Source organism: Pyrus communis, chromosome 1 (assembly GCF_963583255.1).
Source record: "Pyrus communis chromosome 1, drPyrComm1.1, whole genome shotgun sequence".
In the NCBI taxonomy this organism is placed as follows: domain Eukaryota; kingdom Viridiplantae; phylum Streptophyta; class Magnoliopsida; order Rosales; family Rosaceae; genus Pyrus; species Pyrus communis.
The window spans coordinates 17,306,514-17,378,602 of NC_084803.1; the positions used below are offsets into that span (position 1 = coordinate 17,306,514).

Sequence of the window (72,089 nt, forward strand, 5' to 3'; positions counted from 1 at the left end):
ATTTAAAAATAAATTTTAAAATGGCAAGAGAGTCTCTCAAAATCCATTCAAATCTTTAGTCAAAGTCCATAAGAATTCTTTCAAATCTTTAATCAAAATCCATAAGAATCCTTAAAAATTCATTTGAAAGTTGTAAGGATTATACAATCCTTTGAAATTTGTCACTTAAAAAAGTCTTTTAAAATCCTATGAAATCCAAATTGACTACACTCCCCTAGTATTAGGGTTGTATTCATCTTTACTTGGAAGTGAGAAGTGAAAGGTCTTAGGTTCGATTCTCGCCAATGACAAATTTAAACCACATTAATTGGCTACTAATGTGAGGCTAAGTCCATTCCCTCTCCTCCCTTTAATGTAGATAATATCGTTTGTTAAAAAAATTGCAAAAGAGATGAGGCCTATTGCAAAAGAGATGAGGCCTAAATCACAACAACACCCGAAACAGAAAATCAAAAATGAAGCCCATAAACGTTTGACATCACAAAAATTCACATTGAGGTTCCATTACTAATCGTATAAAATATCTACATGCGTCTAATTTCATAGGTGGCTAAGCTAAGAAAAATATTTATATTAATTAGTTGGCCACTAGAGTATCTAAACCCTTGACATAGTGTTAAAGCAATTGATCCTCTGGGTTCGATTCAGCCGAAATGTGACAATGAACTAAAAATCTACATCCTTAGTTAAAACACCCGAACTAAATTTTGAAGTTCAAAATAAATAAATTAATGACAATATCGATATAATTAGTAGTAAATTTTCAAAGTCTTTGAAACATTAACATGATATCACGACGATCCTTCTTTCAACTCGAATTGGAAAAAGAGATAAAAAAAACTGTGAAGCTCTAAGTTAAGATACGCAAATCAAATCCCTAAAATCCAAAATAAAAGAGGACATTCCACATGCACCTACTATGATAGTCATCATGTTAAACCTGATCGCAGTAAATACTTCAGTTGAATGATTGAATTTATGAAAGAGAATAAACCTTTCATAGAATATCTCATCCCTACTAAGTGTATTGGTTGTTAGATTAGAATCAGTATTAGTGGGGTCACTGTCACTAGTTGTTAGATTAGAATGAGTATTAGTGGGGTCACTGTCACTAGTTGTTAGATTAGAATCAGTATTAATTAGTTAGGGATTACTATCATGTGAACTTTTTTAGGGTGCCCGAGAATACAACACAAAACACTAAATATCATGACATAATTGGTTATATTATTTTTTTAAGTTTTTAATCAATTATATTATTATATTTCGTGTGAACCATGTTCTTAGAACATTGAAAAGTCTATTCACTGTTATGCACGAGACGGAAAAGAATAAACAAACAGTCTACAAGAAACTACCACGGTGGTCAGTAGTTGAAGATGAATTCTAGACTCTTGTTTCACATAGCACGTCCTCGGTTCTATTCTTGACGTTGTAAATCACAAGATAATGATCAGGATGAGGTTGAAATGCCCTGTGAGCTTTCTTGACCTCCGAAAAAATGAACTGCAATGGCGATGTCAACGATTGGTCCTTTTTAAAAAGAAAAGAAAAACAATCTGAAGAAGAAAAAGTCCGAGTTTGCTATACTCAGGAAAATCTCAATCAATTCAAAACTTTCTCGGCATCGTAAGAAGAACAAGTTACAAAAAAACCGACTGAAGGAAAAACAAAAACAAGCAATCCATATCTTTTACAATATTTTTCATTCAAAACACCAGCAGTAATTAAATGACAAAAGTATTTAATCACCAGCTAAAAAGGTGCTGAGACAATCTCCCTGGGTCCTCGTGGTCTTCTGTAATAATATTCCGAGTACTCAGGCTCCCCAACTGAAGCCATCATCATTTCATCACCACTTTGCTGGATCGAACTAACTACTGGCTCCAAACCCTGCATAATTAATAATAATTTAGTTAATTTAAATCTTGGTCTCTAATATTGTTATAAAATATTTATTCAAAAAATTATTGAAAGGGTTTTTTCAACCACAACAAACCTCTGTGAAAATGCGCATTGCTTCTTCTATATTCTTTGTATTCACCACATACTTAGCTGCCTCCTGCACGATATCACCGCACTTATAAATTACAAACCCATAAAAAGTAAGATAATTTAAAAAAAAAAAAAAAAAAATTCAAACTCATAATTCCAATTTTCATTCCATATACTGTAGCAAAAAGGGATAAAGAAATGATCTTGTATTCGCCATATAAAACCTCGTGTACTTTACTCTCTTCCTTCTGCTTAATACAAGAGTCTTATACGGTAAATAGTAAATCGTCCCGTTTTTGCCATCAGGAAAGAACTATTCTTGCCAAGGAGGAGCATATACGCATGTCTCAAAAACCCAGAAAAGAATTAACATAAGTACCCTTGCAAATTCAATTTGGTCCATTCCCAACGTTTTTGGCTCGGTTTCTATGGATGGTTTCCTATCAATCCGAATTGGTGCAGCCTCCATTTTCTTAATAGTGAGAGAGACAAGACCGAAAGACATAGAGAGAGAAACAGAAAGATTTAGTGAAAGAAACAGAAATTTTCTTTTGCTTTCTGGGAGCTGGGAGACAGAAACAGAAGCGTAACGATTGATATCTGATGAAGAAAACGAAGTATTGTGAAGGGAAGTGTTTATAAAAACTCTGCATTTTCATTTGGTAGGTCGTGACTCATTGACTGGTTGACCCCAGTGAGCCACTGCACGGATGAGCAAGATCACCACGTAACGTTACGTGGCCAGTAATACACCGCGAAATTCGAGTACGTGGCATTGGGAGCATGAGGTTGCCCCACGTGGCAGCTGTTGGTTACCTCCTCCTTATGCTGAAACTCTGGGATGGCCGTGATCCCCACATTTTTTTTCCAAATGGGGTAACTTATGGCGGTTTTCTTGGGGACACATGTCGGCGTGGAGAGATTTTTTTAATGTAATCATCACACGGTGTAGTATATCATGTATAATTATATAAATGGTATAATATGTGTGTTAAAAAGTTAATAACTTAAAAAATAAAAAATTTCATCAATTATATAAAAACACTTAGTATATCATTCGTATTTCCATCACACCTTAAAATTTCTCAACGTGGTGCTGCACCATACAGTGGCCAACCAGGGAGGACCACGAAGGCGTTTCGTTTGCCTCAAAAGTAACGGATTTGATTCAGGAATATAAGAATATATTCGATGGAAAGTTATAGCCACTTTATTTTTAAAATTTTTATTCGACTTATTTTCAATTATAACACGTGTGTTGTGATATCGTTGTTGTCAATAACTATCAAATAAATTTTTGGGTAAAATGTAAAAAACGACTTTAATTATTAGTCTCACGACATTTTCATACTTCATTTTTTTAAAATGATAATATCATATCTTATCTTACGAATTTGTGTCAATGTCATACCTCTATCAGTTTTTCTGTTAATTTCTCAGTTAAATGCTGATGTGGCTTGATTCAGGATCCACTTTCTATTAAAAAAATAATAAAATATTATTAAAAACTAATAAAAATCATTTAATATTATTTAAATATTAAAATGATAAAGAAAAGTTAAAAAAAAAAAAAAAACCAAACAAAACTTCCCCTCTGTGCGCCCTCTCTCTTCTCCCTCATCCTCATCTCCATTCATCTTCTTCCTACCACCTGCTTCAACCCAGAAAAAAAGAAAAAAAAACACAAAACAAAACAAAACTTTGTCCCTCCCCCCCCCCCCCGGGCACCCTCTCTCTCCTCCCCCATCTTCATCTTCTTATTCCTACCTGCTGCAACCCAGAAAAAAATAAAAAATAAAAAAAACTTTGTCCCTTCCCCCTGCCCTCTCTCTTCTCCCCCATCTTCATCTTCTTTCCTCTTCTTCCCTCTATTTGTTGCAACCCGGGGAAAAGAAAAAAAAAAAAAACAAACAAACAAACAAACAAAACTTAATACACAAAACTTTGTCCCTTCCCCCCTCCCTGCACCCTCCCTCTTCTCCCCCATCTTCATCTTCTTTCCTCTTCTTCCCCCTATCTGCTGCAACCCAGAAAAAAGAAAAGAAAAGAAAAGAAAAAAAAACGAATTGTCTTCCCTTGCACCCACCCTCGACACCCAACCTCGCACACACCATCTTCCCTCCTCTACACACCCCCCTCCTTAAATCCACACTCATTCCCCTCTTTTTCTCCGTGCCCATGTTCTCCACCTACGGAATCGGCCTAGCGAACGAGATTTGTTTTTGTTTTTGTTTTTTTTTTTCTTTTTCTTCATCCTCCTTCTTGTTCTTTCTAGGTTGCAGGGGGTTGGATTTTTTTTTTGGTGGGGGGGGGGGAATGAATTGGGTTGGGGTTTTATTTTTTATTTTTTTCTTCTTCTTCTTCTTCTTCTTCTTCCTCATTCTCCTTCTTCTTCTTCTTCTTCTTCTTCTTCTTCTTCTTCTTTGGGGGGGGTTGGGGGTTGATGGGTTTTCAAATTTTTTTTTTTTTTTGTTGAAGATTAAGGAGGGAAGAAGATGAAGATGGGGAGAGAGAGATGGGGGGAGGGGGGGTGGAAGGGACGAAAGGTTTTTTATTTTATTTTATTTTTTTTTAACCTTTCTTTATTATTTTAATATTTAAAAATATTAAATGATATTTTTTTTCAGTTTTTTTAATATTTTTTAAATTTTTTAATAGAAATTGGGGTCTGGATCAAGCCACGTCAGCATTTAACTGACAAATTAACGGCAGGCTAACGGAAGGTATAACATTGGCACAATTTCGTAAGATGAGGTATGATATTGTCAATTTTAAAAGATGAGGTATGAAAATGTCGTGAGACCAATAGTTGAGGTAGTTTTTTGTACTTTACCCTAAATTTTTTATAGAATGCTTTATAGCACAGAATATTGAATGGTCATACATTAATACATGTAAAAAATAAAGGGAATTGTTATTGGCACTTCAAAAATCTCATTCTACACTCCAAACTTTCTATAGTTGGAAAGAAAAATACACTTGTGAGGATTGTAGAATGAGATTTTTGGAGTGTCAATAATACTTCCCAAAATAAATATCGCGGAAATGAAAAGGCTTTATTGGATATTTAGGTATACAACAAAAGACAGGATTAAACACGAGGATATCTTGGAGAAATTATGAATGGCTCATTGAAGATAAGATGAGAGAAAATCAGTTAATTAACGTGTGTCACGCTCAAAACTTGTAGGTTAAAAAACTAAAATAATTAGTCATTGGTGGGTGTGGAATCGAAGTTATAATGAACTCACCCTTAAAAATAGGCTACGTCCATTTTATTGCTTATAATATATTGATTTCAAAGATTACAAGTAGTGCTAGGGTAAAGACAATAAATCTCTTCTTTCAATTGTCCGACCCCATTACAAGAGTTTCACACCCCTTTATATACGCCCTTAGTGAACCCAAAAAACCTTGGGCTCACCTACCTTTACTTTTCTGTCATTTAATGAGCCATTGAAATAGGCTTGCTTGCTAATAACATTTTCCACTATTGGTCGATATTCGCCGATGAAGTGACATTCACTCGGTCGAAAATGCACATCCTTCTAGCTCAATGTGTGACGAGCAACCTGCTTGGCCTTGATAAATCAACGATGCCATTCCTGAGCAATGACCTGACTGCCTTTACGTACCATCCTGGACTCCTGCTTTTGTTTGGTGGTTGACATGTGGCTTGACTGGTGTCTGAGTAGGCCTGCTCCTAAAGTTTTGTGCCATTAAGTTGTCGGTCACCCCCACGTATCTTTGGCGGTGATAAAGTACTTAATGTCGTTCGTCGGATGAGGCTGGTGAGTGGTTGGTTATAGCACTTGGACATGCCTCATTTTGATTCTACTGGGTCTTGGTCTTCCTATTCTTCTTTGGCCTTTGAATTTTATTGGGCTTTTGTAGTCTGTTTTCCGGCGTGTACTATTTTGAAGGTCGAAAATGTGGTTTAAACATGTGAGCAGAAGACCTACAACTATTCTGGTTAGGAAATGTGATTATGAGATAGAGGCTTAGGGCAATAAGGTTAAAGGAAAACCTAGGAAGACTTGGAAATAGACATTAAGACAAGACATGGAGTATTTAGATCTTACAAAAGACTTGGCGCATAATCGAGCACAATAGCGTTGTAGGATTCATACAGTTGACCCCACTTACTGGATAAGGCTTTGTTGTTGTTGTTGTACATGCTCTTTACCAAATCTCATTTTAGCTTCTACACTACATATTGACTTACTTTACGACCTACAGTTTTCTTCATGTCCACTTTACCCCTACATTATGTATGGTCTTACTTGCACTCTTCCTCAATTTCTTATTTACCCGATTTCGTCAAATAAGTTAAAATTAGCCATCAATTGTGCTAACAATGGCATGTACAATTTAGTCTTTTCAACTATGTTGGTAAGATCCTGGAGTGTAAGGATGTGGGGTAAATTGAAATAGGTTTGATTTCTCCAGATTAAAATAAAATAAAATAAGAAAGAGGATAGCGATAGGAGTAGAGATTCTCATGATAGAACTCTTCGAATCTTTGTAAAAAGGTCCAAAAACATTAATTTAATTCACGAATCTTGAAATTGAACATTCTCTTATATTATCTCTTAATCTGAATAATTAAGACCTAGTTTGAGTTTAACCCACCTAACATTCTAGACAACCAACGTATTTGAAAAGACTAAATTTTCTATGCCACATTAGTACAATTAACAACTCTTTAAACTTATTTGACGGAATAATGTAAATGGGACATTAAGGAAAAATGCAGATGTTAAAGTAAGACAATATAGAGTATAGGAGGTAAAGTGAAACACAAATGAAGAGTGCACATGGTTAAGTGAGTCAATATAAATATAAAAAAATAAAGTGAGATTTGGTGGATAATATATGTGTCATAACTAAAAATAAGTTTTTTTTTTTTTTTTTTTTTTTTTTTTTTTTTTTTTTTTTTTTTTTTCAGAGTAACCTTAATGGATGAGACAAAAATAAAACTTATGACTAACTTGATAAAAATTCGAGTTTATGCAACAGATCAACCATCTATGTTGATGGTAGATATTGTGTAAATTCACATCCTCAAACTCTAGATACAAAGCTGCCCCCTCAAACGCTAGATACAAAGCAGCCCTCTAAAATTTGGTGAACAGGAACTCGTATTTCATGTGATATTAGTTGAATAGTTTTTATTTTATTTTATAGTACTGTGACAATGGATAAATACAACAAACGATGGACTTGCATTTTATTCAGACATCGATAAAATTTTGAAAGTGATTTCAACTCAATTCAAAGAAAAGAGCGCCCCATACTATAATTACAAACTAATTTTTATCCTCAAAAAAACAAGTCACAAATCAAGTTGGGAAACTCGTACGAAATAGTGTCCCATTCCTCGCTAATTCCGTATCTAGCTAACTCATGGTGACGTGATTGCTTCTCTATGATCATGATTCAATTTATAAACTTTGAAGAAGGCCTCTAGCACAAGAGATGGTCTTTGACATGGCACCCGAATTGTAGTTGGTGCGTGAGAAAAGTGAAATCAAAGAATAAGTCAAGATTAGCATGACATATCAGGAGTATTGTAAGGTTGTCGGGGCCCAAAATTTCTCCCAGCACAGTTAATAACGGGCCTACAATGAAGATCTTCTTCCACCACTTGCATGGCTGGTAGTGAAAGCGTTAATGGTTGAATAGCTAAACTCTCTGAATTTTGAGGCGCTAAAATTTAAGAAGCTTCTAAATAGTATGTAACTTTGGGAGTTTTATACAGGCTTTAAAGAATAAGCTAGCGGAATTTATGAGACCAACCACTTTTCTTTTTTATTTCTTTGGTCGGAAAATAAAATTTTCATTAAAAATAGAGAAAATTACACAAAATGCTCACTGTATCAATCTTTTTACAATGCAACCAAATGCTCACAAAATGAACAATCAGATTTAGGGCTGGTTTTTGAAGAAAATGCTTTTTTTTTTTTTTTATTATTTTTTTTTATTATTTTTTTTTATTATTTTTTTTTATTCTAAAAGCACTTCAAGTGTTTTTCTAGGTTTTACTTGTATTTTACTAGATATTGATTCCAAAAACATTTTCAAAAAAAAAAAAAAAAAAAAAAAAAAAAAAAAAAAAAAACTTTGAGCTATTTTAAAAGCACTTCCAAACGAGCTTTTAAACATTGAGATTTAAAGCTACTACAAGTGTTACTTATTACTATGGTCTAATAGCATTCCTCTTCACTTGTAAGTGAGAGACCTTATGTTTGATTCTCAAGCGAATTTAAACTGCATTATTGCTAACCCATTGTCTAGCTAAGTCGACATTTTTCCTTCAATGTAGATAATATCATTTGTTCATAAAAACAGAAGAAAAAGAACACTATTGCAAAATAGATATTTTACGGTTATAAATTTGAACCATTCAATACTACGGGAAATTATAACCACACCCTTTTATATGCAAAGCCAATTAACGTACAAACAAAATTTCAATTCAATTATGCAGCTTAAAAAAAATTGTTTTTACAAAATCTTTTCATCACTTGCCATACGTGTATCACTTCCACGCTCACTAGTATTTACACATTTTTTAATTTTTCTTTCAGCTATCTCTTTGTAAATTAAAAACAGAAACAAAATTTCTCATATCAAATCAACTATCCTTGCTTCATTTCAGCAGGGGGCATAAAGCTCTCCATTGTCAAACCCCATATATTAAAATCCACCTCATCAATCTTCCACGTTTCCTCCATCTCCCTCTTGTGGTTTGCAGATTGCTCACCATATCTGAACACCTTAACCCTAGTCCTCCCACTATGAGCAATGTTGATGCCGTCGACGTACTTGTAATCTTGTATGACCGACTCGGTGCTCGTCTCCCAAAACACATCCGTGTCGTCCCCTTTGTTTTTCATGCTAAGTAGCCTTGAGTCCTCAAATTTCACCAGTAGACCCGATCGCTGGCTAAAATATCCCCATATTGTGTGGTGAATTATCTCATAGTTTGGACCACTCTGTGCCTCACGAATTGCTGGACTTGTTTCTAGCTTGAGGATGAAGCAATCGTCGTCGTGGATGATCTTCTCACCGATGCACATTGCATCTGCGAATAGATTGGCCGTGGCCCTTGGGTCTAAACCCTGCATATGTTCACGTCGAATCAGTTCTCAATGCCATGAAATTAGTTACCCTACTGAACAGTTTTTAAGAAATGTAGCAAAAACAAATATTTAAGAAGAAAATCTTCACACATTTACTCACCACTGCGTCTGTCAATGGGATCCCACTTGTATTGACAAATTAATTCTATCAGATATGTGGATCTATTTAGTATAGATTTTGTTTTGTTACATTATAGAAATTTGAATCCTAAACCTAGCTAGCCTGCTTATACCACGTCACTAGGCTAATTCCATTTGCTTATATAATACAAATTTTGAGGTACGGGTTCAAGATTAGTTTTATGCACTTTAATTGAGATTCTGTGGCGGATTCACGTACGCGAGTGGCATGTCTGTTTGAGACGAATTTCCGTAAATGTGGTGCAAATAGTTTTGTTCTCGTTCCTACAAGAAATCAGAATATGTTGAAGAATATATGTATATGTACCTGTAGAAAACGGCGCAAAGGTCTAGGTGGGCCTTGAGAGACGGCTGTTTGTTGGTTAGAGGAATGCCTCCATGAAAGCTTGCCATTGCTTCCACAGATAACCTTGCAGCCGGACACAACAAGTTCTAAGCACCACAAGTCCGGATCCTTTTGCCACAGCACGAAACCACCCCTCTCGGCTGAGCTCCTTTTCACCTCAACGCTCACGTCCCCTTGGTGAAAATCCGATGCACTGATCTTTACCTCGCCGGTCACACACATGCTGGTCACCGAGTTCAGTGCTGGTTGCCCTCCGGTTGCTGCTGTGTACTGTTGCACGATGTATTTGGCTGTTGAAGCTTGCTGTAACATATTGAGTAGAATTATTGTGATTATTTCAAGCATAGGAAGTGATCTTCAGATTCTTATTATTGTGTTGGAACTATTGCACGATGTATTTGAATGTTGATTCTTTCTTTATTTATTTACAATACGTATATTCTCTTTAGGTATTCATTCGAACGAATTGTCTCAACTCGTATTAGTTAGAGATTTTGTCAATAATATTAATGTAATAAGTAAAGGTGGTGGATGCCTTATAACCATGCATTTTCAGCAACAACAATAGAAATCCGTAACAAAGTATAAGAAATTAATGACTATGAAAAGGATCGATGATTCTTACGATGGAAGAATCTCTAACTGGACGATGGACGGAATGTCCCAATTGAACTTGAAGAGGGATGAGAGGAGAGCCAACAAGGTAAAGCAAGAACCGCAGCTCGTTTAAGCGTCCAGCGATGACCGGCGCAGACCATTTGTCGGAAGTTTGAGCCTTCATCCACGTTAACATGTTCTGCCATCGCAAATGCACATTGCTTCCCATACTCGTGAACATCTCTTCTGGTATGGGGACCTCAAGAACCGTCTCGAGGCCATCTTCTTTATCAATATTTGGACAAAGCTTCCTCATGTGTATTACGATCTCATAAAAGAGAGAAGGGAAAAGGAAAAAAAAAAGAAAGAGACTTAGAGTCAAAGGGCTTAATTAAAACGCCTTGCTCTCCTTCCTCAAACCTGATGAGGGAAAAGAGGGAACTAAGTGGAGAGAGTGGAGATGGTGAGAGGATGGGAATGGATGTGAATTTGCCAGAGGTTCTCCTTGCTTGTAGGTGTCATGTGGGCAAGATTAGATGGATTTGATTTGTTAACTTTCTATTTTAGGTGCATAGTTAAGCTAAATTGAATAACAAATAATTGTATTCTTACTAGTCAGAAAATTCGCATTGCTATAGTCTAACATGTCCACTTGAACAATTGTATATCTGTGTCTTTAAATCCTTCAAATTACAAAACCATTCTCGTCTCATTTTAATAGAAGTAAATGATTATGAGGTGACAAGAAATTATTGACATACATACAGAGCTTCACCTAATTTTCTGTTCAAATTATAAAAAAATTTATCCAAAATGATTCCTGAAACTACCATGACTCATCACAGTGACTCATGCGATTTAAAATCAATAGAGGTGATTCTTGAGATTATTCACCGTCACTCATTTTGATCTTTTTATGAAAAATCTTCATTAAATTGAGGATATTTTTGTCAAATTAACACTTTCCTTTGAAATGATGATTTCTTCAATTTAATGGAGATTGTTCACAAAATGACCGATTGACATAGAACAATCTCAAATTATTTTGGCTAAAAAGCCAAATTTATATGGCAAATTGCTATCCATTGCTTTTTTTACTGCATTCCAACACCATTTGCAACGTCAAATTTAGAATCATCATCACAAGTGTTTCTACAGAAAAGCATTTCCATCATCACAAGTGTTTCTACAGAGAAGGATTGTGGCAGTTTCTTCTCTTTTCGTTATGCTTTTTCCTTTGTGCTTTTTCTACTGTGTTTTCCCTTTTTTCTATCAATCATGTTTAGTCTATTCTCTACAATCCTTTGGCATCCCTTTTTCCGAGTCATTTTCAATTTGATTTGTAGCCACTTTTCATCTCAATTTGTTTCTATTTATCGAGTTGGTGTGTCAAATTTCGGTGTTTTCACTGATTTGGCTGTCATCTACACCATCACCTTCTCTCTCTGTGCCTTTGGTAGCGTTGCATGTGGATCTCCATAGGCTTCATGGCTGGTTTTTTTCCTGCTTGTGGTTACGATTGAAGAGATGTTCTTGGCTGATGGAGGCGATTGGGGTGGGGATGCTTTGTCGGAAGCATGGAATCGGGCTAGACGAGATTTTTTGGTGTGGAAACAACTGTAGCAAAGTTGTAGGTTGTTCTCGGTTTTTTTCTGGTTTGGGCTCAACCTTTGGTTGGGCTTTTTCTGCTTTTTGGGCTAGTCGTTTTTGGTTTGTATATTTTATCTGTGGGCCAGGGATTTGTAAGTTTGTGTTGTTTGTTTAATAAAGGTTTTTTATTTTAGTTGACCAAAAAACAGATCTTCGTTTGGTCTCTTCCCTGACATGCAAAAATAGAAAGAGAAAAAAAAAAACGGAAGGCCCAAGCGACCAGAAAAATGCCTGCAAACATAATGAAGGAAATTGAGATTTCTTCACCGTAAAATTCATTGAAAATATGAAAAGTAAACAACTACTTATAAGGCTATAAGCAATGTAAGATCCATTCTCTTCTGATGTGGATTTTTCTCAACACTTTCATGTCAAATTTTCAAGCTGACCACATAGACAACACTAATCGGATGATGTGGAGCATGTGTAGCCGTTGGTTTCACACATGGAACAACATGTTCTGAGACCATGAAGAAAGTTGAGGTTCCACCATAAAACTAATTGACAATACTATGAGAAACTCAACTACTTATAAATAAATGTAAAATTTTTTTTTCTCGATGCATGATTTCTCTCAACACATACCAATAATATCTCCCTCCTATATAGAGTAGTTAATTTGTTTTGTTTGAATTGTCATCCCAAAAAATAAAGCAAGGTGAATTACGGAATTTGGCCTTTAATCTAGTAGTGCGAATTGGAATCTTTTGCTATATAAGCAAAGATTGTAATCACCTTATAATTAAGCTTTTGAATACAACATAAAATCTCTTTCACTACATCATTGCAATTGGTAAAAGCATAACATAATCAATACATTAAATATACTAATTAATGAATAACTGTAGGTAAGTGGTGGATTGACCTAGTGTATAGGGGCTTTTTTTTTTTTTTTTCAATTCACTGTGCTCTGGGTTGAAGTTCTCTCCGTCGCTTTAGTCTAGTAACATAATAATATTGCTTGTAATAAAAAAAAACCCGACAATTATAGATCTTGATAATGTATTGACACACACACATTCCAAATTCCAAGTTCCACTAATTTTATCCCCAAACTAGTCATGTTCTACACATTACTTCTTGAACACATTCATACAGTATCATTTCTAGACCTACTAGCATCACTAGTTTTGCTGAAAACCATTTCCATCTCTTCCAAGGATCTTCCCTTGGTCTCTGGCAAGAAGAAAAAGAAAAATATCCAGGCTAAAACAGCTATGCCTGCAAACATAAAGAAGGCCCCTCCAATTGTAATTGCCTTGTAAATTGAAATGAAGCTCATAGAAACTGTTGCATTCATAAGCCTATTCACAGCCACCCCAATACTGGAACCTTGTGCCCTAAGCTTCAAAGGAAAAATCTCAGTACTGTAAACCCATGTTATGGGCCCCAGCCCAATTGAGAAGAATGCCACAAACACATATACTGCCACAATACTGAAGCTTAGAGCCCAAGTCAGCTTCTCTTTGGACTGCTCAGCCATGGTCAAACCAAACCCTAAACCTGTTAGGGCTATAATCATGGCACCAGTGCTGGTCAACAGTAGGCGCCTTCTCCCAGCTTTGTCAAGGAACAGTGTGGCTACACATATAAACACAGTTTTTGTGAGTCCAACTCCAACTGTGGCAAGCAATAACTTGTCTTTGCCAATGATCCCAGCTTTTTTGAATATTCTTGGACTATATAACACAACAGCTTCTATCCCCGTCGCATGCTCAAAAAAGTGGATTCCAATCGCTGCAATTAAAATCCGGCGGACGGCGGGCGTTGGCCTCAAAAATAGTTCTTTCCAAACCCCTTCACCCCTAGTGGTGTTACTGACCTTCACCACATCTTCGTTGCAATTTTTGTTGATTCCAGCAGCAACCAAGATATCGCGAAAACGGTGCTCAGCTTCTTGTTTGGAATTAGAAACTAGTAACAAAGTTTTCTTGGCTTCTGCTAGCCTACCTTGCATCACCAACCATCTTGGGGACTCGGGCATTTTGAGAATCCCAAAAGCTAAGACAATTGAAGGAAGTCCAGCAACTCCTAGCATCAATCTCCATCCGAGTTTCAAAGTGAATTTTCCAAACAAATAATTTGATACATACCCTAGTAAGATTCCAAGACTTATGCAAAGCTCTGGGAGCGCGGTTAGACGGCCTCTTGATTTGGCAGATGAAATTTCTGCAGAGTAAACTGGAGCAATCATTAGTGCAAAACCTACACCGACACCAGCAGTGCACCTCCCAGTCATTAGGACTGCATAGTTTGGACCATACCCCATTAGCACTGCACCTATTAAGAAAATAATGGAGGCTAGAACAATAGTGTAACGCCGACCGATGTAATCAGATGTTCTTCCAGCGGCTAGGGATCCCACTAGAGCACAAATGTTTAGTATTCCTGCAAGTACTTCAACTTGTACATCGTTGATTTTGAGGTCTTCCTTGATGAAGATCATGGCTCCACTCATCACACCAGTATCTAGATTGAGAAAGAAATTGGTTTTCATGATTACCACATTCATAAATTGTTGGATCATGCGTTCTTGTTTAATTAAAATATAATTAAGGGAAAACCAAATTGTTTACAAGCCAATTGATCTAATTAAGGGGGGTATTGAACTACAAACATAACAGATTAAAAGAAAATTGTGAAATGTAGCATACCATAGCCAAATATAATGGATATAATGGAGGCTACCACAGCACAAGCACAAGCAATCTTGTTGATCCTTTCCGGTGTTTCGCAGCTTTCACCACTGCCCTCCACCTCCATCAGGGATGTAGTAGTATTCTTCGGCATAGCTGCGCTTGTCTGAGTATTCTAGCTTGTAGTGTGTGTTCGTCACAATCTATATCTAGGTACCACTAACCAATATTATGTCTCTCTTCTATAACAATTATTCTTCACTAGGAATCATTCATGAATAAGATAAGGGTACTGTGTATGAAACTTTCCCTGGATAATATAATATCGTCAATTGGATATAAAATCTCAGATGCATGAACACACAAAGAAATTTTAGGAAGGATGGACAGGAGAAACTTATGTGTCACTCTGGCTACACAGATTAGCTTTATATAGGAGTAAAATAGGCCAAGTTTGGAATTCATGCAATAAAGAGTATTTTAAAGGTAGGAACAATATTGGAAACACCATGTGGGAAATGGATAGCCTTCAGTATGGCAGCAAAATCGTGACAAACTTGAATTGATAAACTGGTATGTATTTCTCTCGGTTAGTGTGATAAAAACACGCTTTAAATTAAAACCAAATTTGTTCAAAGTTAGGCCGCTTTTGCTAGTAGTTTTCACTTTCAGAAGCATGATCATTAAACCACGACGAGGAAAATGCCTAGTTGAACAAAAATACTTACAGCGCATTGATAGGTCACTTGTTTAGTCGGCCAAATCCACCAGCTTGATGTGCCATTGACCAAGGCAGCTTTAGATTCTAATACAGACATTTGGAAAAAGAGAAAAACACAAGATCTTAGTTATAAATTTGGATAAGAACTCTTGGTAGGATCGAATAAGTTGGTATTTCAAATTTGTGGTACTATAGAGTACCAGCTGTGGTACTAACTTATCAAGTGGGTTGGGCGGTGAAATAGGCTATAGTGTATTTTGTTGTGTCACGCATTATCAAATTTTGTTTATACACATGCAAAAAGAACAGAAAATCGGATATAATTCTAAGATTATTAGGAATAATCCGGATTTGCTATATTCCATTTAGGTCTAACTTTCTTTCCAATTTAACAATTTTCCGTTTTCAGCGGATGAATCAACCTTTTTTTTTTTTTTTTGTATGGATAAGAGTTAAAATGTTGTTTTATAAGACATTTAAATTGAAGACGAATTAATTGTAAAATAAAATTTTGATTCAATTTATCTTAGTTTTCAAGTATTTTTAGTTTCCATCTAAGGTTGCTAATTTTGAATAATATGTGATCGTGTAACTCTTTTGGATGTGATCATGTAACTCTTGTGATTCGTCTCCATCTATTTGGTTTTTCACTCACCTTTTAGAGATTTTTTGTTTGCTGCACCAGATTCAATTTAGCCTTAAAATTATCTCTAATCCCTAACCCTAACAACTGCTTAGATCTCCTTCCTTTATGCATGACACAAGTGCTCTCCTCTACCCTCCCAGTCCACAAATCCTCCACTTGTTTGCTAGATGTTTGCTTTCGATTGAGAAGTCTCTTTTGGCCCTTGTATTTGCTGCCCACCTCGAGAGCGAGTCATCACTCACTCTAATGAAGGTGTGCAAAATCAATCAATTTGAGCTGGTTGGGTCTTTGCGCTGCCTCATTCTACGATTTTGATGGTGTTTAATTTCTTGTTTGCTGGCATCGGAAGTTTTCTCTTGTTCCTCAGGTGGTGGATATGGTTGCTGGTATTGGCTGCTTATTTCATTTGTTGTGTATCTTAGAGGTAAATTTGTGTATTATTTGTGCATCTTTGTTGTTGTGAAAATAGGGATTAAATTTGTTCTTCATTTGAGACTTATTTGCAGTTGTGGTATTAATTTATGGCCCTTGTGTTTTGTTGGTACTGATCGTGTATAAGAATGACCTGAACGGCGAATTTGTGAGGTATATAGTGGTTGTGGCGAAGACAACTTCCGTCAACTGACGGAACCTAATTGAGTCATCATGTGCTTTGTTTGGGCTTCTTTGTCCACTTGGCCTACTAGCAGCTTTTCTTTAAGCTTATCTCATTTAACATTTTCATGTTCGATAAAAAAAAAAAAAAAACTCTTTGTTTTGATGCAATACCTTTTTTTTTTTTTTTTTTTTAAATTGTAGCCATTCAAAAATTTTCTACGAGAGTTTATACTTCCTCATAAACAGGAAGGTGAGAATCGAACAACACTCACCCAAGTTTTTGTTATAATGATTAATGAAGATTTATCCATAAACTATACCATAATTTTGCAGAACAGAGAGAGAGAGAAAAAAAAAAAAAGAAAAAAAAAAAAAAAAGAAGGTATTTAGAGCTTGATCAAATCTGTTGAACTAGCTTTTTAATCCCGCAAATCAAACCTACTGAACAATGTGACAACAATATATATCATGTGTCAAAAAGCACGACAAAAGATATATGGTAATTAGGTAAGATGTCATTTGACTGATCAAACCAGGAAATTAGTTGCAAACTTGACCAATAATCTTGTTCCAGTTTTATGTAGCACCAATAAACTTGACCAATAAGGCAATAACGTTCTGTATTTTGTTCAAACTTTCCGACCGAGCAAACGATGTGCAATGTAAACGAGAATAGGTTAAAATTGATACGAGTTGAGATTTGGGCCCAGAGACAACATGTCTTAAGATATGTTCTGTCATGTATATTAGCCCAAATGTAGAAGAGACAAAAATTAAAGTAAGCTCAAACTTTTTACGAGGGGAAGTTTTCCAGTGTGAATATTGTGCAATCACGTAATATTATTCGTATATTATGTTATAAAATGTATATTGTTGTTGTCTATTTTATCTAACAGGAAGAGAGAGGGTCAGCGGCAGAGAAAGTGATTGTATAGAGATGTGTTTGTAGGAATGTAGGAGAATGTGGTGTTATTCCTCCTACGTAGTGCCTTTATTTATAGTAATAAAGGAGAGAAAAAATCCTTCATCCTCAAGGAATAGAAGTCATAATAGGAAAGGATAACTAGAATGAAATCTAATCTAGGATTTACATAAGCACACTTTAATAGGAAGTTTACAACACTCCTCCTTGAGTGTGTAAATAGTCAAGGTAGATTCAACATCATGTAGAAGTTGAGAAAGTCGACTCGTCAAAACTGATTCTACGGAACACGTTATTCTCAATAAGGTAGGAACTTGCATAAGGAAGTAAGTCTCACAAAAAACCCTAAGGTTAAGGCAAAAACCTGAGTAGGGACAAAATCCATAGTCTAAGGAAAAATGCGTGAGTAATGAAAAGTAAAAAAAAACGTTTACAAGACATTATCAGGGATATGATCAACCCAAGGTGGGTGCCTTGTTAAAACCTAGTTAGGTAGTAAAAACCCAGTGGGAAAATGCTCCTAATCGTAGGGAAAAAGAGTACATTAAGATCAAGCAAGTATACTTTAAGATACTCCCCCTAAGTTTGACACAATTCCAAAGAGAACTAGCTATGTTACAACTCAGAAAGTTTACGCATACCTATTCCTTAAACAAGCTTTTGAAACGTCGTCTTTGACAGTGATTTGGTGAAGAGATCAGCCATATTGTCTTGTGAAAGGATTTGCGTGACTTCAATCTTCTGATGCTTTTGTTGTTGATGTGAGAAGAAGAACTTCGGCGCAATGTGCTTGGTGTTGTCTCCTTTGATGTAACCCTTCTTGAGCTGTTCGATGCATGCTGCATTATCTTCATAGACCGTCGTAGGGACATCAATGACGGGATAAAGATCACATAAGCTTTAAATATGGCCCACAACTGCTCTCAATTAAAACAATTCTCAAGTTGTTTCATGTAAGGCGAGAATTTCAGCATGGTTAGACGAAGTGGCAACTAAGGTCTATTTAGTTGACCTCTAAGAGATTGCGATGCCTCCAATGGTAAAGACATAACCCGTTTGACAATGCGCCTTGTACGGATCAGATAAGTATCATGCGTTGGCATAACCAACAAGACGAAAATTGACTCGAGAAGCTGGGGGGGGTGCGGCATCACTCGAGGATCTGTAGGGATAGAACAAGCCAAAATCCGTAGTACCCTTAAGGTAACGAAAGATGTCTTTAACACTAGTCTAATGTCTGCGTGTTGGTGCATTACTGTATCTTGTCAAAAGATTAATAGCGAATGAGATGTCGAGTCTAGTGCATTGAGCTAAGTACAATAAAGCGCCTATCGCACTTAGATAAGGAACTTCAGGCTCAGAAATCTTTTCATTGTCCTTCTTCGGTTGGAAGGGATCTTGTTTTGCATCTAGCGATCGAACGATCATAGGAGTACTCGAAAGCTTCGCTTTATCCTCATTAAAGAGATGTAACACCTTCTGGGTGTAGTTCGATTGATGAACTAAGATTCCATCTGAACGATGCTCTATCTCAAGATAGAGACAGTATCGAGCCTTTCCTAGAACTTGCATCTCAAATTCCGACTTCAGGTGTGCGGTAGTTCTCGCGAGCTCTTCAAGAGTTCCGATAAGATTCATGTCATCAACATATACTGCAACTATTGCAAAACTGGAATGTGACTTCTTAGTGAACACACAAGGGCATAGTTCATTGTTCACATATCCCTGACTAGTCAAATACTCACTCAGATGGTTATACCACATTTTTCTGGATTGCTTCAAACCGTAAAGTGAACGCTTCAGCCAAATTGAGAGCATGTTTTGGGGTTTGGAAATATTTGATCCAGTCAATGTAAGTCAGGAACTTTCATATAAATTTCCGTATCAATATCCCTATAGAGATACACAGTTACTACATCCATTAGCTGCATACTCAGTTTTTCGAAAACTACCAAACTGATAAGGTAGCTAAAAGTAATCACATCCATAACGGGTGATTAAGTTTCATCATAGTCAATCTCAGAGTGTTGTGAGAAGCCTTGTATAACAAGACAAGCTTTGTAATGCACAATTTTGTTCTTCTCATTACACTTCTGAATGAAAACCCACTTGTAGCCAACGAGCTTCACTTATGGAGAGGTAGGAGGTATAGGTCCAAATACCTTATGTTTCACAAGAGAATAGAGTTCGACCTGGATTACTTGTTTCCAGTTTGACCAATCAGTTCTACGTCGACATTCATCAACGGAACGGGGTTTAATGTCATCCCTCAACATACTCTTAGTAGTTACTGCATATGCTAATGCATTGTCTACGATCATTTCATTTCTACACCATACATCATCTAAGCTAACATAATAGACTGAAATCTCATGATTCTCACGAAGATGATTCATTTCTTCAAAGACACTTCCGTAATTTAGAATTTCCTCATAAGTTGGATAGAATGAGTAAATGACGGTCGGATTCGCAGTAGGCTCTTCAGGTGCCTGTGTCGTGGGTTTCCTCTTTCGGGGGTGTGAATCCTTTGAACCAAAAGGTCTCCCATGCTTATGTGTAGGGGCAGATGATTCGCTAGTCGCTAATGTACGTGGATTAGCCAAAAGTGGCATCCCAGGCTTCCATGAGGGAAATCCATCGTACATTTGGTACATCTATCTTTGCAAGCGCATTCACAGCTGGAATATGTGATATTGTCACTCGCTCTAGATCGGTGAAAGCATTTGGCATGTTCTTAGCTATGATCTGAAGATCTAATATCCACCGCACTTCAGTTTCAGACTGAGCGGTGCAAGGATTTAAATGAGACAAAGTGAGAGTCGTCCACGATAATTTGTGTTGTTCTTCAGGAACTTTGACGTTCTTATCTCCCCCTAATGACGGGAAGACTGTCTCATAGAAATGACAATTCACGAAACGAGCGGTAAAAAGATCACCTGTCAAAGGTTCTGAGTAATGAATCATTGAAAGAGAATCATATCCGACATAGATTCTCATCATTCGCAACAGGCCTCAGGCAAACCAACATGGTTGCATGCAATATTACATAGACCCAAGTAGCGATCGAGAGTGTGGTACATATGACCAACGACGTTTAATGAATGCCTCTTCCAGACCGTTTTGGGTGTGAACAATGGGCACAGGATGTTCAACTTCAACACCAACTGACATGCAATAGTCATCAAAAGTTTTAGATGTGAATTCTCCAGCATAATCCAATCAAATAGATTTGATCAGATAATCAGGGTGGTGAGCCCAGAGCTTGATAACCTGAGTCAACAGTTTGGAGAATACAGCTTTCCTTGTGGACAACAAGCACACGTGTGACCAACGTGTGGAATCGTAAACAAAAGCCATAAAATATCTAAATGGTCCGTAAGGAGGGTGAATCAGTCCACAAATGTCCCCCTGAATCATTCGTAGAAAAATAGGAGTATTCGAACGAATCTTGTCATAAGAAGGCCTAATGATAAGTTTCCCCATGGAGCAGGTTTGACATGTGATTCCTTGAATCAAACCTAAACTTCGAGTTAGTGGATGCCCGTGTGATGATTTGAATATACAACGCATTGCTATTCATCTAGGATCCCAAACGATCATGCCAAAGTGTAGTTTCGTGCGCGGTCCTAGAGGTAGGGCTAGCCACATAATGGCATTCTATAGGGCATATGGCCGTAGTATACAGACTACTCGGGATACGCTCTATCTTCTCTAGAATACAGTTCTGGCCATATTCGTAAGAAGTTATGCACATAAATTCAACTCGGTTTTCTACATAAGTTTCATCTTGATAATTGTTATCTCTAATGTCCTTGAGACTCAACAACATTCTTCCAGAACATGGAGAATAGAATGCCTCATCAATGGTCAAAATTGTACCATTGGACAACATTATATGTGCCTTACTGTATCATTCGATCAAGTTGGATGAGCCTGAAAGGGTTATCAGAGGTGCATTCTTAGGTATGAAGTTAGTAAAATAAATGCGTTCATGCTATACAATGTGTGTGGTTGCACTATCTGCCAGACAACTAACTTCCCCACTAGTCATACCAAGAATGAAAAATTAATTTGAATCGGTCACATGCATAAAAGTTCTTAAAACAAATATCAATTCAAAATAATTTTAAGTATTCAAGGATTTAATTAAAAACTTAATATCCAAAAAACAAATCACCAACAAATAATCCAAATATAAAGGAAAATTGTTCAAAATTTAACCAAACAACAATTTAGGGGAGGGGGGTTCGGCCACTACTGTGGAATTCGGCCCAATGTTTATTTTAACTAAAAAAATAGTTTATCTTTAAGATTCTAATCTTCCATAGGGGTAACGACCTCGTAAAAGTAAAAAACCTCAATCTTTGTACTCTCTGGTTCGTCCACTTGCATAAAGTTTGATCCAAACTTTTGATGATGAGAATGATATTTAGCTACAACCTTTTGGGGAGCTCAGCAAACACGGGACCAATGGTCCTTTGAACCACATCGATATAACATATCTGCATCCATAGTTTCAGGTGCTTTGCATTTATTCTTGAAGTTTAGGGCACTAAGAGCGAGGTTTAGGCATTTCTAGGCTTTGTTTCCTCCCTTAGATGGGCCTTAGCTCTGTTGACCTTGATGGGGTGGCTTCTGGCCGCCCCTACCACACCTCTTTTGGTGTTTTGGGTGTTGGTTCGCGCTATAGTATGCTTCAGGCACAACAGGTTGAGCTTGATGATTCTTCATCAACAACTGATTCTACTTTTCAACGAGAAGTAAAACAGAGATAAAATTCGAAAACTTAGTGAACTTCTGAGCTCCATATTGTTGCTGCAAGACAATATTAGTAGGAGAGAAGGTCGAATAGGTCTTCTCCAAGAGATCTTCTTCGATCAAAGTCTTGTTACAAAAATTGAGAAGTGATCGGATTCGATAAACTTCAGAATTATATTCATTCACAAACTTAAATTCTTGGAAGCACAAATGCTGCCAGTCATGTCTTACTTCAGGCAAGAAGATTTCATTTTGGTGATCAAAGCGATCAGCCAAAGTGACCCATAGTGCTCGTGGATCCTCCTCAGCAAGGTACTCAGTTTGCAGGGCATCATGAATATGTCTTCGGATGAAGATCATAGCAGTGGATTTCTTAACTTCACCAACTGGGTTGTCCCTCTCATCTCCAATGGCGGGATGCAAATTCTTTGCAGTGAGGTGGAGTTTCACATCTTGGACCCACTTGAGGTAGTTCCTTCCAGAGACCTCCAAAGTGGTGAAGTCGAGTTTGTTCAAATTCGACATATTCCTATCACAAAATATATGGACAAGATATGGTTAGTATAATGGAGAAAAATTAATCCATTTACATAGGGGCAGAACATTCAGGTTCTAATAAACATGTATTGGTTTAAATTTGCATGAAAAAACTTCAGGTTTTCATAGGTGATGTTTTTAAAGAAAACTTCAGGTTTTCATATAAGGCATGTTTTTAAGAAACTTCAGGCTTCGAAATGATTATGAACTTCAGGTTCATATGTTCCTGCAGGCAAACACAAATATATCTACATAAATAAGCAACAAGAAAATAAGCAAATAGAACTTCAAGTCTATAATTATAATTGAATTAATTATTTGGACTTTGGGCCAAATTTAAAGTGTGGGTGAAAAAAATATAAAACCCATTGGGCCTAAAATAATTAGGCAATGAAACTCGGGGCCCAAAAACTTGGACCAAAGCCCATATGTGGGCTGAGTAATCTAGAACGTGCGGCCCAGGCCTAAAATTAGGTTGGGTTGTGCTCGGCTGGGCTGCAGACCCAAAATAGAGATGGCACAGATCTGCTGATTCGTAGCATATGTGTTAGTAAGGAGGGTGCGATTGAGTGTGTCACAAGCCAAGGTACTGGATCTCCAGCTATGGGCTGAGATCTGGTTTGGTGGGGACATGGGGACACCAAAGCCATATAGGCTAGTGTCGGGAGTTGGGTTGGGCCAAGGTAGCGGGCCACTGCAGGTGAGCTTTTTTTTTTTTTCTCGATTAATGGTCGGGTTGGGCTTGTAGTAGCAAGCCTAAAGAAAAAAAAAATAGTCCGAGTCAATGTCAGGCCCAAAAAATAAGGTCAGGTTGGACCAAGAAATCCTAGCAGAGCTAGAGGGTGTTGCTGGAGAAGGTGACCGGCGTTGCCACTGCAAGTGGCCAATACTTGGACGAGGAGACTCGAGGGGGGGTACCCTTGTTGGGTATTTTCGACCATGATTATGAATGGAGATTATGAAATCTCAACGAATCAACAAAAAAAAAAAAAAACCTTAGAAATTGAAATTGGAATTTCGAGAAATCCGATGAAATTCGAAGGAATCTCAACCAAGTAACACCAATGGACGATCTTCAGGTCGCCAAGGAGGTAGCCAAGATGGCTGGGCATGGTTGCAGGCCATGCATCATGATGGTTCATGGTGGCGACACCTTGTAATACCCCATATAAAAAAAATGACAATATATATATGTGTGTGTGTTTAAGTAATTATTTTTATGCAATGATTTTATTGAGTTTCTTTATATATACTAAGAGTACAAAAAACTCGTATTTTTGACATGTAAGTTAGTAGAGATTCTTTCACTACAAGAATATATTTTTATGCAATGATTTTATTGAGTTTCTTTATATACGCTATGAGTACAAAAAAAAAAAACTCGTATTTTCACTACAAGAATATATTTTTGTCTAGCAAGTACTTTTATACTTAAATTTTTCCAATTGGAGATGGTTGTACTAATTAGCATCTCTTTATAAATTGTAATGCAATATGCATTAAGTTAATAGCTTCATGTAGATTAGATTGTTTTGTTAGGCTTTTCATTGATTGGATCTTTTATTACATCACCATTTGGCTAGCCTCTTTCTTTGTAGACTTACTATGTTTTTTGATCCAACAAGCTTACCTTGAGATAAACCTTTACGTGGCCTTTGATGCTTGCATCCATCATGCATTATATTCATTAGTTCATAATTAACTTAACACATGTCTCTTTGCCATTTGAACACATACCATTGTCAATGATTAACTTCACATTTGGTGTGTTTCTATTGGAACACATATTAGGGCTAAGGATTAGCTTAATATTTGTTGTTTTTATATTGGACCACATTTCATTGCTAATGATTAGGACACCACTTGTTACCTTGTTATTGGAACACATTTTATATCTAATGATTGGCACAACACTTGGTTTCTTTCTATTGGCACACTTGGGATATTTTTTTTGGAGAGAAAGATGTCATGCAATCTTTATAAAGGAATGAGCAAGAACCAACGGAAGACATGAAGAAAAGAGAGAAGAAGAAGAAGAAGAAGAAGAAAAAAAGAGGAAGAAAGAACCAATGCAACAAAAAGCCATTCTCCCTTTAATATTACTTCTTATCTTTCTTTTACATATTGTTAAGGCTTTAAGCCATCTTTCATTGTATTTGTAAATCCTTCATATATAGTGAAATACAATGAAAGCAAACCCCAATGGATGTAGTCGATTTGGCGAACCACTTAAATCTTGTGTTGTTTATGCATTTACATTTTGAGATCATTGCCATGAGAAGCACTCCACTAAACCATTGAAAATCTCCATTTACTTCTCTTGAGAATGTTGTAAAATAAGATAGACAAATCCCAGAAAATGCATGAGAGCTTACATAACATAATTGCTCTATGGAACTCAAATGGGGTTATGCATCAATATCGCCTAGAGAGAGATGAAGTAAACTGGTAAAGTAATATTCCTCAATTAGATTGTTGTGTGTTATCCATACTATATATTATTGATAAGATAATATGATTTTGGCTACTAACAATTTGATTAGTGTTGCAGATGTTATAGAGCATGTGATTATTGATATCCTTGTTACATGGCATATACATAAGCATTCTTGTAAAGTAAGAAAAAGAGTTAAATTGCGTTTGAGTTGCGAGGATAGTCAAGGGCTAAAGTTTGCCTTGAATATAAAATAATGAACCTTGTATACGTCAGGCATCGGGTGCAGGGCTTGAGTAAACAATTGGTTGGTTATAAAATAATGAAATCTTGTATATGTCAAGCGTCTGGGGAAGGGCTTGAATATACAATTGGGCGTCGGGGAAAGTGCCTGTTTAATAAAGTGGAAAATGAGAATTTAATAACAAAAATTGGGTTTAAGGGATGAACAGGAGTTAACTCATATTCTAAGGTATTCGAAGCCAAGTGGTATAAGCATGGTATGGGACGTGCAGGCTTAGGTGCCTTAGGTATGTGTTAACGGGATTAGAAGGGAGTGAGTACATGCATCCATCATTTGCATATATTTCATGCATTCGAAAGAGTTGTTACAATTTAATTATTATTTTGTTGGTACCTTTTGTTGTGAATTAATTTGTGCACTATAGTTATTCCGCTGCGTATTAAAAAATTTTATGTAGTAAACTCAAGCGATTAGTATGTAAAAGTTGTTAACTAGTGTTATAGGATGTATTGTGTAATCAACTCCAAATAATTTTATTTTAATTTTTCTACCATGTCTTGGTTGTAGAATTTATTTCTATAGCTAAGATATGGCACACACCCTATCTCGTGAATAGTCTTTATTTGCGGGTCAGGGCGTGACACACCTTCTGGGTGTCGGGTCTAGTTTATGTGACACACCCCGACCAAAATCAAGGCATGCTGGCCGTCACGTGAGGGTGACGTAGCCATGTGCACAGTGCGAAAGCAATAATAATATAAGAAATGCGAACTAACTAGAGCACTAAATAAGTTAAGGTGCGAGACGAAATAATTCACAACCAGAACATAAGTAGCCTAAGTGCAGTCCAGCAGGACGAAAACTAATTATACAACACCCAAGGGTGGCCATACAATGGTGATAATCTGTAAGAGCTGCCACAGATTCCTCACAAGCCACTAAAAAGCACTCCTAACTAGAACCTGGAGGGGCGCAAAACAGAAAGTGTGAGTGGGTAAAAACAAAGCTTTTCAAAATCATTTCATTTCTCAAAAGCTCTAACCCCTTGCCGTAAAACCTGTATAATTTCCCAGTAAATATAATATATTCGTATTTCAAAACATTCGTATTTCAAAACCATGCTCAACATGCTTTAATCATAAATATGCCATGCCATAAACGAAACTAGGTAATAACTTCTTATACAATGCTCAAATGAGGTTATTGAATATACCAACGTAATCTACTCAACCTCACGAACATCCCTATATTTTTGGAAAAAATTTCCGACCACCCACACGCCGCCACATGCCGGCCAAGGCACGGCCAGACGCGCCCCCACGCATGGCCAACCCTAACGGAACAGTTAACTGCTATTAGGAATATTCCGTTAAAACCTTAACAGAAGTCAACGGCATTACCTGACACCGTTAGAATATTCCGTCAACTCCAACGGAATATTCGTTTCCTTCTCTGACGAGCTTCGCCGATCGCCACCGTTTGCAACTTAAATTTTCGCCGGTTTCTGGAAAAACTTTAAAACTTCATATCTTTTCCATTTCTCAACCAAATTCCATGAAATTTGTACCAAAATCAAGCTTACAATGAGTAGAACAAAACCTTACTACTTTTAGGACTTAAATCCAATGGAATCTTGCCGGAAAAGCACACGAAAATCCGGCCAAACTTGAAACTCGCCAAACTCAATTTCCTGACGTCCAAAACACTTCGTTTTTCTTCTCTGAGCTTCGTGAAGCTTAAAAACTTCAAAAAACTTCACGATCACAATGGCATGAACAGTACCCAAATCGGAGCTCGTGAGAAACTACGGTTTTTGAAGGTTTCACGTCCAACCAAAGGTATGGATTGACTTCTAAGCTTGTAAGGAGTCCAAAAACACCAACAACGATCTCGATCTGCGACTAAAAGGGTTGGTTTAAGGTTTGTCCGTACAGTTGTACGGAAATGGGAGAAAATCCGAGAAAGAGGAAAGAGACAGAGGGTCAATGGAAAAAAGGTTTATGTGTGTGTGATGTCTAGCCGAGTCACCAACCAAAAATAAATAAAAATAAAACCTAAGTCTAAGTTCTTAATTGGTTCCCAAATGATAGGACTTAGCTTAAATGGTCCACATCCAAAGTAAAACCACACGACACCATAAACATTCAAGGGTACTTTAGTAATTTCACTCCATTGATACAAATATTTCGGGACGGGCTGTCACAACCTACCCTCCTTAAGAAAATTTCGTCCTTGAAATTACATAACAACAAACAAACCACTAGTAATCATAAAACATGCGCGGATACATTTCTCTTATCCTGTCCTCTGTCTCCCAAGTAGCCTCCTCAACTGCTCAACTGAGTGATTTCTCCACAAAACTTTCACTAATCTCATAGTCTTGTTCCTTAGAACCTTTTCTTTCCAATCCAGAATAGTCACTGGCTCCTCATTATAAGTCAAATCTGGATTAATTTCCAAAGGTTGAGGAGGAATAACATGCGACGGATCCGAAACATAATGACGAAGCATGGAAACATGGAACACATCATGCACTTTAGACAACTCTGAAGGCAACTTAAGCCTGTACGCAACTTCACCAACTCGTTCGGTGATCTGATATGGTCTGATATACCTAAGACCTAGCTTACCTTTCTTCTCGAACCGTACCATACTTCTCTACGGTGATAACTTCAGAAACACCCAATCACCTACATTATACACCTGGTTAGTGGCATGCCTGTCTGTTAAGCTCTTCTGACGATTTTAAGCCGCTTTCAGTTTAGACTTAATCACCTGAATATTCTAATTTGTCTCCTTCACTATCTCAGGGCCTTCCAAAACCCTCTTGCCAACCTCAGACCAACACAAAAGTGTACGACAAGACTTACCATAAAGTGCCTCAAATGGTGCCATACCAATACTTGAATGAAAACTATTGTTGTAGGCAAATTCCATTAAATCCAACCGCTTATGCCAAGCATCACCAAACTGCAATACCGAAGATCTCAACATATCCTCTAACGTCTGGATAGTCTTCTCTGATTGTCCATCTGTTTAAGGATGATATGTTGTACTGTAAAGTAACCTCGATCCCAGAGCCTCCTGAAATGCTACCCAGAACTTAGAAGTAAACCTGGGATCACGATCCGAGACAATACTAATAGGAACTCCATGGTACTTCACAATCTTTAATATGAATAATTCAGCTAATCGGCTTAAAGAATACTTTTCCCTCATTGGAATAAAATGTGATGACTTAGTAATCCGATTAACTATCACCCAAATGCCATCATAACCATTATGTGTACGAGGAAGCTTGTACACAAAATCCATAGTAATGTTTCCCCATTTCCACTATGGAATAGGAAGCGGCTGCATGAAGTCAAAACGCTTATTCCTTTCAGCTTTAACTTGCTGACAAATGGCACACCTACTCACATACTTAGCAATTTCTCTTTTCATACCCGGCCAATAATAAAATGGTCGAATGGTATGATACATTTTAGTACCTCCAGGATGCATTGCATAAGCTGAAATATGCGCTTCTTTAAGAATTGCTTTCTTTAATTCCAAATTATTCAGCACATACATTCTACCCTTCTGCATAAGCATGCCATCAGTCTCCCAAACTCTAAGATCTTTCTTTTTCCCCTGACTTCTGGCTTCAATTAACTCCTGGCTTTCTTCATTCTCCATCTGGGCTTCAAGTACACGATTAATTAAAATTGGCCTAATTTGAAAATTAGCAAGTAAGGCTTCATCCCGATCTTCTACCCCTAACTTCACTCCAGTTAATCTCAAGTCTGCCAGAAGAGGAACATGACAAGCATACAAAGTGTTAATATGGCCTTGAGATTTTCTGCTAAGTGCATCGGCTACCACATTTGCACGACCGGGGTGATAGTCAATCGTGCAATCATAATCACTTAGCAGTTCCAACCATCTCCACTATCGAAGATTAAGATCCCTCTGAGTGAAGAGATATGGAAGACTCTTATGATCCGTAAAAATCTTACATTTTTCTCCATAAAGATAATGTCTCCAAATCTTCAGGGCAAAAATGATGGCTGCTAACTCCAAATCATGTGCAGGGTAATTCCTCTCATGAGACTTTAATTGTGGTGAAGCATAAGCAATCACCCTACCATGTTGCATCAGAACACATCCCAGGCCATTCAAGGAAGCATCACTGTAGACCTCAAAATTACAACTATCATCTGGGAGTGCTAAAACAGGTGCATGAGTGAGATAATACTTTAACTGCTGAAAACTCTGCTTACAATTATCATCCCACTCAAATTTAACCTCTTTTCTCGTCAACCTTGTCAGTGGCAAAGCAACGACCGAAAAATCTTTAAAAAACCGTCTGTAATATCCTGCTAAGCCAAGAAAACTCCGTACCTCAGTGACGGTTCGAGGTTGCTCCCAATTCTCCACCGCTGCTACCTTTTGAGGATCCACTTGAATACCTTAGGCGGATATAACATGTCCCAAAAATACCACTTGATCCAACCAAAATTGGCATTTGCTAAACTTAGCATACAATTGGTGTTCCCTCAATTTCTTTAACACCAAAGTGAAATGTCGAACATGCTCTGATTTAGACTTAGAGTATACCAGAATATCGTCAATAAAGACAATGACAAACCTGTCTAAATATGGCTAAAATACTCGATTCATCAAATCCATAAAAGTTGCGGGTGCATTCGTTAATCCGAATGACATCACCAAAAACTCATAATGACCATCACGAGTCCTGAAAGTTGTCTTAGGGACATCCTCACTGCTGATTTTCAACTGGTAATAACCAGACCTCAAATCAATCTTAGAAAACACACAGGCACCTTGAAGCTGATCATACAAATCATCTATACGCGGCAATGGATAATGGTTTTTTAATTATTACCCGATTCAATTGCCTATAATCAATGCATAGCCTCAAAGTCCCATCTTTCTTCTTTCTTCCTCACAAATAACATTAGAGCTCCCCAGGGTGAAGTACTAGGCCGAATAAAATCTTTATCAACTAATTCTTGCAACTAAATTTTCAATTCCCTCAATTCAGCAGGAGCCATTCGATAAGGAGTCAAAGATATAGGATCTGTACCTGGAAGCAAATCAATAATGAACTCCACATCTCGGTCTGGCGGCAATCCAGGTAAATAATCAAGGAATACATTAGGAAAATGCCTGACTACTTTTACATCTTCCACACTACTATGAGCAACATCATTCAACACCACATGAGCTAAATATCCCTGGCAACCTTTCGATAATAACCTTTTTGCTCTCATAGTGGAAATAATGTCATGCTCACCCCACTCTGCTCACCCACAAAAGTAACCTCAGGTAATCCAGAACAATGGAAAGTAACTGTTTTCCCGTAGCAATCTATATTGGCACGATTATGATGCAACCAATCTGTGCCCAAAATCACATCAAAATCAACAATATCTAACGGGATAAGGTTAGCTGGCATAATTATATCATCCACCATCACTGGACATCTTGGATATACACAATCAACATAACATCTCTCCCATCTAGGCATAGCAAACTCTAAATCATACCCTAGAGGTGTAGGATGAGGTTGCGTCACTTGAGCAAATGTATGAGAAATGACAGAATGCATAGCACCACAATCAATCAATACTCTAGCAAAATGACCAAGGATATTTAACGTACCCATGATTGAGTCAGGATTATTCTAAGCATCCTGCAGCGTGATGTTGTGGATACGCCCCTGGGTCTGCTATCGTCCACCACGACCTCTGTTAGTCTGACCATCTCGACCCTGCATATTACACCCTTGACTTGGTTGACCAAACTGCCTCGAAGATCCTGCACTACTGGAAGTAATCTCTCATTGTTGGGGCTATCCTTCCTGATACCACTGAGATCCACTAGCTGGAATGGAAGGATACAACGTATAACCTCCAGAATACTAAGGATACCCACTCTGATAATAAGGATCCTGAGAATACTGATATTGCCCTGAAGCATAAGGAACTGCGTCACCTTGATAATGGTAAACACCACTATGACCCATCTAACCATAACTACCAGAACTTGGAACTTGCTGGATCCACACTGGTGGTGGCAAAAAAGGCTGATGGGGCCTCTACTGATTCTTAGGACAACTTATAGCTTTATGTCACATCTGCCCACATGTAAAACATCCACTGTTACCCCGCCTACACTTTCCAAAATGCCTATTGTTACATTTGTGCCACAATGGAGCCCTTCTTCTACTAGCATCTCCTTGTCTCTGGAATCTAAGACCCCCAGAAAATCTACCACCTCTTCCCTAACCAGTGGCACTAAAACCCTCGCTGGAAGAACTGGAACTAGCTTCACTTCGCTTAAAGCTCTGAGTCTTGTGAGGTCCTTGAGATGCTTGACCTTTACCCTCATCATCTTTCTTCTGATTGTCGTCCATTTCTTTTTCCTCACTCTCACTAGGCATATTCTCTGAATCCTCAATCCTCAACAAAATCTCATAGAACTTCTCATAAGAATCACAAGGAGTAGTGGTCGCCATAGAACACCACTTCTTCTTAGTACCCAATCTGAAACGATGGAGCATCTCAACTAGATTAGCAGCAACATCCGGATGATAACGAGACAAGTCAGTGAATCTTCTGTAATACTCATTCGTCGTTATCTTCCCCTGTTTCAATTGAGTAAATTCTTGCTTCTTGCGATCAATATACTCAGGGGGAATAAACCTTTTTTGAAACAACCCTTTAAACACTTCTTAGTCAGCAATTTCCTTTGGGGTCAAATGATAAAGCTCCTGTTCCCACCAGGATGCTGGTTCTTGACCTAAAAACCATGTAGTCGTCTCGACCCACCTTTCAGAAGGAAGATTCCCTTGGCTTTGCATTACTCGAAAAGTCTTTTCAAGATGCTCGAGCCACTGCTCTGCTCCTTCATGGCCCTTAAAACTTATGTAACTTTAACTTATACATAGTCTCCAGAAGAGTAGTGAAGATTGAATAGCATGAGCTATAGCTTCCCCCAACTAAGCTATATCGAGGAAACTAGGCTTAACTGAACGACGTGGCTCTCTACGAGGCGACATAGTTTTGACAGAAGACACCAAAATAATTAGAATATTCACCAAATATGTAGGACTGCCAAACCTAGACTCTGATACCAAACTGACACACCTCAACCAAATTCATGGTGTGTTGGCCGTCAAGTGAGGGTGACGTAACCATGTGCATAGTGCGAAAACAATAATAATATAAGAAATGCGAATAAATAAAAACCAAACTAACTAAAGCACTAAATAAGTTAAGGTGCGAGACGAAATAAGTGTGAATTCACAACCAGAGCATAAATAGTCTAAGTGCAGTCCAGCAGGACGAAAACTAATTATACAACACCCAAGGGTGACCATACAATGGTGATAATCTGTCAGAGCTGTCGTGGATTCCTCGCAAGCCACCAAAAAGCACTCCTAACTAGAACTTGTAGGGGCGCAAAACAGAAAGTGTGAGTGGGCAAAAACAAAACTTTTCAAAATCATTTCATTTCTCAAAAGTTTTAACCTCTCACCGTAAAACCTGTATAATTTCCCAGAAAATATAATATATTCGTATTTCAAAACCATGCTCAACATGCTTTAATCATAAAAATGCCATGCCAAATATCTCAACATAAAACATGTAAGCTAGGTCATATAAATAAATGCAAATGATATGTCAGTCAGAGTCACCTAATGTGACCTGTACGGCTGAATCTAGAGCTCATCCATCTAGCCGGAGTCACCTAACATGACCTGTAAGGCTCAAATCCACATCTCAACAAATATACCTGCACACGAGTCGGAACCACCTAAAGTGGTCTGTATGACAGGACTGGGTGTAAATAAATACGCTCAAGTGATACGATCATGTGAAAACTGTGCGAATAATAGCAGGTCACCTACGAGTCGGAACCACCTATAGTGGTCTGTACGACATGACTGTGCACCTAACTTGGATCCAAGGTGAGCGTATGGTGCAGGAGGTGAACATCACGTGAAGGACTATGCGCTAACTCTGGGCGGGAGCACTAACACCGAGGTGTAGGTTTATGAGCTCTCAACACGTCTCATATAATCATCAATTCACATAAACAATCTAAAACTCACCTGGTACTTACATGAGCGTCCACCGCATCAAATCACAATATGCACATATTATACAAATTCATAGTCTAAGCATAAATCAATAGGCATGACATTTCAAACATAATTTCATTTAAATCGATTTTATGGGAAAATCCCAAGTATATAGGTATATACGGAAAACCAAAATCCCACTCATTGGTATGTGGAAGGGTCATAGCCCCCAAGCCTCGATTGACTGCGCTCGTCCTGAGGATAGGTCTCACCTATATGCAAAACAACTATATAAAAGTTAATTTAAAGCATATAAACGAAACTAGGTAATAACTTCTCATACAATGCTTAAATGGGGTGATTGAATATACCAACGTGATCTACTCAACCTCACGAACATCCCCATATTTTTAGAAAAATTTTCCAACCACCCACGCGTCGGCCAAGGCACAGCCAGACGCGCTTCCACACGTGGCCAACCCTAACGGAACAGTTAACTACCGTTAGGAATATTCTGTTAAAACCTTAATAGAAGTTAACGACGTTACTTGACGTCGTTAGAATATTCCAGCAACGCTGACGGAATATTCGTCTCCTTCTCCGGCGAGCCTCGTCGGTCGCCACCGTCCGCCGCCGTCTACAACTTAAATTTTCGCCAGTTTCTGGAAAAACTTTAAAACTTCATATCTTTTCTATTTCTCAACCAAATTCCATGAAATTTGTACCAAAATGAAGCTTACAATGAGTAGAACAAAACCTTACCACTTTTAGGACTTCAATCCAACGGAATCTTGCCAGAAAAGCCCACGAAAATCTGGCCAAACTTGAAACTCGCCAAACTCAACTTCCTGACGTCTAAAACACTTCGTTTTTCTTCTTTGAGCTTTGTGAAGGCGTTCTAAAGCTCCCTAGAAGCTTAAAAACTTCAAAAAAACTTCACGATCACGATTGTATGAATAGTACCCAAATCGAAGCTCGCGAGAAACTAGGGTTTTCAAAGGTTTCACATCCAACCAAAGGTATGGATCAACTCCTGAGCTTGCAAGGAGTCCAAAAACACCAACCACGATCTCGATCTGCGACTGGAAGGGTTGGTTTGAGGTTTGTCCGTACAATTTACGAAAATGAGAGAAAATCCAGGAGAGAGGGTCAACGGAAAAAGGGTTTGTGTGTGTGTGATGTCCAGCTAAGTCACCAACCAAAAACAAATAAAAATAAAACCTAAGTCCAAGTTCTTAATTGGTTCCCAAATGATAGGACTTAGCTTAAATGGTCCACATCCAAAGTAAAACCACACGACACCACAAACATTCAAGGGTACTTTAGTAATTTCACGCCATCGATACAAATATTTCGAGACAGGCTGTAACATTCTGGGCCTAGAGCTATAGTTCCAGTTTGGGTTCTTGGCTTAGAGGCCCATCAAAATGGATGGGTGTTCAACGAATCCCAACAATTTTTTTTCAATTCAATTCAATGCATATTATATAATTGAATGCATGAGTAGTTATTTGATGCAATTCATGGCAATATCAAATTCACGTAATTCAACAATTATGAATATAATGCATACACAATTTATGTAGAATCTAAAATTCGAAAAATGTAAAGTTGGGTCATATATTATGGTGAATGTTCATGCTATCAGGGCTGCAAAAATATTGAGATAAAAAACGTTGTTTTGAAAGAACCTGATTGCGTGATGATATTGGTGAACTGGTTTGATGCAGAAAGCTTCCTCGCTAGATTCCTAAGCGCAGCGGTAGGATCGTGCTGATAACGTGGTGTGGTATATTTTATCTGACAGAGAGAGAGGGTCAGTGGCAAAGAAAGATTGTAGAGAGATGTGTTTGTAGGAATGTAGGGGAATGTGTGTGTTATCCCTCCTACATAGTGCTTTTATTTATAGTAATAAGGGAGAGAAGAAATCATTCATCCCCCAAGGAATAGAAGTCATAATAGGAAATAATAACTAGAATCAAATCTAATCAAGGATTTACACAATCACACTTTAATATGAAGTTTACAAGATATATTTATGGGAACTTTAATGAAAAGGGCTTCTCAAAACTTTTAATTAACCAAAAACCATCTACTAACTTTATTTAATAAAAAAGGCTTAAACTTTAATAAAAATGACTCAAATTTTAGTGAAAATAACAAAAGTTTTACATGACAACAAAACAGAAAAACACAAGAAAAAAAAAACATATACTGATGCGGGGGACCGCGCGTCACATCACACACACACACACTCTTCCTCACTTAATCGTGCAACCTCTATCTCTCTCTCCCTCTTACGTATGTTCATCCATTTTTTTCTCTCCTTTCACCTTACCCATCCACATCAACTTTTTTTTTTCACCTCTTCCCACTCTTTTCTCTCCTTTCACCTCACTCCATAAACATTTTATTTTTATTTTATTATTTTATTATTTGATTATTTGATTATTCTTTCAATTGTTTTAGAACAAACTAAGTAATAATATTACAAAATCAAAAATAAAGAAAAATTTCATTATTTAGTTTTATGAACATTAATAGTGTGACTATTTCTTAAAGAAAAATTTCTTAAACAGAACATTGACTACTTCTTAAATTGAACGTTATTTCTTAAACTGAATATTGACTACTTCTTAAACCAAACACTATTTTGTAAACTAAACATCGACTACTTCTTTATTTCTTAAACTAAACACTAATTATATCTTAAACGGAACACTAATACTATCATTACTTCTTGAACTAAACACTGACTATTTCGTAAACTGAATACTGACTATTTCTTAAACTGAACGCTAATATTATTACTATTTCGTAAACTAAACACTGACTATTTCTTAAATCGAACACAATAGACTATATATATTAAACCAAGTAATAGTACTATCACTATTTCGTAAACTAAGCACTGACTATTTTTCAAACCAAACACTAGTATTATCACTGTTTCGTAAACTAGTACTGTCACTATTTTGTAAACTAAGCACTGACTATTTCTTAAACAAAAAGCTAACTATTTCATAAACTAAACACTGAATATTTCTTAAAATCGAACACTAGCACTATCACTATTTTTTAAACTATTTCCTTACAAATTACTGTCATGTATTGATATCAACAACATATTTTTTTTTATCTCAAATTTTCTCTCTTTTAAAATTTTTTTAGAGTTTGTTGATGTCAGTTTGAAAGGATTTGGTTGGCTCTACCCTCACAATCTCTCTTCCTTACACACTCCCTCTCTTCCTTCCTGATTAAATATTTAAAAAGTAATTTGGGTTCTGCTTTTGCACCGTTGATTTTCTGTTGAAAATTACTACTTTTCTTTTCTTTCTTTTTGTACATAAACAGATTTCTCTCTCTCCCTCTCTAAAAGAAAAATGAGTCATTGAAGCTTCACTTTCATGTTTTCCTTCCTAATGAAATGTTTTAAAAATAATTTATTTCATCCATCCATTCCATCTCATCATTCATTGTACTACTTTGACTACTTATTTTGCACTGCACATTAGTCTTCTTATCAGTTCTATCTGCTCACAGTTACAGCAAAGGCTTGATTTGATATTTGAATTGGTTGGCGTGTGCTTACGCGCAGTTGGGTTGGATTATTTTTTATTTTTTATTTTTTTATTTTTTGTCTTTATCATTAAATAAAGTTTGTATATGGTTTTTGGTTAAAATTCAAAATTTTGAAGCCCTTTTAGTTAGTTTTCCTTATATTTATTCATTATTAATTTTCCGTTTCGTTTATAAACTTTTAGCTTAGTATCAAATTGGGACTTGAACCTTTTTTTTTACTCCAATGGTGGCCACATGACACTTTGGACAAAATTTGGAAGAAATGCTAAAAATTTAACAGTAAATCTTAAATTAACTTAGTTCCAAAATTGATTGAATAGGAAGGAGATCATGAGTGTCTACCTTTAAGTTTGATTTATCTACCCGCATTTCATTACATTTAAGCTATTATAACAACCTAGTGTTGGAAATTACATATTATAATTATATATTATAATATTTAATTTTATTATGTGTGAATGAAAATATGTATGAATAGTTTCATTGTTCCACGTCCAAACATAATGCCAAGTAGTGAAGAACCAACGGTTTTTGGTTTGAAATATTGCATATTTTCTGCTAGGCTTCTCATCAAATAGTGCAATAGGTTCTACATAAACCCAAAGACAGTAAGACGTGCATATAGAAAATTAAAGTTAATTTTTACTCTTGAGAGGTAGGGTTTCCCCACTTTGTTTCTCTCATTCTTCGTTTGTCAAATTTCGAGTCGTGTCTTGAGAGTACGGAATATATAAAGTTCGCCAGAGTCCGAAGATTGAAGTGCTTCGACATCGGATTATAGATTGTTGAATCTTAGGAGACTGACGCCTACCGAACTACAAGCACAACATTGCATTTATGCAAGCCTCAATCTTCAAGTTTGTTAGTTTTTCTAACTTTCTCCCTGGTTGTTTATATTAATTTCATACATAATTGATGTTGTGAATTTCTTTACGATTATTATTATTGGAATTCTTGTGTTACTTTCGTATTTTCTAATATTGCTCCAACAATCTAAAGACAAAATTTACTTATGCAATAATTAGTAAATATGAATGTCAAGAAGATGTTAAGAACATTGAAAGTAACCCTAAACCCTAATTCAAAGCAACTATGGTTTTCTACAGAAAAAAGGAATGTCTTGGTCGGACTGATTTTTATTTGCTTATTGATATATAACATAGTAGTATCTTTGATGTTGGTGTTCAAATTGTATTGTTAAATGCATGCTACAATTCAAATATATTCATCTATATATACGCATGAGCAATGTTTGCTTGTTGATTCAATCTGTGACTTTAAACGTGTTGGGCAACATATAGTGTTGTATTTGATGTGTAGCCTAGCCCCTTGATGCTAACAAGGTTTGCATAAACTGATGCAATTAAGACTTCAATCTCTATGATTTTAGTCATGATGACTGGGGTTAGATGATGGTTTGGAATTATCAATGGGGAGCGGTGTCCATGCAACCGCCTATTTCTTTGAAAAGACAAAAATTCAAAATTAAAACCTTTTGGGCAAATGCAACACTTACGAACAAGCATTAGCAGTTTATATGGGAATTGTTTGGGTGTTTTGGACAACAAAAGGTTCTGAAGAACAGAATTCCATACCAAACAGTTATGTTTGGTAAATAGATGGATGAAAATGTATGACTGTTCATTGACACCGCATATGCACATGCATATCCTTACAAGTAAGATTTTACTTATGTAAAGCATATCATGGAGATCCACCTAAAATTCATATTTGGTGTGGTTATGAATTTGGTCACTTTTTCAGACTATAACTTAATGGTACCGGTTAAGTAGCATAATTCAATTAGTCTGAAATGCTAAAGGGATGGAGTTGGAATGGTGCGATGAATATGGTTATCCCATATTGAAATCTGGATTGCAGACACGATTCAATATAAATTGGGCCAATTGAATTGATGAGTTTCCAACCATTCCTTTGTGTCCTTACAAATTGCAAATGCAAATATATTTACTTACGAAATTGTGATCAATGAACTCATGTAAGATTTGGGCAAGCGCAATTTTGAACTCGGTCAGTACGAACAGGCTTGACAGTTTGCAGGTGTATTTGGATTGCATCTTAGTCAAGCAGCGATACTTTTTTGTTGCCAAGCACACATCATTTTGAGACGGTGCATAGCCTATGCAGCATGTGCAAAAAATAATTGATGACTGTTCTTTTGGAACACAACTGTGCTAAGGCCTATAATCAAAAGAAGATAATGTTCCTTTGCGGGGGTTCTAGACCCATGACCATCATGAGCCAAAGGTTGAAAGCCAAGACGTACTTTTCCTACAATGGCTAGTGAGGCACGAAAACCTTAGAATGTGGTGCCATGAGTTACAAAGATGCATGGAACATAGGTAGAGCTTAGAAAGATTGGCAATTACTCCTTAAATAAGACATTGAAGGTGTGGAGGTTTCTTACAAAAGTGCACTAGATCAAATATGGCTTATGTAGTAGGCAAAATCAAGTTTGGCTATTTTGATGTGTTAGTCATGGTTTTAAGGTACTAAAGGTACATTATCATGGACTATAATTACGATATGCAAAGTATATCGTCCACTGTACTAAATGGTTCAATGATGTCTGATAATTGATTTTTGATAATGTGAAGTAAAAAATATACATGCAAGCCAAATCTCAAACAAAAGTGCATTGCACAATTTGGAGAGGAAGCATAATCGCTTCAAAAGATTTTAGAGGATAATCCTATGTAAGTATTGTGATGGTTTGTCGAATTGAGCAAAGCACAATGTCTAAGTGCAAAAGAGTAATTTGCATCTTATAATGAATATTATAAGGTATGGAGAGGTTAAGGACCTTCCTACGAATACCTTAAATGTGGGGGAATACGTCCAAATGTTAGCAAATTACTTACAAAAGTCCCAACACATATATACTTGCGAGGACTTGACATTGGAAACAACTACTCTCATATGAAATATAATTTCATAAGGTGGATTGTGCACACCATTAAAGATAGTCAACATAGTATTGTATCCAATTATTAAATGTTTGACTAGAAAGTAAGTTGATCATCGAAGGGAATGAGGCTAAAGCCAACATAACTAATGAATTAGCCGGATGGAAACCTTTAACACACTATATACCTCATTCCTATGATGGAAGAAGTCTGTTGTCTGCAGAAGTTTTAGGGTGTATATTTATACTTAATGACAAAGATATCTTATAAATAAAAGGAATAGAATAGACTATTCTTAATCAATGGTCACCTATGTGAAAGTAGAAGTGAGTCGCCTCTATGAGAATGAGATGGGCAAATTCTCCAAAACTCTTATGAATTCAAGAATTGTTCAGGACCAAAATGAACACAACCGTATGAATCGTAATATATTAGGATTAGTGATGCGTGTTGCTTATTGTCTCGGTTTACTATTGCGGTGAACAGTTCAAGATCTTCTACATCCACTGCGTCACCAAGTAAATCCGATAAGTATTCACTAGGGTAGGTTCAAGTTCAAAAGACACCTCTCTCGATGCATCTCTTGTCCGCCTGTACTCTCAAATTCTTTCCAATTTTCATTCATGTGGGGGATTGTTGGAATTACATATTATAATTATATTATAATATTTAATTTTATTATGTGAATGAAAATATGTATGAATGGTTGCATTGTTCCACATGCAAACATAATGCCAAGTAGTGAAGAACCAACAGTTTTTGGTTTGAAATATTGCATATTTTCTGATAAGTTACATCTTCTCATCAAACAGTGCAATGGGTTCTACATAAACCCAAAGACACTAAGACGTGCATATAGAAAATTAGAGTTAATTTTTACTCTTGAGAAATAGAGTTTCCCCAGTACTTTGTTTCTCTCATTCTTCATTTGTCAAATTCTGATTCGTGTCTTGAGAGTACAGAATATATAAAGTTCACTAAAGTCTAAAGATTGAAGTGCTTCGACGTCGGATTATAAATTGTTGAATCCTAGGAGACAGAAGCCTACTGAACTACAAGCACAAAAGTAGAGGCGAAATTTTGTCTTTAGGACATTGCATTTATACAAGCCTCAATCTCCAAGTTTATCAGTTTTTCTAACTTTCTCCCCGTAGTTGTTTATGTTAATTTCATACATAATTGATTATGTGAATTTCTTTAGGATTATTATTATTATTGGAATTTTTGTTTTATTTTTGTATTTTTTAGGGTAAATTACATTTTTCTACATCAACTTTAGGTTGCATAACAAATTCAGACCTCAACTTTTGAACATTGCAATGTCATATATCAACTTAAGAATTTGCTACAATGGTATACCTCCATTAAAAAATCTGTCAATTTGTCTCTTATCTGCTAATGTGGACCCACTCTTTTGCCTACCTGAATTAAAAAATTAAAAAATTAATGATTTTATTTTTGTTTGAACAAAAATTAAAATTAATGAAAAAAAAATCTCCCTCTCCCTTCTCTCCCTTACCTTTTCCCCTTTCTCTCTTCGAATTCGAACGCCGACTTGCTCTCGCCCCCACTGCCATTTCTTCAAATTCTTGATCTTCACCATGTCTCTAAGCATTCTTCTTTTCTCAACCATAAATTTAACAAGTTAAGAAAAACCACACCAAACAAAATTGGGAAATTGAAAAGAAAATTTGAGTTTGTGCTCTCTACTCTGTGGAATGAAAAGAAACAGAAGAGGGAATATTGACATCGATGCGGCATCGATCTATAGAAGGCGACCGTCGATCCACAACGAGCTGGTTCTGGACCTTGCAGTGGTTGCACCACCGCAGCGAAGACTACTCTACAGTGGTTCTGAGCGGAGGAAGACCCTGTGCCGCCTCGAATCAGGCTTGGTCTCCTCGGAAGTCGTCTTGAAACAGGCTTTCCAGAATATGGGTTCCTTACGCCGCCTTCCTCCTCGACCTCTGGCTCACCCTAGTCTTCTCCCAGATCGCCTTCTTCAACTCCTCCCTTCTCTCCACCTTCACCTCCTTCCCCTGGCCGCCTTCCTCTGCGCCGAGACCAATTTCCTCATCGGCGTCTGGGTCTCTCTCCCGTTCAAATAAATAATTGTTAAATAAATTTTAATTATTTTTAACTAATTTTAATTGTTAAATAAAGTTTAATTTATTATTAATTAATTAATTTTTTATTCCAACAAACCAAGAAGTGGGCTGTGCTATTGACACATCATTATTTAATAATCAAATTAACAGAAAATTTAACGGAGGTTAGATATTGCAGTGAATTCATAAGTTAAGGTATGAAATTGCAATGTTTTAAGCATGAGGTATGAGATTGTGGTTTAATATATAGTTGATGCAATTTTGTGTAATTTTTCCTATTTTTTAATATTGCTACAACACCTAGTGATTTAGAACAGGTCACATCAACTACAATTAAGCTTATTTTTCTTTAGAGTAATATTATTCATACTATGTTTTTATACCACATTTCTATATCATCTTAGGTGGCATCTTAGGTGGATAGCCAAATTATTTGAAAAATTTGCAAAATCCAAGGAAATGAAGGAGAAAGACTCCTCGTATACCACAATCATCATTTAATTAACTAGTTTTTCTTAATTATTAATTTATTAAATAATGAACTAAATTTAAAAATCTGATTAATTCAAATGATGTGGTTATCCACATCAAATGTCACTTAACGTGGTATAAAAATGTGGTGCAAAAACATAATACGAATAACATTACTCTTTTCTTTAATATTATTAAAGAAATTTTTGCATATGAGGGTCATAGTGTCATGTAATAATATTAATCCACATGTTTTGGTATGAGTGTCTGATATAGTTAATACGCTTACCAAGTAATATGTGATTTAAATACTCTCTTTGTAGCGGGTTCAGCAATGAAGAATAATCATACTGCCTTTCCCTCTTCAAGCAGAAGCAGTCCCGATGCGACGAGGTTTGTTAATAGTGACAAGAAGGGGTTTTAACAATCCATGTGTAGAGACTGATTCACTCATAATGGCACTGCGGGATTCGTCACCAAACACGTCTAAGATTGGGCAGCTGGTGGAGGATGCAAAGGCTTTGGCATTGGGGACCACTGGAGTTAGTTTCACCCCTGTTTGTTGTCAAACTGATGAAGCGGGTCATGGGATTTGCACACCAGCTCACATAGTGTTCCCGGAACCCAGAAAATTTTCTACACGTTATGGACTATTTAATGGTTTTACAAGCACCTGGTTTGAAGAGTCGTGGATTTAGCTCCTGATATTTTATTTGAAGAAGGTAATTTATGATTTGGACTGAATAAGTTTGAGGGACAGAATCTTTATTGAAAGGTTAGTACTTTCTAATCGCTCTGAATATGAAGGAATTAGCCTACAATAAATTCAAAATCTTATCTGTTTCTAATCATCTTATGCGGTGTTAGGGTAAAATTGGCAATCCCTGACATAATGCCTGAGTCTGTAATAGCTTAGACTTGTTATACATTTTCAATTGTAATAGTTTAAGTCTAGGAAGGGTTCTCACACTTTCGATGCAAAGATGTTACCTACACGCGATAAATATTCAGGTACGTTTGCATGCATACATCCAACTACTTTCATCTATATCTCATGTTATTGTTTTTGATATAGGACTCTTAACCATTGTGTGGTTTATCTCTTTAAAATATCTTATTCCTTTATATTCGAGATTTTAAAGCATGCACAATAGTCTAATTGCATTAGGACTAATCTGATGGTATTGAGACTTTTCAAACCGTGTTATCAAAACGTGTTTGGGTGTTGGTAGAGTTATTGATCAATATGGATTGCATGGTTAGCTAAAACTAGTTTTAGTTATGAAATCTTATCAGTTTAAATTGGTTCCCGTGCATTGAGGATTGATAAGGAAGCTTTGAAATTGTTTCAAAAAGATGCCGCATATATGCATGTTTTTCTTGAAAGATAGATGTGCAGCAACTTTGTGATTTTAAAAGGATATAACATTATTTGTCAGTGGCTGCCACATTGTGGTTTTTGATGAGCATGTGTTTTTAAAGGGAACCATTTATGCAGAGAAACTTATTTTATTAAAAAGGATTTTTGAAGAAGCATCAATTGGATTTTTCGTGTGCGTGAAAAAATTATTGAAATACTGTTGTTTGCTTATGGTTCCAACAGCATGGGTTTTTAAGAGAAGATATTATTTTTCATGCTGTTTTTCTTTGAGGTTTTAAATTGAATATCAATTATGGAAATGAGCCTTGTGATTTTCGTAATTGATTGTTTTCCAAACAAACACTTCATCATATAAACATTCTGCATGATCGAGTTAGCATCGTGCAAAGTTCGAGGGAAAGGTGATTGACGGTTGCGTTAGTACCGTGCCACTTCAACTCGAGGACTGAAGAAAGATCGAGTAGCAAAGCGCGAAGACAAAGCTGCCAACTGGTATGAGTGTCTAGTTGATGAGTTTTGTAAGTCTTTATGTATTCTTTCTTTCTTAGTGCTTCCTGGCTTGGTAGCCCGAGGATTTTCCCAGTGGTGGGTTTTGCCTCGTTAAATCCTACATCATGTGTGTGCTTTTTATATTCATGTTGAATATTTGTGTAGGATTAATTTTGCATAACTGATTAATTGAAACCATAATTTGCTTTAGCGTTAAGTTGTCATTTATAGATTAAGTTAGTACCCATCCTAGGACTTTCATGCGGGATGAGAATAAGGGCCGTAAGGCTACGTTAATTTGCTCTCTTTTGAAATGGAGTTCTAAATTTCTTAAATAATATCATATTGATCTTTCCTTCTAATATAATAATACTACGTGAAACCAAAACTACTACAGGGTATTCAAATTTCAAATTCAGAAGACAACATAAGTACAAGCAAGCTGAAGAAAAAGAGAAACAAAGGACATTAGCTTAAGCATGCAAAGCAAAATGAATCGAGCTCCACAAGTCACGTCAGGGATGCTCAGAGCGCGCCATGCTGATTGCTGCTGGGGTGGGGGGACATCTGAGATACTGAGAGACTACTGTACATACAAAAAGGAGCATTAACTTTGCTTGCCAAAGAGCAATGGTCCAAAAGGACAGAAAGAAAAAACTAGGGAAACAAGAAGAGACACTTGCATGCAATATGATTTTGTTTCCTTGGATCCCCACCACGCGTTTGATGAAATACTTCTTCTCTTCTGGTTGACTTTTCTTTGACTTATATACAATCGGCCCAGTGCCCACCCACTCAATCTCAAGCATAAAAAAAGCTTAGGCTCCTTTACTTTTCATGATTTGGTAACGTTATACGTAAATTCAATTTCAATGCTGGCAATAGTAGCATGAAGGGGACAAGACTAGCTTGCTTTTACTAATCGTTTTGACTTTGAATCCACCACCAGGTGCTACAGTGTTGGGGCCTAGCAGCCTAGAGGTGAAAATTTTCACCCATCTGGGTTATAAAATTTGAAGTTTGTCTCTTAAGATGGCTCCTGATTCTCCTTTATAGTTAGGGTTTGTGTACATTACAGTCAAAATACTGGCTTGTAAGAGGGAAAGATGTCTTCGAACTCATATACTATTCCAAAACCTCATGGTTTTCTAATGCATGTGAGATATTGGTATCCTAACACCGAGCTTTAACAACAGACCTAGGCCCGGCCCGCGGCCGAACCATGGTTCTTGGCTCCAAGTTAGGGTTGGACACACACTACCATAGATTCTAACCTTGTTTATTAATTAGTCTCCAAACTTTGAACCCTAAGGCCATCTTCAAACGAAGGCTGGCCAGATAGCTCGTTTTAGCCCTTTGGCCTTCCAAGATATTAATATTTTAATAACAGTACAAGGTCATATTTGTCTCCGCCTCCAACCGAGGGCCAAAGGGTCATAGGGCTCGTTTTAGCCCTATCACAAAAAACCATCTCCAACCGAGGGCCAAACATAATTTATTATTTAAAAACTACAACTTAAATTTAAATCCAACGGCTAAGTGACGTCAGAAAAAAAATATGAAAAATAGAAGTTATAGGAAAAATTTTGTAAATAAAAAATAATAATAAAATTGTATAAAAAAAAATCAAATGCAACGGCTAGCTGACATCAGCTAGCCTTTGCATTTGAATTTTAGCTTAAGCGTTCCTGTCAGTTATAATTGACAAGAATACATTTATATTAAATAATATAAATGTATTCCTGTTGGTTATAACCGATAGGATTAATGTTTTTTCTGGCCAGCCTCGACCTGCAGCCAACCCTCCACCCCTTTGGCCGTTTCAGATTCTGTGGGCCCCTCTCAGATTCCACGAGGGCCAAACATAATTTATTATTTAAAAACTACAACTTAAATTTAAATCCAACGGCTAAGTGACGTCAGAAAAAAATATGAAAAATAGAAGTTATAGGAAAATTTTTGTAAATAAAAAATAATAATAAAACTGTATAAATAAATAAAAAAATCCAAATGCAACGGCTAGCTGACATCAGCTAGCCTTTGCATTTGAATTTTAGCTTAAGCATTCCTGTCAGTTATAATTGACAAGAATACATTTATATTAAATAATATAAATGTATTCCTGTCGGTTATTTAATATAAATGTATTTCTGTTGGTTATAACCGATAGGATTAATGTTTTTTCTGGCCAGCCTCGAGCTGCAGCCAGCCCTCCAACCCTTTGGCCGTTTCAGATTTTGTGGGGCCCTCTTAGATTCCACGAGCCCTCTGGCTTAACCCTTGATTGGAGACAATTTTCGGACTATTTTCGACCCTTCGGCCCTTCGAACCCTTCAGTTGGAGATGGCCTAACTAACTTTGAATAATCCAAGACCTAAGGTTCAATTTCTCTTGTGATCGATAACATGGGAAAATAAATTAAATTATTTTTAATTTAATTCAATCTTTATTTTAACTAATCAAATTTAAGAATGTATAAATGTATTGATTTTGTGTGCTTAATTAGTTTTATTGAACTAAAATATGAACTAAGATAGTCCACCCCAACTTCTTATCCCGTACAAATGGGAAATGGTATAGGTTTTTCAATTCACATAGCCAGATGATTAGAAGCATGGCCTGCCAACCAAAAAAAATAAAAAATAAAATAAAAAGGAAGCATGGCCTCATCCCTCATGTGCTTATTATAAAACTCAATGGTGATGGTGCATGGGTAGGGGCCTAGGGGCACATCATCTATTGATCTACCCTACAGAATTACAGTATGCAAGCTCTGCAAGGTGCAAAATCCAGCTTTAGATATGAACTTTGTCATGACTCTATTGACTCTTCCCACCAAAAAGAATATAACAATAATAATAATACCAGTTGATGTATCAACATTTTTGTAATCCATGATCATCTTCCAAGAATCCATCGTCGTATGGCTGGATATTACTGCATGCATACTGCACTGGTTACATTACATGCACCCAGATCTTTGGTCACATATAATCATGACTGTCTTACTAGCTATCTTGGAAATCGGCTCCCTCAGCCTTTTATATAAGATCAGATGATCGTCTCCCAAAAATAATACATGAAGAGAGAAATGCCAGCAACACAGCAATCCACTGAGAAAAAGAGGGATACCCTCCCCTGTAGTTTGAGTATAATGCCAAACAGAATATATAGGTTACCCTGTTAACATATCCTACCATATAGATTCTCTTTTACTGTATCTTTTTCTTTCATAGTTTTCAACATATATTTGCCTAAAGACGATATGTTACGCTCCTTACTCGATAACTTAAATATAGCATCACAAAATAACGTTTTCTTGTTAGAGGAATGTTTATATATGTTGGAGGGCTTTGAATTTGTACTACTTATGATCAATATTTTGTATTCAAGTAATTCCCCTTCTCTACTATGACTAATAATGGTCAAGATAACTGGCATGTTTTCAACCCACAACATACATAGTTTATTGTTTCTCAACAAGAAAAACATATTTTTAACTGTTAATTATCATGTCTTTTATAATTCTTATGTCTCTATATATGAAGATTTATGTTGCCAGACAAAATACAGTTAAAATTAAGCAGAACAGAGTCTAACAAGATATATAACTATACAGTTGATGCAAAAGCATTTCTCAAACACTATATTAGAACTTACAAAAGAAAAAATTGGAAGTAGTTATAGTTAATATATAAGTGACATTGAATCTGTGTATTGTTATAACTTATCAATATTAATGGTACTACTCTCTTTTTCTTTGTCCTTCCTTTATGGGTGGAATTGGAAAGAAGTTGTGATAAATGGGCACACAACTGTTTTTATACAGGAATGCTAGGGAGATTAATTATTTAGATTAAATTTTATAAATCATATGACTATTTATTGATGATTGAATTATTACTTAAGTGTTAGTTAACGTACTTATTTTTTATTAGTGGAGAAATTTTTTAGTGTCGAGAACACGACCGAATACACCACGTCTAATAGTATAATTGGTTAGAAACTTGAAACAAAAAATTTCAACCAATAGTATTATGCCAATTAATGTACGGACTTTATTCCTAGCACATTGAATTTTTTTTATTTCTGACACATCATATATTTTACGAGTATAGTTAAAAAGTTGTCCACCTAGCACTGCTGTTTCCATATATATACTAGCCCCACCACCTCTTAGTATACATACAGTTCAGTGTTTTGTTCACGCTGCTGCTCTTCACCCCTAACTCTCTTCAATTACAAGTTACAACACAGACACATGGCGAAACGTTTCAATCTCCGATTCTCCCGAGTCATCACCTCCTTCCATTCCTGCCGTTCGAAAGATCCCTCCTCTCTCCCCTCAAATCCTGTCCCTTCATTCCTCCGTCCACCCCCCTTAGCCACGGCCCCGACACCACCTCTACCGTCCAAAACCCACCACCACTCCTCATCCATCAAACGCCACGTGTTATTTTGCGGCTGTAGACCCAGACCAACGCTCTCCGACGACGACCACACCAAATCATCGCCCGATCTTCATAAGTTCGAGTGGGACCGAGAGGACAAGTGGCACGTTGTCGCAAAAGTCTACGACATCACCCCCCGACGCAAAATCTACACTTCCTCCGCCTCGCCCGAATCCGACGCAAACGATGGCGCTTCACCTCCTCCCTCCTCCGCCATAGAGAAGGAACAAAAGAGGAAAACGCGACGAGTCAACAGAAAGAAGAAAAGAACGACGAGTCGCATCCGGATCAGCGCGTCCTCGTTCGAAACCGGACTTTTTAGCAGCGAAGGCGGCGGCTTCGACGATGGCGAAGAAACCGAAACCCTAGTCTCCACCAGATCATCCTCCAGAAGCTTCTCCACCGACTCTTCGCCGCCGCCAAGGCGAAGAAAAAAGAAGCGGAGCAGCAGCGCCGCCAGACACAGCCTTTCGAGGAAGTCTGCGGCAGGGGAGAGCGAAGCTGTGCCGGCAAGGCTGTCGATGTTTCAGAGGCTGATACCGTGCAGGGTGGAGGGAAAAGTGAGGGAGAGCTTCGCGGTGGTGAAGAAGTCAGAGGATCCTTACGAGGATTTTAAGAGGTCGATGATGGAGATGGTTTTGGAGAAGCAGATGTTTGAGGAGAGGGAGCTGGAGCAACTGCTGCATTGCTTTTTGTCGTTGAATTCGAAAGAGCATCATAGGGTTATTGTTGAAGCTTTCACAGAGATTTGGGAGGGTTTGTTCTGTTGTAGTGCAAGATCCTCAGGAGCTAGGGTTTCTAGGGCTCTTTGAAATATGATTAACTAGTGTTTTAACTTTTAATCAATGAAATGGAAAATAAAATTGCTCTCTCTTTAGTTTCTTCACAATGTAGTTAATTGGGTATTGTCATGCATTTTTCCTCTACGTAAAACTAGATGATCACTTTGTAGTAGTACTTGGGAGTTGGCATGCATGATGAAGCAAGCAAACACATGTTAATTATTAACTGGAAGTACCAAATATAAAACATAATTTCTATCTTATCAAAGGAAGGTAAAAAAAAAAAATGCCCACAATCTTAGTTTTGTCCTTTTCTTTTAAATATTTTGACATACATTAACATGGATCTATTTTCTTAGAGTTTAATCTTTTGGAAATGTTTAACATGGTATCAGACTATTGATTCTAGAAGGCTTTGGATTCGGAATGACAAAACCTCCGCCAAGTGTGGTCAAATGATTTCATTAATCTTCATCTCATTGATTAATTTGATTTAAAGATGCTTGCATTTAAAATTAGTTTGTGAGATTTGGTTGGAGCTTCTCTTACCGTGGCGCTTGACTAGGACAATATTTTGGCTCCGTCACTGATCACTCAATAAGAATAATGTGACCTAGTTTTATAGGAATAGTGTTGATTTAGGCCTTCACATGGTAGAAATCAGGTTCAATTATTGTCTAACACCTCAATGAGTCAATAAAGCAAATAGTAGGTCATGAAAGCCGTGTTCAACGGAGGCATTGGAAACCCCATGGACCTATGGAGGATGTAAAGTTGCAACAGCTATAAACGAGTTTGCACTTTTGGTCGACAAGACATGAGACTAATTGATGCCCTGCTCGTTTGACAGGAGGAGGAGGAGGAGGAGCTAGCCTCAGATCGATCGGTAAACGCAGGCGGATTCATAATCAATAATATTGACGACGACCAATTAAGCATTTGGACCGACTAGCGATTAAAAGCTAGCCTTCTGGACTGCATATGATGATTATGTTGTAACTTGCAACTTTAAACATGAACGAATAAATTAAGGTAATCCTTTTTTCCGCGATGCACGCTAGCTGCATATGGAAATGGAAGTATATAACATTTATAAAATTGGAAAAATTGATAGTGATCTTCTAGTTTTTTTTTTTTTTTTTTTTTTCATTTATTAAAGGGAGAAAACTGATGGCAAACCATGGTTATCCATTCCTTCCGAGGGTCGAGAAAACTCACAGAGGCATTTCAATCTCTCCCTGGCCACACCATCAATGGGTTTCGAACCCAGGACCTTCAGTTTTTAATTTGAAGGAAGCCTCGCAATCCGACCTTTACCACTGGGCCACTAGCTTGTGGTTATAGTGATCTTCTAGTGGAAGTGGTATGCTTTAATTATATATGAAAAATGAAAGAAGACTGCCATTAATCATTTTTTTTTTTTTTTTTTGAAATGTTCGTTACTAAGATTGTTTTTTTATATTTAATATACACCACTAAAATATGCAAATAATTCTCGCAAGCGCTGATCATTAACTATCTGAATGGGGACAATTTTCACTAGCATAACTTTTTTGAAAACATGCAAGAAAATGTTCATGAATAAGGATTTTAATTGTTTGTTAAATCAATACCTTGTTTGAGTGTGCCATTACATGTAGTTAATAAGACATTCTCCATATATAAGAGGGATTACCAAAACCATTTCAGCCCACTAGTTAATACATTTGTTTTGTTGCATGAGGATTATATGAATTTTGTTAACATCTCGTCCATACACATGTGAGCATAATTTAACTGTTACAAACAACGTAAGCTCTACATACATCAATTATCCAAAGTCGTTCACACAAGCATGAGCAACTAAATATAACTTACCTCAAGGACTAAAACAAAAAACTTCACCATTAAACCAATGTTCAATGTGCTTGTTCATTCCACTACCTCGTTCTTTTTTAGGTATTGCCAGTTACTTCTATTCCTTTCACCTTTTCTTTTGAACGCACAAATGGAAAGAAAGAAAACTCCCTTTCAATATGTATTGTACACACTTCACGTAACGTAAAGTACCCACAAACACAATGGAATCGAATCCCACCATCCATCTCTCGACAAAAAAAAAAAAAAAAAAAAAAAAGAATCCCACCATCCATCCACGACGACATGACCAACTGATAACTCTCTCTCTCTCTCTCTCTCTCTCTCTCTCTCTCTCTCTCTCACCGGTCGTGATCAGTCAGGTGGTGAGAGCCTTCTCTTCAATTGTGACCCACCACTGTAGTAAAAAGCAAGACTTCACTAATACCGTTAGTAGTAAATTTTGATGGGGCAGGGAAGTGCATGTCTTTAATTTAAGGTTAAGGTTAGAGAGATTAAATTTCTAAATCAAATTTTGTCAATCAAATAATATGAACATTGATGATTGAATTATTACTTAAATGTTAATTAACGTGTTTATTTTCTATTTGTGACATATTATTTAGTTTGAAAATTTGATTTAAAAATTTAATCTTCCTAACATCATCCTTAGTTTAATATTTCTTGGCCAAAGAGAATGAGCTTGTTCTGGAAATGGGTAGGTTTCAGTGGGTGGAAGGAACACACGGCACCAGAGATTCTTTACCAACCTCAGAACTAAAATTTTAATTTTATCTGGCTCAAGGTTGAAAGAGTTAATTTACAAATGTATCCATGAACTTAAGTGGTTATTTTACTTTTTAAAATGTGGTAAATGAACTTTTTACCTAAAATGTGGTTATTTTACTTTTTTTTTCCCTAAATTGGTGCATAAACTTTTTAAAATGTGGTAAATGAAGACCATAGTGACATCAGTTACAAAAGTTGACAGAATTAGTGGTTAGTTGTTTTTAGGTTTGAACAAACCTCAATGCCAACTATGTTAACAAAAAATCCTTTCGCACTAACACCAAACCGTCACAACCTTTATAGACCACAAGGAGATCGAGAGACGTTCATCGTTAAGATCATTCCCGAACAATGCAAGAACAACAACTCAGATGGAAGCACAAGTAAGAAATCAATATTTAAGGTGAAAAAATATTCGGATTGGTTGTTATGTTACCTTTTGAACATATCAAATGACTACTCTTAAAAATTAAGTGATTACGTGTCAGTAGATGAATGACATTTTAGTCAAGTAGACGAGTTGTCAAAATGCCCTCCAAACTATTTTGTAATACAAGAAGATTCGTTAGGGTTCAAAAATTGAAAAAACCAACTTGAAATTGGGACGAAATAAATTTGAAGGGCCAAAGTGGAAAAACCGAAAGTCTGAAATCAGCAACCACAGCACCACTTGGCCCCAAGAGATTTCAATCTCCAATCTTGTTTTCGATTAGCATAGCAAGTTAGCAGCAACAGCATGAAGAGTATCAGTAGACCCATCGGTCAGTCACAGTTGTGGGAGCAGCTCAGGACTCGTAACCCTACGGTCCTACACTTGTTTGTCCAATCCACCCTTGGATTCTTATCCTTGGACTATTATTGACTCCTGCCTTGGGATTGAGGAGCGTGTATTTGAAGGAAGAGAAAAAACAAAATCAGACAAAAATACTATGGGCTACTGCATCAGTAGTCTTCTAGCTTACTCTTGTTTAGTCCTTTCTAGATTTCTTGTCCAACGAGGCCCAGGGATTAGGATACACCTGATTTTCGGGAGATTTTTTTGGGTAGGGGACTTACGAACCCCTGTGTCCAAGACACAAACAAGTGGCATCCCGTGCATTCTCCCGTGTCCCGGGCGGACAGGTTGCACGACGCTAGGATACATATATATGTTGTGTGTGTTGTTCAATCAAGGCCCTTGAATTGTGAGAATTGGAACGAGCAAGGTCAGTGAATTAGATTGTGGCTTTCTGAATTGGAATTTGGATTGGAATGGTATCTTGGATTGCATATGCGCTATTTTGATTTGGAATTTGGATATGTGCTTATAGATTGGATATGTTATTGAATATTAGCCATGTAGTTTGAATTGGATATGTGATTGCATATTAGGTATTTAGTTTGAATTGATTTGGATATGTGCTAAATTGAATTGGATACGTTGAATTATAGATATGCTACTTTGAATTGGATATGTTGAATTGGTGATGTGCTACATTGTTAGGATAGACAGGTTTAGTAGCAACCCCGGTACACCTACGTCCTAGGTAAACAAAAACCAACAAGCCAACTAGGACACTTACACCCTCTCAAGTAGAAACTCCCTCAAATGAACAATTATCATGAAGATTATTAGGACGATGATCCTGATGTGGATTGTGTCTAGAGGTATGCTTAAATGATTGGGGCATAGACAATGTGTTTACCGATATCGTTGACAATGCTAGTGCAAATAACACCGCAATTGCATACATGAAGATAAAGCTAGAGTCGAATGGTACTATTTTACTTGACGGAGCTCATTTGCACATGAGGTGTGCTTGTCACATCCTTAAATTGATATCCTGAATCGAACCATAAATTTTCAATGCAATTTTGTAGCCTTTGGTGTGGTTTTTCAGACTTCGGCTTTCAGTTCGATATCCCAGACCAGACCAGCCCTATATGACATGGAAGCTCATACCCAAAAGGATCTCTCGATTCATCATTTCATAAAAACTTCGCATTTGAGAATTCCATTAATAAATTATGGGTTGGTTGGTTCTACCTCCTATTTAGTAGGTATATTGCTAGAGATTGGATTTGGACAGTCTTTCAATTGTATAGAAAATTGTCTGAATTTGCAAAAATTGACCTACCTTTCTACCCTTCTGTGCAGGAGAGCAATCACTTATTTACAAGGTTGTTCTCTGCAAAACAGCACGGAAAGAGGAGCACATAAACAAACCATTAATCATGCAAACAAAGAAAATTACTTCTCTAGAGCAAAATGTACGCTTCTGCGATCATTGCTGGCTGCAAGGAGAATGGTAGATGAAATGAAACGACCGACTCATTCACGAAAGGAGAAACCCTAATCACTTCAATTCAATTATGTTTGCTGTGCTAAATTTGAGTAACCACACTACTTATTAACTGCAGAACTAGAGGTAGCTGTTTGTCCTGGTTGCCTGCTGCAGTCGAAAATAATTCTAAAGCTAATCCGACAACGGTCTCATCAAGATTCACAAGCTGCTATACTACTTGAAGGTAGCGATATGATAAAAGTTAACACTATTCAAGTTCTGCTACCTGCTCAATATAAACCCAAATGCCGCAGGCATTAACATATACTCCACTCATTTTTTTAGTCGGATTAGCAACTATCATCTTCTCACTAAGCTCAACACTAAGCCTAACTTATTAAACCAGAAGCTTTCATGTGGCAAAGAGACATGTATTACAAACACGACAGCTAGAAAGCTAACCTGCCTGAGAGTGCCATGTTTGTCAATTGTTGAAACAATGAGGAAATACCACTGTACACGTGTAAAACGCAACTGAAAATCTTGAAATAAGTTCTTTTAGGTTATGAAAACTTTGAACAAACAACGTTATGGAAATGAAAAAGACATGCGCAGGCAAGGCATTACCGTTATTCTTAACTATGACTCCTAATTCACTGAAGGGGAGCTTCTCATCCACATCTTACAATAGATATCAGGTTTAAATTAGAGTTATCCATTTCCTCCTACATCCGAGCTCTATTCGTCTTGGAACGCCTGAACTAGCACAATACAACAAAATTACAGTACATATCTGATATTTGTTACGTTGAGACTGAAGGAAATACTTTTCCCCTACTAAATGGCATTTCATAATTGTTACCTCTCTATGTAGCACAAAACTTACAGAACTAGAAAAATAATAAAGGTTTCGGAAAACACAGTTCAATACCTTATTTACACCTATTGGCTTCCCACAAAGTTTGATCATATGAAGCACCTTCAATGCCTCTACAGCCGCCAAATAAAAAATAAACAGTCAGCATCACAAAACCACAATAGGGAAAGATATCATGAGGTTTACACCAGAAACTTTCTTTGAACATAATTCAATTCATGGTTCTTGAAGAGACCATTCTTCTGGTGCCGTGTCTATGGGAGCAAACACAGTAACTGCAAGAGGAAGACGGAGCTCATACTGCAACATATCTTAAAAAATCAAATTCATGTGGTTTCATCAGAGTTCAACACACCGGTTTCAGCCATCCGAATCAAGACCTAACAAAGGCTTAATCTTCTCTGCAGACAAGGCTATTATTGTGGATGCAGCTGCAACTAAAACTGATTGCAGACAAATGAAAATAGGGGTAAACCAACATGGCCAATTTGAACAAATAATTCTTCAAAAAGGAATTGCATAAATTCAACAACTCAACTACTCATTGGCAAACATTAGCTGCTTAACTTCTCATATTCCTGCAGAGACTATGCAGTTGGAAAAACCTTAACAATAAATACGAGGGTTAAGCTGGCAAGGTGCTCCTTCTCCTGGAGGAGCAGAGTCTTCATTCTGCCTCTTTCTCTTTTTACAGGAGAATTCTGTCCTTGTCACCTTCTTTACCAAAACAAATTCACAAGTAGTTGACAGATTCGGATTCTCAAGCTTAAACCTTTTTTTACTTATTTTAACTGACTATTTCTCTTCTCTGCTTGACTCTTCCCTCAGTGACCCTCCCTTTCTGTAATGTGCTCTCTCCATTAAAATATGACTACTCTCATATGCAATTTCGTGACTCTTGCCCAAGTATTCAAGCGTTTCTCTCTTCCCTACGATCTCTCATATGCAATTTCGTGACTCTCTCCCCAGTAGTCAGGCAGTTCTCTCTCCTCTACAATCTGGCAACTCCCTCAAATAATTGTTTTGGTTTTGAACCAAGATATTTTTGTTAAGCTCACTCTGGTTTGAGTTGCAATATTGAAAATTTTGCCATTAAACTCAGAAACATCCATAAGCCAAAGCACGACACAGAATTCAGGGCCAAATGTGGTAGGATAAGTTTCAACCAGATAAGCCATGTTACTAAAAACAAGATTACAAACTACACTGGCGATGGTATATGCAGGATGCTAAGGTCCTAAATGGTATGTCAATAAAATGGGCCTGCTTCCATGTCTGAATAAAAGACAGCGAGAGCAAGAACACAATAATCAACTGCCACATAGAAGACAACGAAAAGAAAACTAACATAAAAACAATCAAAATTGAAGCTCATACAGTATTACAATTCCAAAAAGCTTCAAACTTGCTTCTTCGCTGCGGCCAATTGACATCCTTGCTCGCAGTTTAATCATATATTGGCTCACCAGCCGCGGTCGCAGGTGAAGTAATCAACGGATTGAACTCAGACCAACGAACCAGAACCCCCATCAATACTTATGTTGTAGCCTCTTTAGCCTCCTCATCCGCGACCGAAGAAGCATCAGTATCAGAAGAAGCCAAACCTAGACCCTGCTCCAACTTCTTCCAGGCAACCAAAACATTAGGAGGAAACTTCTTCTTGATCGTGCGTATCAATCCCTTTGCCTCCTTCATCTTCTTCTTCTTCACCAATCCTTCCACCAAATACTTCATCGTATTGAAATCAGGAATCTTATGCACCTCCACACTCCTCTTGAAAACCTCATACGCCTTGTCATAATCCTCACTCTTACACAAATAAAATATCAAAGTCCGGAAAGTTGCAGCATTCGGATTACATGCATTTCCCTCCAACCCCTCATAAACCTTGAAAGCTTCTTCCATCATCCCATTCCTGCAATAGCAAGTCATCAAGTAATTGTAACTAATTGTATCTGGTTTCAGCCCAGCATTCGCCATTTCCTCAATCAAAGCTTGCACATTGCCCGCACTCCCACCATGGACATACATAATCTTAACATTATAAGCCGCAGCGTCAACCGCAACGCCCTTCTTCACCATCTCATCCCACAACTTCTCCGCCTCTTCACCATTGCCCTTCTTGTACAAAGCATTAAAAATCGTGGTGAACGTCACTGCAGTGATCTCAATACCCTTCTCCTCCATCAATCTCAGCGTCTCCATTGCCTTGTCGGGCTTATCCGCTGCGCAATACGACTTGATCAGTATACCATAGGACACTTTATCAGGGGAGACCCCATGCTTGCTGGGAATTTCGTCGAACAGCTGGGGGACTCTGTCGAAATGCTTGGAATCGTTGCAGGCAGACAACAGAGTGTTGAAGGAAATGGCGGTTCTCGGAGTACCGAGCTGGTCCATCTGATCAAACGTCCTCAATGCCTGGTCGAACATACCAGCGCGGCCGTAGGATCGAATGAGGGTGGAAAGGAAGGGCTCCTGGGTGATTTTGGGGTCATTCTTGTGGGATTCAATGAAGGATTCGATGTCGGCGAAGCGGTGGGACTTGGCGAGGCGGCGGACGGTGAGATCCTGGGCGTAGCGAGACAAGGTAGGAGAAGAGTAGTGTTGGGAGACGGAGGAGTAAATCTGGAGGGCTTTGTCCGGGTCGTACTCGGTTCGGAGCTTGGACTTGGCTTTTGAGATGGAGAGGGTAGACTTGGCGGTGGTGGTGGAGAGGTGGCGGAGGTGGCGGAGGGAAATCGAAGATGACATGTTTTAGGGTTTATGCAGCTTCGGGGGGTTTTGGTTGGAAGCTCTTTTGTATTGAATGTTGAGGGTTTAGCGGTTAATTTTGTCCTGTTACTGCGTAAGATAAAGATACAGGAAACCAATTCCCGGGATTTTTCCGTACTCGGCAGGAAACCTTCTAACCGGATCATAACTCCACGTCAACATGCCACGTAATTTCAATACTTATTCGAATCAGAGCTTACTTATTTTGCCTAATCGCCTAACTTGAGAATTTCACCATGTAACTCGAGAAAGGCACGAAAAAAGTATCGTCACAAAGGTTATTACTTGTTACTTTAGTACTACATGTACACGTTAGCCTTTAAATTTTAAAATCCTCAGGGCTTGAAGAGATTAGCATGGTGGCTGGAGAGAATAATGACCAGTTTTCCCAGCTCAACCAAGGATTTAGTCCGCCTGAACCCATGTTACATAATGCAGTCGGATGTACACATACTGCAGTAAATAAAAAGAGATGGAAAATGTAGACTTTGCAAACGAAAACAACAAAATATAAGAAATACCAGTTTATTCCTTGTTATACATACCACAAGGCTACACGATACCACTCTAATGATGAATATGCAACCTCAATACTTCTAATTTCCAAAAAATCTCAACACATCACTTAATAATACATTCAAGTCAAACAACTAGCCCTCGTAGTCGCCCTCACCAAACTTGTCCTCCGGATAAAACACTGCTACCACCTGATTGCCACCAAATTTCCGGCCATTCAACCCCGTACGGGCTTTTGTAGAACCCTCGGTATCCGCATATTCCAAAAACACCTGCAAATACAAGGGCATTTTCAGCATGTAGAAACACCCAACCCCGTAAAAACTCAGATTTTCCAGACAAAATGTATTAATAACTAGATTTCAGACACTAACCTTCCCAACACCGGGGGCAAGTTCACCATCCGGTCTTGGACGCGGGATGATGACATTCACTAATGTACCTGCACATCAGTCATAATCAAATAACTATTAAAAACACACGACAACACAAATCTTATGCGAATTCAGTTAGAAGGTTATGGAGGCTTCTGTCTGTTAGGCCTGATTCTTTATAGCGAATGTGGGACTACAAAAAAGGCTGTAAAACAGAAAGATAAGGACAAAAAGAAATGAGAAACTCAATACCGCAATAAACTTTCTAAATTAATCAAAAGAAACCAACAAAAAAAAAAAGTAGCGGAGTTAACTCTGAGTGATAGTAATTTACCAAACTTTTCACCTTCAAGCCTCATGTCTTCCAAGATATCATCATACTCAGTATCGTCCCTAAGCTCATCTGCAGTTACTACCTGAGTTAAACATACAACCTTGGTGGCGACAGAACTAGGCGGTTGCAACAGCATGAACCTCTGTACAAGAAACAAACACCTCAAGACGTTAAATCAAACCCACATAAACTAAACTTTCCGAAAATTATTAATTTAAGCCAATTTAAAAATATAGTTTAATCTAATTTAACAGCTATTAGGGGAAAATTAGCAATTTCACTCTTACCTGCAATGCAATTTGCTGCTGTGCATGCAACAGAACACTCTCTTGCTCAGGTTTGGGCTGGTTGGCACCTTGGTTAGCACGCCTAACTGTGAGCGTCTTGTCCCCCATTTTAATGCCGTTCAGCGCTGCACAAGCTATGTCTGTAACTGAAAGATCTTGGTAAACACAAAAGGCATAGCCTTTTGAGTTTCCTGTTTCCCTGTCTTTCACCAAATCAAAACCACGAAGAGGTCCAAAGGATTCAAGTAATTCCTTGATCTGTGCTTCTGTGAAGTAATATGGCAGCCCACCAACAAATATGCGGTCAGGGCCCTCAAGCCCACCAGCAGAACCCGGTGTAAGCCCCACAGCAGCCAGATTCAGATTGGGATTGGGCTGGCTTGGGCCGAGTGTTGCAGCCAGAGATGGGTTGTAATCGCTAGGTCTCCGCACCTTAACAGGGGCTCCCTGTAGCAATTGTCCGGAAAAAAAAAAAAAAGAGAGAATAGTCAATACCAAGAAAGTCAACTTAATCCAAAATGCTCAAGTTAATCATATACTGATCTAAACCAAAGGGAAGAATAGAGTACCTCAAAAATAATTCCATCCAGAGCCATTGCATTGCTAGCCTCTTCAACCGATCTCATCTCCACAAAAGCAAATTTCTTTTCATGGTTTATGTAAACATTGACAACAGCATCTCCTGCAAGGAACAAGTAAAACAACAATTAGGCAATCAACTAAAGGGAAGCGACTTTATTATACCAATTTGAGTGCAAAAATCAATATACCTGGGCCAGCAGTGTTCCCTCCAATTGCAGCCATAACTTGGCTGAAAAATGTAGCAACTGACTGCATATGACAGGAAAAACCACATTATCCGCATGAAAGTGTAAGCTTAAGTACCCATTAAAACATAGTGTTCATGTTGAATTAAAGGTAGATGAGAAAAAATAATAAATGGTAAGGGTGAGTTGAGTAAACCTGTTCATTTGCTGTGGGGGGAAGCCCTCCAACATACACCCGTCGGGCATGCCTAGTAGCCTGATAATTATAAATAAAAGAACAATTAATGTCAGCACATGTTACGATTAGGGAGTAGTGGGATGTACTGATACAAACTAAAAATAGAATCTCAATCATGCCAACCTGTTGAGTCATCGCCTGAACAGGCATAACTGGAAGGGGTGCAAACTGCTGTGAGAACAAATAAAACATAATATTAGTGAAATAATGCCAGCACCTTAAAATGGTGAAGCTGTCAAATTCACCTAAAATGCCCCTTCCTAATTAGATAAATAGTAATATAACATTTTAAATGCTAAAAAGTCAAACTAGAATTTTTAAAATAAACGCCCACTAGTATTTTTAAATTTCAAAATATAAAATTAGTATATATAAATTAAAAAATAAAAATAAACTATAATATAAAAAGGCCAATTGCACATGTGTACAAGTGCGCAAGAAGCTAGTACTAGTGAAACTCAAGCATGCTGGTCGACAGAGGGAAAGAAAGCGACCAAGAGAAAGAGTGAGAGATACCTGCCCGGTCGACAAAGGAAACATGTTTGGAAACATCCCCGGAATGGTAGGACTATTCCCAGAAATTTGCCCTGCAAACAAAATTGGATCACATTGCAGTCATAAGAGAAGTACCACATTAAACTTTTAAAAATGTTAATGCCAAATGACTCCTCCGCCTCTTAATTTTCCATGAAAACTCGTTAGGTTAAGCAATATCCAGACCTTCAATTTATTTAGTTTAAGGAGATGAAAGAAATACATCATTTACAAATTCTGGAAGAAATATTTGTAAGACTACCAAAAACGGCAATAGTTTCCGGTTGAAGACGAACAAGATCCATCAAACCGGTGCATTGATTCCTCCTTGTACATAAAAGCTACAGAAGTCGGCTCACACCCATTGTCATCACAGTGGGGCAAGTAGCCCAACATTGCCTTCTTACAACAAAGGACAAGACATAGAAACAAACAAACAAAAACACCAAACACAAGAAAAAACCAAAAGATCTCTCAGTCCCAGAATTATTTCACCAAGTAAACAATAAAAAACTTACAACCCTTCCAGAGACCACAACTTTATAAAGGCTATGTGCAGAAGGGAAGGAACAAAATATTGCTTACCAAAATAACACCATGCAATTGGATACGAACTTTCCACACTAGTCCAACAAAGAGAAAAAGCAGTTACATAGAATACAACAATCACAAGTCTAAGAGGATAAATGTACCTGCTGCAGCAATGGCAGCACCAGCTAACATTGCAGAAGCAGGAGGTGCCATGTCAAAACCACTGATCCGTTTGCTGCAAGTCATTAGTATTAGGATACCAAGAACAGAGTCAATATAAAAGAGACAACTTAAAGGCACGAGACCAAAAACCTACATTCTGCAAAACGTTGTTATCACAGTTCCACAGAAAAATAATATCGCAAAGTTACCTGTCCCACCCCAAACTTATACCTACATGAAACTCATACACAAAAAATCACTACTACAAATTTCATAGAAGTTGACAGTTCACTACCTACCTAAAATGGTATATTTAGGTATAAATTTGGGGTGAGACAGGCATTCATATATCCAGGGGTGTGGTGGTGAAAAGCGGGGTTCGAAATTGATTATGTACATCCCAAGACAAATGAAACAGAACCACGTCTTTCACCACCACACTAGCTAGCCAATGCATAGTCAATCATTAGGAATAAAGACGGCAAATAAACAAAATTACCAACAAGAGTTTGGTCAAAGACACCCAAAATCGAATAAGGAAAATAAATTTAATGAAAATAACTCATCAACCAAGTATTTATTCCAAGATACTTGGGATTTGGTGCAAAAGTTACAAGTCCTTTGCCAACCTCTCAAGAAGAAAAATACCTTTTTGAGCGTGAACGAGAACGTGACCTTGATCTGGATTTGTGCTCAGATCTACCCCTTGAACGAGACCGCGACTTGCGCCTGTGCCTATCCTCTCTGTCTCTGTCATGATCCCTCCGCCTGTAAAATCATTGCATAAATTATAATAGTAATAGGACAAAAAGAATCTCAAGGATTTGTTTCTAATACAGAAATTTATAGGTAAGCTTCACAAGACAAATTCGCATACTAGTTATATAGCAGTATAAAAATTCCTCATTGCACGAATTGCATCAAAATCAGTTGATATTTACACAACCAAGTTCCTCATCTCCTAACAGAAAATTCATTTAAAGGTAAACAATGGAATCAAATTGGTCATACCTATCAGAGTCCCGGGTACGGTAGTGATCATCGTCGTCGTCATCCTTATCTCTCCGTCGCTCACTTCTTTCACGATCCCTGTGGCGGTCTCTGTGATGACGATCACGATCCCTGTCTCGGTCCCTTTCTCTTTCTCTATCCCGATTCCTATCCCTATCCCTAGCCCTATCTCTGTCCCTGTCCCTATCCTTGTCCTTGCTTCTCCCCCTGTCTCTGTCCCTGTCCCTGTCCCTGTCCCTATCCTTATCTCTGTCCTTCTCCTTATCACGCCCTTTATCTCTATCCTTTTCTCTGCTCTTTGAAGATTCTCTCTCATAATCATGATGTTCATGCTGCAAAAGAGATGATTAAATCAGTGTAATGTAAAATAAATGATGAAACCAAGCTAATATACACCCCTTTCCACAAGATACTTCAATATAATTATTTCACCAGAACAAATATGTACATTCTAGTGTTATTAAATATCAAAGTGTCATCCCATCTATAACAGAATACATAACTGCAATTCTGTGACATTTGCGTATAAGTACAAGAGAATTGTCTACAGCACAATAACGACACAGCCAGAACATCTTGCACAACGTACATCATCACATCTATACTAGAATGCATAATTGCAACAATTGCGCACATGCATAAGAAATCGTACGCAACTATAAGCATTAAACATCAACAACCAAATAGGCAAGAGACATAAACCAGTTTAATAAACCCTGACTAACAGAGAATTCTATGAAGAAACCTCGCCATAGAAACCCCCAAACCCCAAAATTCACCAGCTAAAAAGAATTCCATAAAATAGTTATATAAGCACACAAATTCAAAGCAGAAAACGAGTAGATCATACAAAGACAGAAATTGGGATGAAAAAAAAAAAGCCCGCAGAAGTCAATATATTCAAAGAACCCTAATTTAACAACCAATTCGGCTAACCCAACCAAAACCCTAAAACACTCTCATAAACGCAACATCTTCGCATCGATCTTACAATTAAGTAATCGAAAGCAAACAAGAATCTAAGGAATCAATCGTATACGTTTGCGACACAAGGCGTACCTGAGATTCAATTAAGTAATCGAAAGCAAACAAGAATCTATGGAATCAATCGTATACTTTTGCGACACGAGGCGTACCTGAGATTTGGAATCGCTGTAATCGTCGGCACCGCCATGGTTGGCGGCACGAGGTTGAGGAGAGGACCCACCGTCGGCGTAGTTGCCAGCGTCCTCTCCGTTGTCTTCGTACCTTCCTTCGTAGTCCGTCATCATAGGTTTCCGCTACCTCGCAGTTGAAGTCTCGATGTTGCAAACCTACTTGATGTTTGTTTCTCGGGAAAATTGTCTGCGATTATAGTGAGTCTGAGCGAGCAGTGAGAGAAATCTAGGGCTCGATAATTGGGCTTTTTCCCCTTTATTCCAAGTTAAATGGTAGCGAGGGGAAGGGATTACTGAGGGCGGTAAATTTTATTTTTATATTTTTTTAATTTTTTTACAATATGCTGTAGGCAGTAATATTCAGAGAGAACTACCTAACGTCGAAGCGACGGCGAGGGCAATGACATTACTGTTTAAGGAGTGCTATTTTTATTTTTATTTTTATTTTTTCTACGTCCTATTCAATTTTCAACTTTTGAATTAAATAAATTAAAAAAATTGATAACTAAAATTAATAAGACTTTGTGAGAGGCAAAATTGGCTACGTGAACAACACTTTCCTACTATTTACTCTAGAAGGTATTTTTGTGCAATTTAACAGTTGGGCAAAGGTAAAGGTGATTACTATTTACAAATGGATAAAGTGTTATTGGCATTCTAAAAATCTCATTCTACACTCCTCACAAGCGTATTTTTCTTTCCTAATATAGAAAATTTGGAGTGTAGAATGAGATTTTTGAAGTGCTAATAACAATTCCCTACAAATATCTTGTTTTATTTTTTTTTTTTTTATGTTTTATTGGTCTTATCCTCTATGTATCATTATCGCTTTAGATTTTCGATGATATTTTGATATTTTCAACCATTCTCGTTGCACAACGTTTCATTACCCATTAATAGTATATACTCATATTTTATATAAGGTTCTCGACTATTTACCTGGTGCCATTTCTTTTTATCCAATCTTTTGATTTCCTCATATTTCTCCATATGGAAAAGGATCATCGCCGAATCCTTTTCCTGAAGATCCTAACGAAAACTAACTGTACCATACGATGAACGAATACGGTAGCAAAATTCTTAGGAAAAGAATTCGGCGAGCATCTTTTTCCTCTCCATATAAACCCTGCAGCCCAACCACATCATGTTCTTTCATCAATATCTAAGCTGAGGAGGTTGTTATCTTATTAATTCATGTGGCATCTTCTAATTGGTTTTGTGGGTTCCACATGGCAGCCATGTAAGCACACTAATGAATTTTTTTAATGGAGTTGGATGACAAGAACAACATTGATGACTGAAGCAAAACATGAGGGACAAAATTGTTGAGTTTGGAACATAAGGACCAAACCGATCAGTTGACAAAATGATAAGGAATCATTTGTGATAAAAAAAATTCCAAAACAGTGGCATAGGAGTGGGCACAACATACGTCTGGTTTTGTTTTAAATTAAAAAAAAACTTTAACAAAAAGCTCTCGGGTACTGTTTACTTTAACGAAAAACCACATTTTTACACTAAAATGTCAATCATGATACTATTCACTTTCCCCTTTATTTTGTCCTTATCATTAAAACTCAAAGTTTTCAAGCCATTTTCATTAGTTTGTCTTTTAAAAAATTAGAATTAGTCTCACCCTACTCTGTTTCATTTTCAAACGGGTTCGGCCTGACCCTTCCAATTTTAGGCTCAGCTCGAAGCCCAGCCCCGTTTGGTTCTTACGAGTCTATGTGTCCTTTTTTTTAAGAAAAACTAATGAAAATGGCTTGAAAACTTTGGCCTCGTTTGACACGCCATATAAGACCACCGGATAGTGCTAATAATACGGAACGGATGTTTGGTGAGCTTCGTATTAAATAAGCACCAGATTATTTAATCCGACCCCACTTTTTTTATCCCCTTCACACCCGCTTGTTTATCCCGTCCCAAACCTCTATATTATTTAGTCAGGTGCATCTCTCTCACTTACACTGGCTCACTCCGTCCCTCTCTCACGCACTCTCCTTCAACTCTCTCACATTGCCTGCTATCTCTCGTCTACTTCCAGGTTCGTCTTCGTCTCCATCTTTTTTTTTCTCTCTCTCTCTTCCTCCCTCTTTTGCACACACACCTCCCACCTCTCTGTTTGCCTTTGATTTCTGACAAAAAATTCTTCCGAGGAAGATGATGATTCAAATTCTTCCAATCTGGGCTCCGACAACGAGAAGGACGATGAGGAAGGGAGCTAGGCTCCGACGAGGAGGGGTATATCAATTCGAATATGGGCTCTGATGAGGAAGGGAGCTGGGCTCCGACGAGGAGGGGGATAGGAATTCGAATATAGGCCCCGAGTTCTCGACCCTGGCCGCTACTCCTCTGCAATCGGTTGCCGAGGGTGGGATTGATGTGCGGGGAAGATGGTGAAGAAGGAAGATGCGATTGAGAGGAGTCCTGGTTTTTTTTTCCTTTTTATTTTTTATTTTTTATTTTAATTTTAACAACAATTATTGTGAATTAAAAAAAATTATTACAGTTCGACGTATTATCCGATGCATAAATTAATCCGATACAATACCAAACGCTCGACTAATTTAGTCAGTACTATCTGACGACTATTTATCCTATCCGATTGAAATAGTTAGTACAGTCCGAGCTGCCAAACGAGGCCTTTGAGTTTTAACGATAAGGACAAAATAAAAGGTAGAGTAAATAGTACCATGATTGACTTTTTAGTATAAAAATATGGTTTTTCATTAAAGTGAATAGTACCAGGAGTTTTTTTTTTGTTAAAGTTCCCTTTTTTTTAATTTTACATTTTTTTTTTCTATTGTTTTTTTTTTTTTTTGTCAAACGATAAATTTATTAGATTAGGAAATTGATGGAATTTGAACCCGTGCCATGATGCAACACTCATCTCCATTGTGGTAAAGGGGCACTTGCCATTTTTTTTTTTTGGAACTTTAACAAAAAACTCTCAGTACTATTCACTTTAATGAAAAATCATATTTTTACATTAAAATGTCAATCATGGTACTATTTATTTCACCATTTATTTTATCCTTATCGTTAAAACCTAAAGTTTTCAAACCATTTTCATTAGGTTTTTTCTTTTTTTTCCTATTGAGAGATCACGTACTTGCAATTTTCAAAAACATATCTTCCCTCATGCATGCAATTAGAGCACAGCAAATCAACTTCTTTCTTGAGTGGCAGATGAACGTCCCTTTAAATTGTAATCTTTACTTCTTTCATATATAATAGAACGACGACGATTTACGACAAGACAATTTCATGTTTAGTATGTGTATGCACAAAACTATCATTCTACGATTCTAGTATTTTACTACGAGTATTATACGACGACAATATAAACAGAACGAACAAATCAAACTGTTTCATCAGGTTTCCAAAATCAGTTTCCGCCGTGACCCTTTTTTAAGACCCCTGAAGAACCGCTGGACACGCAGAACTCATTAATGACCTGCACAAGAAAGCAACTTCTATTAAGAAATTATCACGAGAAATCGTATCACAGGCCAATGCTCCATTCAGCACTGATATACCATCTACACCATTCACTAAACGTCGCAATAACCTCGAGTACTTCATGAACCATGATTCTAAAAGGAAACTGACGTGGTTTGCAGGCTGCTGATATACGAGAACCATCAAGTGGTTCAAGAACAGAGTTAGAAACGTAGGGCAACAAGAAGAAGACGACAATGGTCTGTTTTAGGGTTTTTAGAGCCTAGGGTCTTCTAAATACTAATTTGTTGAAGAACATGTTGTCGCACATGGGAGAAAGAATTTATGTTTGGTAACCTGACAACAAATGTAAACTCTGTCGAATCACAAACATGAAAAACAACTGACCTTGCTGAATTCGTTGGAAGTGAATTCCTGCCCAAGAGAAATCTTAGTTGCTTCAGAAACCTCACCCCTTTTGAGCTTAGCATTAGGTCCTTTAGCGCATAGAAGATCAATAATAACCTTCCTGCAAGAACAAATACAAACTTAAAGTTAAATAAGAGAAGAACTTATTACATTACGATAATTTTGATGGAGGGAATCTTGCTCATTCTGAAATCACCAAGGAACATGCACAGAACAACATCATCTAATATGTCAAATCCCAAGTGAAGGTGCACAACATCATATGCTTTCGGGACTTAATAATTAAACAACAGAAGAAAATGGGAAAAACCTCAATTTGTCATGCTCTGGGTGATCTGGTGATGATTTCAAGACATACGAACCATGTATGTCTATCGTAATTTCACTTATTACTCTCTGCAGCTCAAGTTGACGAGCCTGAACTCCATATTGTCACTTTTTTACCTCTAGGATCAACCTTTGGAAGAGTAGAAGTTCTGACTGCCAGATCACTTAGTCCTCTCCGTATCAGCTGAAGGCTGCCATGAAAATGACAAAAGTCAAGACGACAAGAATGAGAGAGATACTTCCATCAATTTCATGATAGCATTATCGCATCAAGAACAAAGAGCATTAGTAATGTAAAGTCTACACTTGGTGTGTAGAACAGCCTTTATGCAGTCATATTACGCAGAATAAAAAATTTCAAACAAAACAAAAGATGGAAAAGATAGTCTTGAAAACTTCAAAAACTTACTTGCAAACCTTGTGATCTTGAAAAACTTCCTTTATAGCCTCTTGTGGAGCTGCTCGAGTTTCATCTGACATGGTTCTTCCCCCAATGTGAACTTCACTTGCACCTTTTGTCGTACCTTTACCAGAATTCAGTGATTTGCCTGGTGTAGTAGTCATACTAGCACACTTCAAATAACGGTCAGTATTAGATTTAACGGCTATCCTCAACTTTTCTTCCATCCTTTCCCAGTTCTGTTCTTGGGTTTAACAATGTCTGGGTAGAGTTCCATGAATGACATATCTGGTTGCTCTTTGGATTTCCAATCTTGAGTGGAAGGTCTTGAGACAGCCAGTATTCTGAGGGAATCATACACATGAATTTTAATGCCCTCTTGGAGGTCTAGATGAGAATTTCTGATTACAGGGTTCTTCCGAAATAAATTCAGAACGTAATTTCTAGCCGTCTGTCGATCTTTATGATCTTTATTTGCTACATGATTTATATCCAAGCCTTTCTCATCTTTATTTGGATATAATAATAAGGTTTTTGGAACCCAAAAACCAGAGGACAGCAGTAACTGAGAATGCTTCTGAAGGACATCCAGAAGTTCTTCCGTGGTGTGATCGGGAGCAAAGTATTTCTTAAGATCACCGAACCGGCGGGCTACAGGCTCCTGTTTTGGCACAATTACGGTTTCATTGTCATGACTTCAAAAAATTTTGAACTGTATAATAAAAAAATTAGTTGTTTTCCATATGATGGGAACAATGCTGATAAGTTTGAAAAATTAGCTTCAATATACAACTATATAATCATCAAAACATTAATTTGTGGCTTCGGTAATTGCAACAAACCTCAACAATTAACTTCTTGATACGCTCTTCCAGAGGCACGGAAAGCAGAGACCTAAAATGACAATCTCCTTAACTCTTTGAAAATTAAAGGTAATGTCTTGAAAAGAAGAACTTATTAAAGGAAAATAACATATTATAATTTGCACAATGTTAAAGTGAAATCAAATGAAAGAACTAAATAATGTAAAGATGACCGCACCTTCTTGAAGAACCTTTGTATGTTTTAGGACACAAGGAGTCAACATAGTCATGCCTTCAAATAACAACAATATTCAAAATTATAACTAGCATATCTAGAGCTTTTAAAGAATGAGGGTAAAGGTAAGTACTATGACGGAAGAAAAGAACGTACGGACTCACTGTAAATTCTATAGGTGAACTTTCTTGCACCACCATCTTCCGTAAGTATCTGGCCGAGAAATCACTTTCTGAGCTATGATACCGAAGTGGAACCCAACTCTGGAAGACACTGGAGAAAATGGATATCATACATTATATATTTAATTACCTATATAAATTATCACAACCAATCTAAGAAAATAAACCACTGTAGCACCTCCTGGATCATTACAGAAACTCAAACATTCACAAAACTAAGCACATATTTGCCTTCTGGTATAAACAAAAACACAATCCACAGCATTAATTCCAGGGAATAGAAGAAAGATAAAAAAACAATATGATCAAAATATCCTGTAAATGTCAAATAACCAATCAACAAAGTCAACCTCAGTTGTCAATGTTTGAAAATCGCAAAAGTGGCATGTTTAATGATCCTGACATGTTTATAATGTCAGGGAGAACAAAATGTCCAGTTTTTTCCACTCGCGACATTAAGAAGATTTGTACCTACATTAGGCAAATAAAGAATGACCACCAGAATACTTAGACGCCAAAGAATGTATCCATATCCTTTGACATGGTTTATTAAGATTTGAAAAGAAAAGACGAGTTAATTGTTTGTTCTAGAATCATCTAATGTGTTAGAAGATAAAGGACGTGGAGTACCCAATGCACTACGCAAATCTCAAAGACCCATAACAATATAACCATAAATAGCCAAGGGATTCAACAGATATGAAAACAAAAGACTACCGCATAACACTTGTCTTCTAGGATAAATGAAACTTCTAACCTATAAGCTACACTTAGAAATAAAGCTTGATAATGTCATACTCAACTTAATGATCTGAATACAAATTCTCATCTGATGGAAAAACAAGAAGGGAAGAATCATTTTTCCCATTGATTGAGTTTCCTAAAAGATATTATCTTTTTGACAGGTAAACCGAAACAAAAAAGCAGATCTAATAAGGAATCCACATCAAGAACAATAAAAAGAAACAATAATTAAAAGAGAACATTGTAGTGGCTGATGACACCAAACATTATTATGCTAACAAATAGTAATATTTTCTCCTAAGGAACCCAAAATGCATAGAAAACCACACTGGAACTGCTCATAAATAGCTTATATTTGTTCATAGCCACCAGATCAGAATGACTGGTTTTTCCATGATTTTAAACATATAAATGGACTCATAATATTAAACAACGTTCAATATATAATCCTCATTATACACATAAGTTTGCAGATTACAAATAGTAACTTTCTCATACCTCTTCGTCTTCAGATTTTTTCTCAGTTGAAGACTCCATCCGCTTGTTCTGAAACAAAATAGTCACATGACATAGAATCAAGTCTTATTGTGTAAACAGTTATGACTAAAAAAAGTGCATGGTTATTGTAAATCTTAAAGTAAATCCTGAGTAGATTTGATAAGTTCCAATAATTCTTCACTAAAGAGCCATAGTTCTGTAACAAAATAACAAAATGACAGAGAGAACCTGCAACTTTGATGGACCCATAGGTTTTTCTTGTCCAGAGTCTTCCAACTTAAATGTAACTTCTGCATCCCCTTACACTGTTCTTCCTTTTTGAGCCACTGGAGTTCAAATGATCCAATGAGGGTCGAAGCTGCACAACTGCATGAACAGGATTCAAGTGTAACTGCAAAATGAAGAGAAAACCAACAGTCTCACATAGTAAGATACTATAAATATGAAACTGAATTACTTTCATAAGATATACTAAAAAGTTACTAATTATACGCAACATTTGTGAGTAACTTTAATTGGAATAAATGAATATTTTAACCACCAATAAAAAGAGAAAACAGAAAGACAAGTTTTTCTGCACTTGTCTAGACTCTGGAACATTTCATTTCTGAGAAGAACAGCCGTTCTCAATTTCCATGAGTGGGCAGCCATGGCGCAGTAAGGATTAAAAAACAAATTTGATCATACATCCAATGAAAACCAAATGCAGAATTCATATCTACCAAGCAAGCCCATATAGTCCTGATTTCACAACCACTCTTTTGAATGAACTGCCTTGGTGACACAAATGACACTTCACAATGACAACAAAAGAAGAGAGTTAAATTTGTGATCTTAGATGTTCGGTTTAATCCCAAACAACAAAATTCATTCTTTGTGACCAACTTTGTCTGGACCAGAAAGAAAACATAAGGAGGAGCGGC

The 72,089-nt window shown here is 37.2% G+C and overlaps 7 protein-coding genes and 1 pseudogene across 11 annotated transcripts; 1 reads left to right on the forward strand and 7 right to left on the reverse strand.

Annotated features, from left to right (window-relative positions):
• Positions 1-8,437: 8,437 nt before the first annotated feature.
• LOC137729697 (uncharacterized) lies at positions 8,438-10,544 on the reverse strand. The gene is made up of 3 exons (XM_068468708.1): positions 10,253-10,544; positions 9,589-9,930; positions 8,438-9,119 (listed from the first exon to the last, which is right to left on the reverse strand). The coding sequence occupies exons 1-3, from the start codon at positions 10,538-10,540 to the stop codon at positions 8,637-8,639; spliced, it is 1,113 nt and encodes a 370-aa protein (XP_068324809.1). The 5' UTR covers positions 10,541-10,544; the 3' UTR covers positions 8,438-8,636.
• A 2,101-nt stretch (positions 10,545-12,645) lies between these two features.
• Positions 12,646-14,911, reverse strand: LOC137747081 (probable polyol transporter 6). Its single transcript, XM_068487094.1, has 2 exons — positions 14,529-14,911; positions 12,646-14,343 (listed from the first exon to the last, which is right to left on the reverse strand). Exons 1-2 carry the CDS (start codon positions 14,662-14,664, stop codon positions 12,965-12,967), a joined length of 1,515 nt encoding a protein of 504 aa, XP_068343195.1. The 5' UTR covers positions 14,665-14,911; the 3' UTR covers positions 12,646-12,964.
• A 7,228-nt stretch (positions 14,912-22,139) lies between these two features.
• Positions 22,140-22,679, reverse strand: LOC137714623 (uncharacterized). Its single transcript, XM_068453811.1, has one exon. It carries the CDS (start codon positions 22,677-22,679, stop codon positions 22,140-22,142), a length of 540 nt encoding a protein of 179 aa, XP_068309912.1.
• Positions 22,680-27,664: 4,985 nt separating this feature from the next.
• Positions 27,665-28,021, reverse strand: LOC137714711 (uncharacterized). Its single transcript, XM_068453881.1, has one exon. The coding sequence runs from the start codon at positions 28,019-28,021 to the stop codon at positions 27,665-27,667; it is 357 nt and encodes a 118-aa protein (XP_068309982.1).
• Positions 28,022-48,680: 20,659 nt separating this feature from the next.
• Positions 48,681-49,686, forward strand: LOC137729434 (transcription repressor OFP7-like). Its single transcript, XM_068468380.1, has one exon. The coding sequence runs from the start codon at positions 48,681-48,683 to the stop codon at positions 49,680-49,682; it is 1,002 nt and encodes a 333-aa protein (XP_068324481.1). The 3' UTR covers positions 49,683-49,686.
• Positions 49,687-56,510: 6,824 nt separating this feature from the next.
• Positions 56,511-58,562, reverse strand: LOC137732143 (small ribosomal subunit protein mL103 (rPPR7)-like). The gene has a single exon (XM_068471446.1). The coding sequence runs from the start codon at positions 58,170-58,172 to the stop codon at positions 56,955-56,957; it is 1,218 nt and encodes a 405-aa protein (XP_068327547.1). The 5' UTR covers positions 58,173-58,562; the 3' UTR covers positions 56,511-56,954.
• Positions 58,563-58,675: 113 nt separating this feature from the next.
• Positions 58,676-64,348, reverse strand: LOC137732108 (splicing factor U2af large subunit B-like). 5 transcript variants are annotated; one of them, XM_068471413.1, is made up of 13 exons: positions 64,084-64,348; positions 62,948-63,279; positions 62,585-62,704; positions 61,936-62,009; positions 61,226-61,296; positions 60,833-60,877; positions 60,668-60,727; positions 60,475-60,535; positions 60,274-60,386; positions 59,705-60,151; positions 59,418-59,559; positions 59,084-59,151; positions 58,676-58,981 (listed from the first exon to the last, which is right to left on the reverse strand). In XM_068471413.1, the coding sequence occupies exons 1-13, from the start codon at positions 64,216-64,218 to the stop codon at positions 58,844-58,846; spliced, it is 1,806 nt and encodes a 601-aa protein (XP_068327514.1). In that variant the 5' UTR covers positions 64,219-64,348; the 3' UTR covers positions 58,676-58,843. The 5 variants fall into 5 exon arrangements, with proteins under 5 accessions (XP_068327514.1, XP_068327504.1, XP_068327537.1 ...); XM_068471403.1 differs by having other exon boundaries at positions 60,833-60,880; XM_068471421.1 differs by lacking the exon at positions 58,676-58,981 and having other exon boundaries at positions 59,151-59,288; positions 60,833-60,880.
• Positions 64,349-67,495: 3,147 nt separating this feature from the next.
• LOC137714807 (uncharacterized) overlaps positions 67,496-72,089 on the reverse strand; it is a 6,040-nt pseudogene continuing 1,446 nt past the window's right edge.

Bases quoted from the DNA above. Each gene is read 5' to 3' on its own strand.
- LOC137729434 (XM_068468380.1), top strand. From the start codon at position 48,681: ATGGCGAAACGTTTCAATCTCCGATTCTCCCGAGTCATCACCTCCTTC.
- LOC137714623 (XM_068453811.1), bottom strand. From the start codon at position 22,679: ATGTCGAATTTGAACAAACTCGACTTCACCACTTTGGAGGTCTCTGGA.
- LOC137729697 (XM_068468708.1), bottom strand. From the start codon at position 10,540: ATGAGGAAGCTTTGTCCAAATATTGATAAAGAAGATGGCCTCGAGACG. The intron at 9,931-10,252 runs GTAAGAATCATC...AATATGTTACAG, and splicing joins CAGTTAGAGATTCTTCCATC to CAAGCTTCAACAGCCAAATA. The intron at 9,120-9,588 runs GTACATATACAT...GAACATATGCAG, and splicing joins CTTTGCGCCGTTTTCTACAG to GGTTTAGACCCAAGGGCCAC.
- LOC137732108 (XM_068471403.1), bottom strand. From the start codon at position 64,218: ATGATGACGGACTACGAAGGAAGGTACGAAGACAACGGAGAGGACGCT. The intron at 63,280-64,083 runs GTACGCCTCGTG...TCTCTTTTGCAG, and splicing joins ACAGCGATTCCAAATCTCAG to CATGAACATCATGATTATGA. The intron at 59,152-59,417 runs GTAAATTACTAT...ACTGATGTGCAG, and splicing joins GCTTGAAGGTGAAAAGTTTG to GTACATTAGTGAATGTCATC.
- LOC137732143 (XM_068471446.1), bottom strand. From the start codon at position 58,172: ATGTCATCTTCGATTTCCCTCCGCCACCTCCGCCACCTCTCCACCACC.
- LOC137714711 (XM_068453881.1), bottom strand. From the start codon at position 28,021: ATGGTACGGTTCGAGAAGAAAGGTAAGCTAGGTCTTAGGTATATCAGA.
- LOC137747081 (XM_068487094.1), bottom strand. From the start codon at position 14,664: ATGCCGAAGAATACTACTACATCCCTGATGGAGGTGGAGGGCAGTGGT. The intron at 14,344-14,528 runs GTATGCTACATT...TTCTCAATCTAG, and splicing joins ATCCATTATATTTGGCTATG to ATACTGGTGTGATGAGTGGA.